The following is a 72,089-nucleotide window of genomic DNA, read 5'->3' on the forward strand; positions in this document are numbered from 1 at the left end:
GTGGGTCAGTTGGGGTTAAGTGGCTTGCCCAGGGCCACACAGCTAGTAAAGTATCTGAGGATGGATTTGAACTCCGGTTCTCCGGACTTCAGGAGTGGTGCTGTATCCACTGTGCCATTTAGCAGCTCCCCTCTTGCCTTTTACAGACATGAAAACTGAGGTCTAGAGAGGGAAACTTTCTGGAGGTGAAACAATTTTTGGAAGTAGAACTCAAACTTAGGTCCTCTAAGATGCAGGATTCTAAGTTGATTTTCTTTCTACCACCATATGCTTCTCCTAGATCATTAGGCCTTAGCTCATGACCAGCTACAGTTTCTTAGCATAGATCCAAGGGAAAGGGAATGGAATCTAGGAAACTGGTAAGATTGTAAACAGCAAATGAGAGGTCTACAGCTTAGTATCTGGATGATCTTGTACAAGGGGTTTCATTTTTTAAAAGTCCCAGTTTTGTCATTGTAATATGATGATATTTGATTTCTCAACTCCAGAAAGTTATTAATAGCAGATGAGATAAAGCATGTAAAAGCACATGGCCATTATCTGGGGAGTATAGAACTGAGTAGGGTACAACTTGGAGGGGTGTGAGCATTCTAAGGATGTGCCAAAGAAACCTGGGTATTTGTTTTGGCTCTGCCACTAAATGGTTGTATGATCCTAGGTAAGTCACATCCACCACTAGTTTCCATATTTGTGAACTGAGGGAGTAGTATCAGACAGTCTCTGAAGTCTTTTAGCACCAATATTCTATATTTTCTATTCCAAGGTTCCTTTCAAAGTCTTAGTTCCAAGATCTTAAGGTGCATAATGAATAGAATTCTGGGCCTGGAATCAGGAAGACCTTAGTTAAAATTTGACCTCAAATACTTACTAGCTATGTGGTCCTAAACAAGTCATTATCCTCCTTCTATCTTAATTTCCTCAAGTGCAAAATGAGAATGGCGATCACATTTACTCCCCAGGATTGATGTAAAGATTTGTAAAATGTTTAACACAGTGCTTGGCACATAGTAGGTATTTAATAACTGCTTGTTCATTTCTCCTTTTAAGCACTAAGATTCTATGTTCTAGCGTTCTATCAAAAACTGATAATTTATGTTCTAGGGTTCTATCAAACTCTGTTTTCTAGGGTTCTATCAAACTCTGACACTCTATGTTCCAAGGAACATCTGTCTCTATTAGCCTGGGATTCATTTTGGTGCAGAGACAGTCTGAGGTGGGATTTGTTTCCTTTTGCACACACAAACCCTAGAAAGGTTGGATCCTTTTTCTCCCTGACTTCAGCATTTTTTTTGGGGGGGGTTGGCAATTTCTCTGACCAAGGAACAGATGAGAGAAGGCCAGGGTGATTTACTTAGGCTATGGAGGGGCTAAAGGCCTTCATTATGTTGTGGCAAAAGGGCCATATCCCTGTGTCAAGCAAACAGCTTACTGCAGACACTTAGGAATCATAAACTACTCATTAAACCTCTGTTCAGATGGCCCCACACAACCCCACACCAAGCCACTGATTGGTTTTGGAGGTTTTGGGCTTGTTTGGATGCACTGGGGGCAAAGGAAATTCCTGATGGGTGTTTGCTTTGTGAAAAATCCTCTCAGCTGGTCTGTGGACAATTATTTGTCAGGGCTAGGCTCTGCATTGCAGGAAAACAAGACTAAGGATCATCAGGAGAGCTGTGTTCTAATTCACCACATGACTGAGCAGATGACTTCTCTTTTCTGGACCTCCTTTTTTGGTCTATAATAGGAATAAACGTCTCATCTACTTCAAAGGGCATGCTGCTAGGATTAAATGAGAGAATAGATATGGGATGTGCACCGTTAAAAGTGCTATGCCAACTTAAGAAATTATCTGAAAAATTCCAAGAGAAAAGGGCAGTCTTCATTTTATGTATACTCCAGTTGCCAAAATGATTCTCCTAAAGCACAGGTTTTACCTTTGCATTGCCCTACTAACAGGCTTGAGCCCTATTGCTCTGCAATCAAATGCACTCTTCTGCTTGTTAGTCATTCAAAGTCTTTCACAATATTGCTCTAGCCTACCTCTTCAGACTTATTGCACATTACTTCCTTCATGCACTCTATTGTTTATACAATATGATGTTCCATGCCCTTCTCTATACCTTTGTACTCCATGCCTAGAATGTATCCTTCCTTATGTTAAAGTGCTAAAATCCCTTGCTTCCTTCAAATCTAGTTCCAGCTTCAGGTTTTTCAGCAGGCTTTCCTTATATTTTCAGCTGCAGAAATTACCTTGTACTAATTGTGTATCTATTTTGTATATTTAAGTGTTGCATTTCCCCTGGGAGAATGTAAGCTCCTTGAGGATAGGGATTATTTGTTTTGTTTTTGTATCCCCAGTACTAGTTACATAGTGCTCAAAAAGCGCTTATTCAAGGGAAGAAACTTCAGCTATTTAGAGCCACATGAAAAGGAGTTCCAAATCACTAACTATAAGAAAATGCAAATTAAAGCAACTCATAGGTTTTATCTCATACCCATCAGACTAGCAGAACTGACAAAAAAAGAACAATGACAAAATGGAGTTGCTGTAGGAAAACAAGTAATGCACCTTTAGTTGGGAATTGGTCTGGCCATTCTAAAAAACAATTTGGAACCATTCTCAAAAAGGCATATGCTTTGATTCATTGATACTATTAGTACATTATATACCCCTAAGAGACCAAAGAAATAGGAAATGAACTGATATAAAAATATTTATAGAAGGTTTTTTGTGTATTAATAAGTAATTGGAAATTAAAGGAATCCAACTGGGGAACAGCTGAATAAATTGTGGCATATGAATATAATTAAATTCTATTGCGCCATAGGACATGTTGAAGGAGATTTGTTTCAGAGAAAGCTTGGAAAATGTGTATGAACTGATGCAGAGAAAAGTGAGCACAACCAAGAAAAAATGTTGTAATACCAATGTTGTAAAAATACAAAAAAATTTTTTGTAGCACTAATGCTGTAAAAACAAAAAAAAGTTTTGAAAGATTTAATAACTCAATATATCTATCAATTATTATTGAAGTGGGCCAGTGATGAAGAATATTTATCTTCTGACCTAAAGATAATATACTATTATGCTGAATGAAACATGCATTTTTGGATATGCCCAATACAATTATTTTGTCTATACTTATTTGTTATAAGACTTGCTTTTTCTTTTCGTAGTGGGAGAGAGGAGATTGAAGAGAAAAATAAATACTTGATAATTTAAAAAAATGAACTAAAATTGACATCAAAATAAAAAATATATGGGACAAAATATTTAAAGTATCAATAAAATCTTTTTAAAAATAAAAATCCTTATTCATTGATTAGCTGTTTAATTTCTTTTATATATTTTATAAGCAGGCGTTTTAATCTACTTCAATTCCACACATACTAAATTTGTTAAAAATTTTTTTTGAATACTATATTTCAATATAATTGGTTTCTATTGTAATATTTTGTTTTATGCATTTAAAAACATTCTGAAAAGGGGTTTATAGGCTTTACCAGATTGTCAAGAGATTTCATGACAGAAAAAAAGTTTAATAATTCTTGATCTAGAGTGTCCTCTCAACAATGCGGATTAGTTGTATTGGACAACCTTTCCACTCTCATTTTATCATCTATGACAGCATGATACTTGTGACGTGGCTGACTGGGACCCAGGTTGCAGCCTGTGATTAGGAAACAAAACAAATACAACAGGCTTACCTAGGAATAACATCTATGAATCCCTGCTTCTCTGACTTTTCCATTCTAAGGTTCTGTAATTCTAAGACCTTAGGATTCCAAGTTTGTGTGATATTATGGCTCTAAAATTTAGTCATTTTATATTTCTGTGATACTACCTCTATAGGAGGTCTATTTTAGGGTTGGACAACTAAAATTATAAGAAAATTCTTCTGTTGAGCTAAGATCTGCCTCTTACTAATTTCTATTCATTGCTTCTAATTTTGCTTTCTGAGACTAAATAGAACAAGTCTCTTTTCAGTTGCCTTCCCTCTTAAACTATCTGGACAGCAATCATGTCCCCTTTAAGTCTTCTCACCCTTCCCCCCCAACATTTTCAACTAATCCTTATGTAACTTGCTTAAGGAATGCATAGAATTATAGTTTGAGAGTTAGAAGGGAACATTAAACATCAAGTCTGACTGCCTCTTTTTTATGGTAGCAAAACTAGGACTTTGTAGCATGGATCAGAAACTGCAAATTTTAAAAAGTTGGCTTGCAAAAGAACAATAAAAAAGACGAGGCTGAAGTTGTAAATACTTTTCCCTGAGGCTCTGCAGTCTGGAGCTCTAGTTCTCTCTGGTGCCTTCATAGTATCCAGCTGATTGGTTGATTTCCAAATCTGTCTCATTCTCAACATAAACTGGATGCTGGAATTTCTTCAGGACTCCAGACTTCAGGAGTTCTGCCTCATTGCAGGTTTTCTTTCCTAGTACAGGGGTCTTCTTTAAAACATGATGAATTATCCTGATTAATAATAGTAAATGAGCCAGTATATCTCACCTTTAGTAATCTGAGATGCTACTGTCCTAGATTGAATGGGCATCAGTTATTGTTGCCCACTCTCCCTCCTTCCTTCTCTTTCTCTGTCTCTGTCTCTCTTTCCCTCTGTTTCTTTCTCTCTCTCTCTCTCTCTCTCTCTCTCTCTCTCTCTCTCTCTCTCTCTCTCTCTCTCTCTCTCTCTTCTCTCTCTCTCTCTCTCTCTCTCTTCTCTCTCTCTCTCTCACACTCTCTCTCACTCTCTCTTTCTCTCTCACTCTCACATTCTCTCTCACACACTCTCTCTCACACTCTCTCTTACTCTCTCTCTTTTATACTCTCTCACACTCTCTCACTCTCTCTCACACTCTCTCTCACACACACTCACACATACTCTCTCACTCTCTCTCTCACTCTCTCTCACACACTCTCTCACACACTCTCTCTCACACACTCTCTCTCACACACTCTCTCTCACACACTCTCTCTCACACACTCTCTCACACACACTCTCTCTCACACACACTCTCTCTCACACACACTCTCTCTCACACACACTCTCTCTCATACACATACACTCTCTCTCACACACACTCTCTCTCACACTCTCTCTCACACACTTTCTCACACACACTCTTTCTCACACACACTCTCTCTCACACACACACACTCTCTCACACACACTCTCTCTCACATACACTCTCTCACACACTCTCTCTCACACTCTCACACCCTCTCTCTCATACACTCTCATACTCTCTCTCACACACTCTCACACTCTCACACACTCTCTCACACACACACTCTCTCACATACTCTCTCACACACACACTCTCTCTCTCTCTCTCTCTCTCTCTCTCTCTCTCTCTCTCTCTCTCTCTCTCTCTCTCTCTCTTCCTTTCTCCCTCCTCTTTCTTTCCATATATATGTATATACATACATGTGTATATATATACACATCTATCTCTCTCTCTCTCACTGTTTGTCTGTTTCTTGTTCTCTCCTCAAAGCAGAGGAAGAGCCTAGAGGCTTTGAATGTCAGAGCTAGAAGGAACATTTCAGTTTAGAGTATCAACTGAAAGAAATTTTAGAAATTATTAACTGACCCCTTATTTTCAAAGGACCTTGGAATCTAGAATAAGAAATATTTGGGCTGCATAACATTTTAAAGATACAAGGGAAGTTTACAATATGGATTATTGATGCTAGAAGAAGCTTTAGAAAGTATGTAAGACATTCTTTTCTTTTTATAAAGGAGAAAATGAGTATTTAAAAGGAGAGGATACTTGCCCAAGGTCTTATAGAGAGTCAGTGGCAGAACTTGTTAGAATTTGTTGAAATATGATTTTCTTATTTCTACATTTATATGCTTTTAACTGCTCTGCTGAAAAGTGGCTGTTTTTCAAGATCTCCAAGGGCTTCTAATCTAGAAGTTGAGCTGTCAGCTTATCATCATCAATCATCATCAACATCATTATTATTTTCCTCATCAGCCTTATTATCTTATCAGATCTTAATCTTATTAGATCTCAATTCTCTTGAATGCTATCTATTGAATATAATTCAGAAACCTCTTTGTTATCATTGTACAAGTTCCAGTTTACAATGACAATTAAATTCCAGCTAGGCCCAGAATCCAGGGACATGAACCCATACACCTGTTTTCTTTTTTTCTTGGGTATGTGAAATGTTTTATCGATCTTTTAAAGACATAATTTCTCAAAAGATGACCGACCCTTTTACTTATCTTCTCATGTAACAAAGAACTGCAAAACAATTCTACAATTAAGCATGACTGAAAATGTATGTCTCATTTCATACTCCCGTCCACCTCTCTGTAGAGAAGTGGCAGATATGCTTAAACAGCTCCTCTCTGAAGTCATGACTGCTTCTTGAATTAATTAGAATTCTCAAATTTTTCTATGCTGTTTTATTTTGTAATATTGTGATTACTGGTAAATTGTTCTGGTTCTGCTTAGTCTGTTCTAAGCAATTCATTTAAATTTTCCCAAGTTTCTCCAAATGCCTGATATTTTTTCTTTTGGTAACAATTGATTAATCACCTAGTATTTATTATACACTATATTTGCCAGACGTTTATGCTAAGTGATGGATACAAAGAAGATCAAAAGACAATGTTTGCTCTCAGGGAGCTCACAATCAATGAGGGGGATATTATGCAAACAACTACATATAAATAAGATATAAATAATATAAAGTAGAAATAGTCTCAGAAGGAGGACATTAAAATGAAGGAAAAGGCTTCTTGCAGAAATTGGGGCTTGAAAAAGTGGGGCTTAAAGGAAGTTAGAAGACAGATATGAAAAGGAAAAGAGATATGGAATAGCATGATGTTAAGGGTTTTGTTGTGTCATTTCAGTTGTGTCTACCTCTTCATAACTCCATTTGGGGATTTCTTCACAAAGATGCGGAAGTAGTTTGTCATTTTATTTTTTTTGGAGCTTTTTTTGGGAGATAATTGAGGTTAAGTCACTTGCCCAGAGTCATACAGTTAGTAAGTGTTAAGTGTCTGAAGCTGGATTTGAACTCTGGTCTTCTTGACTCCAAGGCTAGTACCTTCTAGCTGTTCTATCATTTTCTTTTCTAGCTCATTTTACATATGAGGAAACTGAGACAAATGGATAAGCAGGCTTAGAGTCACATGGCTAGCAAGTGTCTGAAACTGGATTTGAATTCAGGATGATGAGTCTTCCTGATTCAAGGCTCAGCACTCTATTCACTGTGCCTCCTAGCTGCCCCTATATATGAATATAACACAATGGTTCATCCATTCTCTAATGTATAGGCACCCACTTCCTTCCAGTTTCTTGTTATTTTTTCAGTGTTTTCTTTCATACCCCACAGTAGATTTTTTCATCTCCAAGGGATTTCCAAGTATCAAACTGCAGGGATATATGAAATTGAAGGCACCTTAACACCATGTGAATAGTCTGGTTTGGAATTCTGCACATTCAGGGAAGTAAGTGATGCATCTTAAAAATATTTTTGAAGAAGGCACTGAAAATATAAAAAGATTTTAGTGTTTACTGGGGTAAGTTCTTTGCTTTCTAGAATGTTCATTTATCCAGAAGATTCTATCTCTTTGGTTTCCAGGTAGGGTTTGTTATATAAATCCTTTCATCCAATTCCTAAATTCAGCTATACCTGGTGCTGCTCATGAGAGGTATATATAATATGTTCTTGGTGACTAAGGATTATAATTATGAATGATGACACTGGACTATAATACCGTGAAACTGTGCACACTATTACTGTTGCTCAGATGTTTCTTCCTTTACAAATGGGCTTTGAATGACTGTGATCTTTGGGTTCTAGGATCTCTAATTTTTTCTATATTTTTCTTCATTGTTAGTTGTCACTTCTTACTTTATGTAGCAGTTCCTCATTCTAATAGGCTATGCCCTTAGAAAACTGATAACCAAGCTTGTTAAAAGTGTATAAAAAAGGTCAAAAGGCATCAAAGGAGGGTCTGAGCACTTCTTCTCTAAGTGACAAATTGGGGTATATCCAGAGAAGGGAAATAATTGCTAGACAATGCCAGCTATAGGTGGAGGAAGTCAATATATTTAGGTTGAAGAAAAAAACATAGGAATCATATGAGGGATGTCTTCTGAAAGATTATTTTAGGGAAGATGTCTTAGCTCATGACAGATATATAGATGATGTCATTTCTGCAAAGGATGATGAGCTGCTTAGTTCTAGAACAGAAATGGGATTTTAAGAGGGAGGTAAATTTCAGTTCAGTATAAGAGTAAAAATTACTCATAATTATAGCTGTTCAAATTATTGAATGCTAGAGAAGGTCCTATCATTTGAGATCTTCAAACAGTCTGGTTGCCTTGGTTATCTTGTGAAAGAGTCTCTTTCTCTGATACGGACTGGACTAGGTGATCTCCAAAGTGCTTTCCAATTCTGATATTCTAGCGATCTATGACTTACATGAGCTTCAATGATATCAGAAGCCTAGAACTAACATTTTTTTTAGTTCTTGGCTACTTCCAGAGAGGGAAATATGGTGAAGGACTGAGTTCTAGATAAGGGACACATTACTCTATAAATTTATAAAGGGTAAAAGGATATGATATGGAAGAAAATTAAACTTGGGGTCAGGAGATTTAGGTTCAAGTCCTACTCTGATTCTTACTTACTGTGTAACTTTGAGTAAATCATTTCATTTTGCTGGAATCCAGTTTGCTTATCTGTAGAATTCAGGGGTTGCTTTGGTACTCTTGTTAAAATTACATTTATTCTTTTTTAGTAAACAGAAGAATGTTTATCTCTTGCACAATCATCTGTTGGAAAAAAGAAAAAATAGAATCTTGATAACGAATATACATACATACATATATATATATTCAAAACAAATCCCACCTTCATGTCCAGAGACTATATGTCTCAGCCATCAACTTTCTGTCAGAAAGTGGGTAGAAGGTTTCATCATGGGTCTTCTGGAATCATAGTTGGTCATTGCATTGACTCAAGTTCTTAAATCTTTCATAATTAGTTGAATCGTTGTAATTGCATCGGTTGTTCTCTTTGTCATGTTCACCTCATTCTGCCTCAGTTTATACAAATTTTTCCAATTTCAGAGAAAATTCCTTTCATCATGCTTTCCAATACAATTATATTCTTCATTTACATATTATAACTTATTTAGCCATTTACCAATTGATGGATACTCTATGGTGCTCTTTGGATCCCTTTTTATTTTACAATCCAAAAGAACCCTGGCATGGGAATCAGAAGACCTGAGTTCAATTTAACAAATAATTACCAAATGTCTACCTATATACTTAGGTGTGGGAATAGATAGAAATAAGATATGACACAATCCCTGGAGCATGAAACATGGATACAGATCACTATACTTTAAGTTTGAAAAGGTCCAAAGAGAGCATTATATGAGATTAGTTAGACAAGGGAGATGTTATCTCTTCCTGTGAGAAGTGTGATTCAGAAGGACTCCCTGAAGAAGATGGCACTTCTTGTGGGAAGGGAAAGGTTTTAAGATGGAGAATATGAGAGGAAACTAGGTAACATAAAGAAGAATAAATCTGGATAAGGGTAAGTCATCTCATTTTTTCAGGAATGTGGAGTTCTTGAAAGAAATTAGTATGGATTAAGGTTGAAAATAATAAGTTGTAGAGGGCCTTGAATGTCATATTAAACAGTTTGGACTTTGATTTTCTAGATAATGGAGAGCCAATCTTTTCAACAATGAGGTGATTCAAGGCAATTTCAAAAGACTTGTGAAGAAAAGCGCTATCAGCATCCAGAGAGAGAATTTTGGAGACTGAATGTGAATCAAAACAATATTTTCACCTTTTTTCATTGTTGTTTGTTTGCTTGGTTTTTTCTTTCTCATGTATCCCTCCCCTTTTGATCTGATTTTTCTGTGCAGCATGATGAGTATGGCAATATGTTAAGAAGGATTGCCCATAAATTAAATTTATATCAGATTGCTTGCTGCCTTGGGGAGGGCAGACTGGGAGAGAGGAGAACATTTTGGAACAGAAGTTTTTGCAGAGATGAATGTTGAATATTATCTTTGCATGTATTTGGAAAAATAAAATATTATTTTAAAAAAGAAAATGAATAGGGAAATAAAGATGATGGGGAGCCACTGAGAATTTTTTTTCCTTTTTTTCTTATCAAGTAAGTAATGTGATCAGGTTAAGGAGTTTAATCTGGAAGTCATGTTAATGATAAATAAAGTAGGAAAGAATGGAGGCAGGAAGAACAGTTATAAGGCTATTAGGATAGTTCAGTAATAAGGGATGAAGGCCTGAATTAGAATTATTACTGTTGTTTTAATCACATTTCTGCCATGTGCTAGTCATGTGACTGTTACATCTCTGAGCTTCAGTTTCTTCATCTGGCAAATGGGGCTAATAATACTTTTGCATGACTTAATTCACAGGGTTGGTGAGAGGATTTAATGAGATACTATGAAGGAAAAAGTTTTTTTTTTTTTTTAATATTAAGTTCTTTACAAATGTCAGGTACTATTCTTTTTGGTTGTCCTGTTGGATTTTATTGAGGACTTACTATATGCTGAGGACCTACGGGGGAGAAAAAGTTGAAACATAATCTTTGTCTTTAAAGAGCTCATAATTTAATCTAAGGGGAGAAAGATACACCCATAACAAAACAAGGCAGTATAAACCCAGGGCGTGATACAAATAGTCAGAAAGATAATGGGAAAGAGAAAGCACTATATGGACTTAGAAGAGATGAGACAGGCTGAGTCTTGAAGGATAGGTGGATTTATACAGATAGAACAAGCTGTTAGAATTGCTACTAGAATGTGGTCTAGCTCTAATTAATATCTCAGGTCAACTAATGTTTCACCATTTTCTAGTTTCTTAACAGTTCTCCAATTGGATCTTTTCTTCCAGGTCAGGCAAACACTTTGAGTTGAATGTTATCCTGAAAGTAGAAGTATATTGATTACTTCAGAGATTGGTATCTCATGTGTGTGTATTTATAGCCTTTTGCACAGCCTGCACCAAAGGACCAAAGGAATCGGAAAGGAATAGGGAGGCAATATAGAAAAAGCCTGGAGATCAGGAGTCAGTAGGATCCAGATCATAGATGTAGAGCCAGAAAGGACCCTAAAAGCCTTATCTTATAATCCAAATAAATTAACCTCAAGTTAAACCTCATGGGATTTGATGGGATTCGAACTGAGGTCCTTTGATTACACAGATCTGATACTTCCAGTCCTGCTAGTCTTTTTATTGTGATTTATACCTCCATAATATATTTATAGTTACATAGTTACCTAGTTAAAACCCCTGTTATCTCTCATCTGGACTGTTTTAATACTTTAATTTTGTCTCCCTACTTCTACTTTCCTTAATCATCCTCCTCCTCACACTTCACAATACTTCATACACACAGACACACAGACACACACACACACACACACACACACACACACACACACACTCAAGTGTGAAAAAACTCAAGTTTGATGATATCACTCTGCCCTATCCCTATTTGATCAAATCAGTAATTCCCTGTTACCTCCAAAATCAAATATAAAATACTTTGGTTTTTAAAGACCTTTCTTCAATTTCTTTTACCTTCCCTGTACCCTTCTAGCTTTTCCAAATACCTTTGTCTAATGACACTGGCCTCCCTGCTGTTCCTCAAATAAGACATTTCATCTCCTAACTCTATGAATTTTCTCTAGCTACCTCTTATGCCTGAAATGCTCTCCCTTCTTATCTCCATCTCTTGGCATTCAAATCTTAGCTAAACCCTTCTTCAAGAAGCCTTTCCCAGTTCCTCTTGATTGAGAGAGCTAGATGGCACAGGAGACAGAGTACTGGACATGAAATCAGAAAGATTAGAGTTTAATTCCATCCCCAGACACTTAATAATATGTGACCTTGAGTTAGTTACTTAGGCTTTGTTTGCCTCAGTTTTCTTATCTGTAAGATCTGCAAAATGCATCTATCTCCCAAGGTAGTTGTAAAACTCAAATGAGATGAGAATTGTAAAATACATAGCACAATGGCTAGCATGTGGTTAAATGCTTAATAGCTATTTGTTTGATATTATGTAAGAGTTCTAGGACACTGTTCTGACTGTATCATTCCCATGCTAACAAGCAAATAAATAGAAAAACAAATAAAAACTCTCAGTACCTTCCTTTCACTTTTAAGGTAAAATATAAATTTCTCACCTTGGCATCCTCTATAACTTGGATCATCTGCCCTTCTAGCATTATTGCACATTATTGACCTTCAAGGCAAAATTAGATTAGCAGCTATTCTTTGGTTTCTGCCACTTTTGTGTATTTACAGAAACTTTTCTCCATGGCTGGAATTCACTCTCTTCTCAGATTCACTTATAATTTTTAAAAAACCCACTGAGAAGGCAAGATATAAGGGACTTTATCCATTATATCCATCCAATATAGTCATGCAAAATAGATTCCTACATGGCTAATGTGGGAAATAGCCATGTTCATTGCCTTCCAAACCACCCAAAACAAACAAGTAACAGAAAGAAATAGAAAAAAATATATTTTAATCTGCACTGAGTTCATCACTTCCTCTTTCTAGAGGTGGTCAGAGTCACATTTCAGAACCTATCTCAATCTAAGGCTTAACTTAGCTTCCCCCTCCTCCACAAATCATTCGCTGATCCTCCCTCCATTTGTCCATTAAAAAAAATCTTTTCCAAATTTTTTATATGTAATTATCTACGTAAAAGTTATAATCCCTAGTAGACTGTTACTTTCCAGAAGTGAGGGACTGTTTTATTTTTGTCTTTATGGTCCCAATGCCTAGCACAGGGTTTTGCCCATAGTAGGTATTTTATAAATGTTTGTTGTATTCAAGATTCTTGAATTGACCTTGAGCAAATCACTTAGACACTCTGTGATTTTGTTTCTCCATCTGTAAAGTGGGAAAAATACCCTTGTCACAGGTAAAAAGGTGAAGTTAGCAGGCTGCTGATAATAGGCCTCATGAGACAGCAGCTCTTGGTTGAGGGTCATCTCAGTTCTCTGGCTGGATCCTTAGCTCTGCAGATGGTTTATTTACTTATTTTTTTTTTTTATCATAGAATCACATGTTATTAGAGCTAGAAAAGACTTTAGATATCATCTAGTCCCTATTCCCCTTCATTGCTGTTTTCTCCTAACCCCTCTTCCATTTTACAGATCACAAATTGAGGCTGAGAGAGGGAAGTCATTGCAAAGTCAGATATGTACTAAAAGTCAGACAGGTCTTAAACACTATCTTCTGATTGAATCCCTGGGATATTTCAGTTACAACAAAAGGTGGTCAAACTCTATGGTACTGACTTTCTTCAAGTCAGAAGATAGTTAATTCATTTGTGTTGAATCATCATCATCATCATCATGAACTTCATGAATTCAATAAATAAATTGTTTTAGAACTGGAACATTATCACTTGCATGTAATATTAATCAACAAAAATTTAAAAAACAACTTTTAAAATAAATGTCAAAAAACTCAATCTACAAGCTACATGGAATTAAAATCTTTCAAAATGTAGATAGAGATTTATTGGAAGAAATCAAAACCATATGAGAACATGATAAGACACATGCTATCCTGCTTGTTCTTATTGTCCCAAAGATGCTTTTACTGAGCCCACAAAAGACCTTATATCTTAATGCATTTATTCATTTATAAAAAGCAATCATTTTACCTGTCTGTGCAATAACCCTTAGAACATTAAATATAAATGAACCATTAGGTTGGTGGCTTATTGCAGGACCATTTCTATAGGAATTTCTTTGAGAAAGATAATTCTCATTTCTATAGCATATTGAGGTTTACATATTTTTCTTTCTGTTCTCTCACACCTGGATTATTGCAATAACCTGCTTGTAGGTCTGACTGCCTCAGCTCTCTCCTCTTTCCAATCCATCCTCCATTCAATCATTAAAGCAATGTTCCTAAAGCACGTTTGATCATGTCACTACTCTGTTCAATATGCTCCAATGATTTCTTATTGCTTCCAGGATCAAATAAAAATGCTATTTGGCATCCAAAACCCTTTATAACCTAGCTCCCTTCTACCTTTCCTGTCTTTTTACAATTTACTCCCTGAAAAGACTCTTTGATACAGTATCACTGACCTCCTGACTGTTCCACAGTCACTGTCCCAAGACATTCCATTTCATGGCTCTGGCTGTCCCTCATACCTGGAATGCTGTCCCTCCTCTGCTCCAACTATTGGCTTCTCTTAAGTCCCAAATCCACCTTTTAGTGCCTTTCTTCTATTACTTCCTGTTTTATCCTGTATATAGCTTGCTTTGCATACATTCATTTTCATGTTGTCTTCCCCATAAGACTGCATAATCCTTGAGATCAGGAACTTTTGTCTCTTACTTTGATCCTCAGTGCTTAGCACAATGTCTTGCACACAGTAGGCATCTATTAAATTTTTATTGATACAGCACATGAGATAATCAAGTATCAAATGAGATAATATTTAATAAAAACTTGTTTAGTCTGGTGGTACATAGTTGATGCTTATATGAATGCTTATTTCCTTTTCCTTCCTTGTAATAACCAATTGAAGCAAGTTGCTTCCTTATTTTTACAAACTGGGAAATGCATCTCGAAAGAGGGAAAAAAAAATTGCTGGCCAGTGTAGGAATCAGGATTCACCTCAAGCTACTCAAACTCGAAGTAAGTCCAGTGATTTTTTTCCCCACTATGCTATGAAATATACCTGCTGACATGATTAAATTCCTGATGTTGGCCAGTCAGCACATTCCCTTCCCAGAAAGTCCACATGGGAAACCAAATTAATAATGAAGGTTGCTTGGTGAACTTAAAGCAAAGGGAGCTCTGTGATCTTAAGGGATATTGCCTTTGGTTGTAATAGCCCAATGCATTATTCTTCTCTTCTACTGATCTACACACACACACACACACACACACACACACACACACACATTATAGATGCAGCATGTTATAGGGGATATGTAGAGGGAGACAGCCTCGTTGTAAAGAAAATCTTGGTTCAAGTCTTCCCTTTGACATACACCAGCTCCCTGTCACTGGGCAAACCACTTTGTATTTTCAAATCATGCTCTGAGATTATAAGCTATCTGCATTGCTTAAGATAGTTTCCTCACCAGAGGTTTTCCTCTAGCCATGAAGTCATAAGTCTAATTAGTATTTCCTTCCCTTCTTCTCCTTTTGGACATGGTAATATCATAGATATAGTATTATTCTCTAACTTTTCCTTTTATATTTCCCCTACCATTTAACTTCTTTAAAATGGATGCTTTATAACATTAAATTGGGAGTTTACATTTAGGAGTTCTCAATTTTGCTCAACAGACATACAATTATGTTTTCCTGACAACGAAATAAGAAAAGTTCCTGACAATGTAATGAGAAAGATCTTAACCTGGGAATTAGGAACCTAAGGTTTTTGACCTGTCTACAAGTGATTTCTTGATGTCCTCACCATAAAATGTCAGGGCTAGAAGAGATCCTAAAACACAAAGTCTTGTGTTGTTTTTTTCTACATAAATATCCTCTAGTCCAGCTCCCTCATTTGACACACAGTGGTCTTTCTATGGGAACAAGTACATGTATATGTAAGCTTATTTGTAGAGGTCTTAGAGTCAGAAAAGCCCTTTGTTCAAATCTAGCTTAAGATGTTTACTAGCCATATGACCGTGGATAAGTCATTCATCTCTTTCAGTTTCCTTATCTGTAAAATGGGAATAATAACAGTACTTATGTTGTTATATGTTGATTAAATGAAAATATAGTGCTTATCATAGCTGGCATATAGTAAAATGCTATGTATATTCATATTACTATCAATAAGGGTGAAATTTAGTGCTCTATGATGTAACTTTTGGATTATAGTTCTAGAATATTAGCATTTTTGAATTCCAGTGGAATTTAGGTTTGATTTGCCTATGAGGCTTAGTTAATAAGAGGTAAGAACACTACTCCCTTATCCCATACTGGTGGGTTTCAGTATTCTCATCTGAAAGGAAGGGCCTATCACTAACATTCTATGTCCCATGCTCTACAGCCAAAGCTGGGCTCTAACATTCTGTGCTCTTTGGTCTCTTTCAGTATTAACATTATATTGTGGTTTCCTTTCCTTCACCTTTGATGTTCTTGATTCCCTTTTAGCACCGGTGTTATAGAGTCTAAGATCCCTTCTAGCTCTAATAGCCAAGGTTCTCAAGTCCATTACAACTTACACATAATGTATGATTTTTTTTCCTGAAGCTGGGGTTAAGTGACTTGCCCAAGGTCACATAGCTAGGAAGTGTTAAGTGTCTGAGACCAGATTTGAACTCCGGTCCTCCTGAATTCAAGGCTGGTGCTCTATCCACTGTACCCCCTAGCTGCCCCAATAATGTATGATTTTAAACTTCTAAAATAAGGCCCAGAGGTAGATAGACACTTTTCTCCAGTGGCTGGATTAATATAGGAAGTTTTCCTATCTGGCAGTCAATGTTGCCTTCACTGATAAGCCATCTGTCTTAAAATATCACCTTCCTTTTGCAAAAGCAGCATCTCAGATGCATTTGTCATGAGAAAAGGCAGCTTGATAACCAACCTTCGTTTGACCTTTAAATTACCTTCGTCTTATCAGTTTTGCCAATTGGCTCCTCTCTTTGAGAGCAAGGGTTTGATTTGAGATGAATAGATTTTCTCCTCATGGAGATATCACCCTGATGTTCTTGAGCATCAATTCTGAATATGCCTTTTGAGCTATAATAGCATCATCATCAACCAGAGACTACTAGAGGTCAATGAGTTGACTTCAGTTGGATAGCTCAGGCCAATTTAATTCTGGAAGAGCTGAAATCTAGGTTGATCAACAACATAATTTTATGTCCTTATAAATGAACTAGTTAAAATTCCTCCATTTTACAGAAGAATCAATTGAGGTCCAGAGAGGGGAAAATATTCTTTCTGATGACACACAAATTGTCTTGCAAGATCCAAAAGTCAGGACACTTTCTGACTGCAAAGTCAGTGTACTTACCATTAGACTGTACTGAAGAGGGAAGAAACATCCTGGAAGAAGGGCCGGGCAGGATTGCTGCTGAGGGGAAGCCCAGGTTGTGTTGGCTTTTTGAAGAAATCCTCCTTCCCTGGGGGTAGATATGATTGTTAGTTACTACATGAATGCTTATACACTGTGTGTGTGGTATCATAAACCTGGTATGGTGGTAGATTAAGATCCTCTGGGGCCTCTTGGCAGCAAGGCTTTAGGCAGTGCTGTACTGGAACCAACTCAAGAGCTGATTGTTAATTTTCAATGTGAGTATTTACACCTCAGAAATCAGCAAGTTCTACAAATCTGAGCTAGATTTTTTTTGTTGTTGTTGTTGTTGATTGTCTAGACTTAAGGAAGTGAAAAAGAAAATGTTAATAAAACAGATTAATTTCAAAAAATGTGTATGCAGCTCGTTGTTAAACATTTGTCAGCATAACATTGGCTTTAGAGGACCTTTCCTTTTGATTTGAATTTGTAAATTGTGGCAGACTGAAAAACTTTTGAAATTTTGGGTTCTATACTTAGGACAAGTTGTCTTCTGTTTAGATTTAGCCCTCTAGAATCCCACCTCCTCCCCCTTATTAGGAGGCTGACCCAGCCCACCTCTCTAACCATACTGGGATCTCCCAGTTCCCTAATCTTCCTACCTTTATTATCAGATGTAGGAAACTAGTCAGATGTGTCTGCTAGAGAACCTACTCCTCCCTATAAAATACCTTTTCCTGATCCCCATCCCAGAGCATCCCCTATGTTGTGGGACAATACAGGAGAGCTGCCTTTACTTGGACGGGGAGGGGGGAAGGGGGAAGGAGAAAGGGTAACAAGAGCTTAGTCCTAAATCTGAAAAGTCTCTTGTATGATTTCTCTGTCTACTGTTGTTGCCTCAAGATTATTTCACTCAAACCCTCTGGGTTTGCTTTCATGCTTCTTCAGAAATTTGGGTGTATCCTTTTCTTTTGAGTAATTGTGATCTCAATGTGCCTTTCCCCCTGGGTGTCTTACATTAAGTCAGAAGGTCTTCTTTTGTATGAATTAAAATGAAACAAATGAAGGCCTATTGCTTTTCTCATCATTATTTGGTTTACTTCTTTAGTGGAAATCTCAAAGTCACCCCAAAGCAACAAGCAAGCAGACAGACAAAGGTACATTGCTATAACACATTTACGAACATTTTTATTTTTATACTTCAGGAATCCGTACTTTTAGCAGTGTGGAACTTACTTCAGTGATGCATATTCCAGCCACCCCATATTGTAATAATCTATTCTAATAAGTTTCTGTGACTAGAAAAGTTCATCACTGATAGTGATCAGCTGTAGGGTGGTAAAGTTTTCTGAAGTTAGCTGGGTTGATCCTCAGGTGACAGGCACATAGTTTCTTGTGCAGTCTTCCCTTAAAGTCTTTTTACTTGGTAGTATAGTGCCATCCAGAGCTTATCTTTTGCTGGTGTAGCCCTTTGGGAATCCAGGATCATCTCTTCACTGTGATGGGACATTAGACTAAGAGTCTGGTGGAAAATTTCAAAATATATTGATAAGATGAAAAAATAGATTTGCAATCCTAGTATTTAATTTACAATGTTTAATTAATTTTTTTCTCTAATTGCTTTAGCTTCTCACATTTTTTTTTTCCTTTTGGGAGGTGGAGGTCCTGTGAACATACCCAGAATCTTAAGGATCCTCCTCTATGAAGTCCTTCCTCGGTGATTCTTCAATGAACTGTGATTTCATCTTCTTTTATTCTCTAAGTGCTCTGTTTCCCATCTCCAGTTCAGTTAGTAACTTTCTAATTTGCATTATTGTTATTTATGTACACCTATAGTCCCATCTGTGAAAGTAGAAACCACATTATTCTTCATCTTTGCATATCCAGCTCTAGCCCAAGGCTTTGCATATATTGGTTATTTTCATAAATTCAGACTGGATTAAATTGAAGTACAAGGAAGTGAACCTAGGACTCTAAGGAAGAATTGAATCTAGTTGATCTTCTTTCTTTTCTGGAATCCTGTATTTTCAGAGGGTCTGGAAATTAGTCTACTCACTAGGTAACCATTTATCTCTTTGCATGATGGGAAACAAATAATGGATAGGATTTTTGGGTGGTTTTACATGATAGTGGCTTGTTGAATCCCCTTCGGTGAAGAACCTAGTAATTTTGTTTATTGTAAACACATCCCAAATCTCTGTTTTCAGTCCTCTTTTCCCCCCACCCCAGGCCAAAACTTCCATCTTTTATTACTGTTCTATGTGTATTCTCTCTCCCATTAGAATATAAGGTTCATAAGAGAAAAGACAGTCATACTTTCATATTTTTATTGCCAATGCCTAACACAGTTCTTGGCGTATGTGGTTTAGTTGTTTCAGAAATATCTAATTTTTTGTGACCCTATTTGGGATTTTCTTGGCAAATATACTGGAGTAATTTGCCATTTCCTTCTCTAGTTTTTTTTTACAGGTGAGGAAGTTGAAGCAAACAGGGTAAAGTAACTTGTCCAAGCTCAAATCGTAAACAAGTGTCTGGGGCTGGATTTGAACTCAGGTCTTCCTGACTTTAGACCTGGGCCTCTATCCACTGTGCCACCTTTCTGCCTGAGTTGGCTCATAGTAATCTTTTAATAAATGATTCTAATTAGCAAATTGATTAATTCTCAACATTCTCTCCCTTGGTATCTCAATCACCTTCACAGTTTCAACTATACATACAGGAGTTCCAAATGTATATTTCCAACTTCTTTCTCTATTTTGGAGGTCTGTTTCTAGTAATCATCTCATCATTTTTACCTGATGTCCAATAAGCACCTCAAACTCAGCTTGTTAAAATGACCCCATCTTCTCTTCTCCAAATCTTCCCTTCCTCCCATTTTCCCTACTTGTGAATTATATTGCTACCTTCCAAAGCTTTTGGATGCTTGGAATTTCGGAGTCAACCATTACTTCTCTCCCCCATATTCAGTTAGTTCCTAACTCCTTTTGATTTCCATTCTCCCATGAGGAAAAACTTTCTATGTTCACTATTTCTAAGGAATGAGGTTCAAAGTTCACTTTGCACTTAAAACAATCTACTATCTGAAACTAGTCCAGCCTTGTAGTGTCAGTTTCTATTATTATCCTTTAGACACTTTAAAATGTATCTAAATTGGACAACATGCTAACCAGCATTTTTCTATTAAACCCATTTTGGCTCATTTTCATCCAGTGTTGTATCATAATACTGTTAATAGTACCATATAACTTAACTTTAAATAATTCTGCTTTTCTTTCCTATGTTCATCTATCAAATATCAATTTGTTAAGCTCTTATTATAGAAAGAATACTGGGCTAAATCTTAGGAAAGAGATGAGGATGTATAATACATGGCCCCTTGCTCTCAAGAAACTTCAGATCTAGCTAGGGAGCTGAGATACACACCAATAATTATAATACAAAATAACATATAAAAACAAAGGTGACATAAAAAGTAAATAATTTTAGAGATCAAGAGAGTAAACATAATGACATAAAAATTAATAGGAGGAGATCCAAATGTGGGGGAATCAGGAAATACTTGAGGAGGGAGAGAGAAGAGAGCATTTGAAATAAGCTTTGAAAGATGATTAGAATTGTAGAAGGAGGATGATTTCACTTATCTGAAAGTGGTTTTTATTGTACTAGCTCTGAGAATCATTTTGTGATGCTTGATCCAGGTACCAGAATTGCTGGCTATGGCTGTGGAAATAAGAAACCAATTTCATTGTTGGACATTTAGGAATTCTTCCTATATAAGGCTAAAATTTGACCACCATTATCTTTCTCATTGGTTCCAGTTCTGTGCTTAGAGGCCAAGGATCAGTAATTCTGATCCATTTCCCCTATGATAGCCCTTCATATATTTGAAGTTATTATTCACATCTCCCCAAAGTCTTCTCCAGAATAAATATCTTCAATTTTCTCAGTCATCATTTCTAGTACCCTTATCATCCTAGGCGCTATCCTTTAAACACACTCCGGTTTACTAGTGCCCCTCTTAAAATATGGAATGGGATCAGAGCTGAATGTATGGCTGCAGTAGTGGTACATGTGTCAAAGAACAGTCAGATATGATGGGTTGGAGTGGTTTTTTGGGGAGGAGTAAAATAAAGCAGGGCTTTTTAAACTTTTTCCACTTGTGATCCTTTTTCATCTGAGAAAATTTTACATGGCATATAAGTATATCTGGCATATAGGTATAATAGATATATAAATCAAACATTTATTGATAATAAATCATAATTTCGTGATCCCACATTCATCCACACAAGACTCCATATAGGATGGGCAGTAAGGGAGTGAGGTGGGGACCTGCACAGCTATTGTCAAATAAAAGCATAAATAGACTGAAGGACAATAGACAGTGACTTCCTGTTTTGGTAGTTTTCTTCCCAAGCTGCCTGACTTTCCCCCCTCCCCCCAAACTTTGATTCAATTGTTTTCTTGCATGTTCATGATACCTTCTCAGAGAATACTGCCCTAAAGTGATTGTTTTTTAGTTTTTCTTCTTCATTAATTTAGAGTTTCTTTCCTACCAGATGCACATTTTTGCTTAGTAGAAGTTCATTAATTCTCCCCTCCCCCGCTTCTACCAGCAACATAATTTAAACAACATTAATCTAGTATTTAGTAGGAAAATGGAGTTTTTAATGAGAAATACTGCTTGATGAGAGTTAATCTTCTTTTCTGGGGAGAAAAACAATCCAACAATGCTCCCTCCCCCCAATTTAATAGCAAATTGCCACCATTTGTCATAGAAGAAAGGTTTTACAATTTTTTTTATTTGTTCTATTATCTTTTCTAGTTCTAATATTCTATATCTTGTGTTCTAAGGTTCTTTACAGCCCAGACCTTCTGAGTTTTATGTCTTAATGTTTCTGCCATCTCAGCCGTGGTAATTTCAAGAATTATTTTCAGTTCTGATATTCTTTGCTTTATGCTATAAGTCCAGTTCCATCCAGTTCTAACACTCTTTTCTAAAATCTTTCCCAGTTTCGAAATTATATGTTCTGTGTCCCGAGTTTCATTCCAGCTCTGACATTTTCTGACCAACGATCTAAAGTCCCATTCAGCTGTGTGCTTCTATTATGTACTGAGGTTCTTTATAACATTCCACATTCTACTGGCAAAAGATAAATGAAATAATTAGACCAAGGTTGAGAAGGCAAGAGATGATTTTCATAACCAACACTCTTTGTAAAAGCCCACACACCGTCCCCTCCCCACTGGGATATTTGTGTTTCTCTATCTTTTTTCAGTGACATTGATGTAAAAGGACTTCTGTTGGGTAGATTGTGAGTGACCTGCAGACACCACAGCGAAGGCTGGAATAATTTATTTTCTTGTAAATCCGGATTATGATGCAGTTACTCCCAGGCACTATTTTTAGTATCTCTCACTCTTGTCTCCTTTCCCCATCCTCCAATCCAGCACATACTCATACACACCATAGTCACAGTCAGAACTGCCCAACCCATACACAGAGATGAGTTCAAGTGTGCTAGAAAGTGCTATCTTTTTCTCTCTTCTCCATTACCAGAGCTCCTTTCATCTCTTCTCCATTATGTCAGAGTCCTTCTCCTTTATATAAAAGCTTGATTCTTCTTTCTTCCCCTCTCCATTAAAAAGGACTCTTTCTCTTTATCATTACACTAGGGCCTCTCCTTTTCTTATTATAACAGGTCCTCTTCTTCTCCCTATTTTGCCATGATCTCTTTCTTCCTTACTAGGTCTCTTTCTCTTCTTAGTATACAGGCTTTCCATTAGTTTTCCATTATCCAACTTTCCCTTCCATCTTTTATTTGTTCCACTATTTGTTTCACTATTTTTAAATTATTTTCTTTAAAGTCTCCAAATTGTGCTTTACTAGTGATGGGATTGGTAATTGGTTTGGATTATGGGCATAGAGGGAGAATTATTTAATTTGCCAGTTAAATATTTCCTTATATATGGAAATATTTAATCTGTCCCGCTCTAGATAAACTTTTTGATTGAAAAGACTATTTATTTCTTTCTTTACTCCCTTTTTTGTTTGTTACTTGTAACTGGGGTTAAGTGATTTGCCTATGGTCACATAGCTAGTACATGCCTGAGGCTGGTTTTGAACTCAGGTCCTCCTGACCGCAGGGCCAATGCTCTATCTACTATGCCAGTATAGACCATTTCTTATATTTTGCATTTCTTTCAAAATGTTGTAGTCTATACTTTAACAGAGTCATGGTCTCATTGATTAGGTAATAGGAGCAATAGCAAATCACTTTTGTACACTTTAAGATATGAAAAGAACTTGAAATGTATTATCTCATGTAATCAATTAACAAGCATTTACTACTTTCCAATACTGTGTAAGATGATGGGGATACAAAGATAAAGATCTTATATTCTATCAGTAGAGATAAAGCTATACCTAGAAGTATATATCAAATATATACATAGTAAATTCAAAGGAGTCACTAGCAGCTGAAATTCCCACTGCAGGAGGGAAGCACCTGAGCTGAGTTTTGAAAGAACCTAAGAGTTTAAGAGCAGGGAGGCTATGGATTCCAGGCTTATAGACAGTTTATGCAAAGGGATGGAAATGGAAGATCAATAGCAAGAAGGCTAGCTTAGCTAGGCTAATGAGTGCATTATAGAGAATCATGTATAAATTTCAAAAGATAAGTTGGAGTCTGAGTGTGGAAAATTTTACGTACCCAAACAGGGAAGCTTGTATTTGATGCTGCAAGCAATAGGGAGTCCTTAGAATTGATTGTGTAGGGGAGTGACATGGTCATAGCCATGTTTCAGAAATATTACTTTGACAGCAGTATGAAGGATTGATTGGAAAGGGAGAAAAGGCAAAGAGACTAGTTAGAAAGCTATTTCAGCAGTCTAGGCATGAACTAATGTGGTAGCTGTGTGTGTGGAGAGAGTATGATAGATGTGAAAGATGCTGTGAGTAGAATTGACAAGATTATTGGACAGATTAAATGTGTGGGATGGAGAAGAGAGGAGTCAAGGATGACTTTAAGCTTGCGAACGTGGATAACTGGAAGGATAACATGGTTGACAAAAATAATTATGTTCAGAAGCAGAGTGCAATTCAGAGGAAAGGTAAAGTTACATTTTAGACATGTGGAGTTTGAGAAGCCTATAGGACATTCAGTGGGAAATGCCCAGTAGATAGTTGGTGATGTTGCATTAGAACTCATGGAAATCTAGGGCTGGATTTATAAATGGGGAAGTAATTTCTACAGTCGTAATAATTGAACCCATGGGAGCATATGGATTCACTGAGATTGTATATGTAGAGGAAAGAGCCCAGGGGCACAATTATAATTAGAAAAGGGGATGCTGGTTTAGGTAAAGGAGGTTGTGAAGGAAAGGTCAAAGAAGTGAGAGGACAGTTGAGAGAACAGCTTTACACTAAAGCAAGAAGGGAAAAAATATAACTGTTATATTTTGTTGAAAGATACAGAAGGTTATGGATTGAGACAAAGTCATTAGATTTGGTAATTAAGAGATTATTATCCCCCCCCTGGCATGTCAGTTACCTTCAACCTGATTTAGCCTGTCTGCCAAGACAATTTTACTAGGATGTGGCTGCTGTTCATGCTATAGCTTCTTAATACTACAGGTGAGAGTTGGGTGAAGATGGACACTGAAGGTGAATGAACAGCTGTAAAAAGGGCTCAGCAAGTCCCCACAGTAGAGGTGTCAGTCCTCCTTAAACACCTCAAATTTCTGGTGGAGAATGGAGCAATGAGATCAAAGATATAAACTGAGGAATTGGTCTTTATGAGAATGACCATCTCTTTATGAGGTTAGGGATAGACGTTGGTGAGAAGATTTAGAATATGTTTTATAGGGAATTTGATAATTGATTAGAGAAGAGTCAAAGAAAGGTCATGATGCAGAGAGGACTAAAGTTCACACATCTATTTCTCTATCCATCCATCTATCATCATCTATCCATCCCTCCACCCATTTATCTATCTATCATCTTCCTCCTTTCCTTTCTCTCCTTCCTTCCTTCCCTTTTCCTCCCTCTCTCTACTTCTTCCCTCCTTTTCCTCCTTTCCTCCTTCCTTCTCCCCCCCCATCCTATTGTATTTTAAACCTGTCCAGTCAGAGTTTATATGAGATTATAGACCATAAAATTGTAGTGTTCTCAGTCAGCACAGCTTGGATTTCCTCTAACATTGTTCAGTAATACATAAGTAGGAGCAGAAGAAGCAGATTATCCAGGATTGGGGTTTGGCAAGGCATTAGTGGTAACAGGTTTAAGTGTTCAGTCTCACTGTTGAACTGCTTAAATATAAGGCCAAGATCGGGAAGGGTTGAATGTGAAATCAAATGAGAAGTGATAGCCAGTCTACTAATTCTACAGTACAGCCTATCTATCTCCATTTTTTCTTCTTCTTCTTTTTTTTTTTTTTTACTTTCTCTTTTTTTGTGTGTGAAGCAATTGGGGTTAAATGACTTACTCAGAGTCACATAGCTAGTAAGTGAAATGTCTTAGACCAGATTTGAATTCAGGTCCTCCTGATTCCAGAGCCAGTGCTCTATCTACTGCACTATCTATCTACTCCACCTGAGTGCCCCTCATGTCTTTTAATAAATCATGTGGAGGATATCCACTAGAAACATCAGAGATCTCACTTAGAAAATACTTTACAGTTCATTCTTTTTGATTAGCACAACCCCTTGTGAAAGAACAAGATAGGGAATAATAACCCCATTTTATAGAAGGAATGAGACATAAAAGAAGGGAAAAGTGATCATTTCTATCTTAATAATTTTATCTTAAATATTTTATTTTAATTTTGTGGTCATTTATTTGAAAACATAATATTTTTATTATTTTTATCTCTCCAAGGTTAAGACTTAAAAAAAAAAAAAAAAAAAAGCCTTGTGTCCTACGACCAGCTTTTATGCAAATATTTGTTCCTAGTTGATAATCCAAGCTGATAGGGTTCTAGGCTGGGAAGTAGGTGGTGTTTTTTTTTTTTTTTTTTTTTTAAAGAAAATCCTTGATTCTTTCAGATGAAGTCTTATTGGAATAATTTACTATTTCCTCCCTTCAGATTTAGGTGAATGTATTAAATTATATAATATTCAAAAGCAGACTCTAAAGGTCTACTACATTTTGAAAAGGTGGCCATGTCAGGGAATTTTATTTGCGCTGTATTTTAAATTTACCACTAACTGCCTCCTCCTCCTCTTAACTCTCTCCTTCCTAAGATGTTTTTTCTTTCCATGGTAGAAGTAGACTTTATGAGAGAATCATCGAACCTGATTTTTAATAGTTATACTTTTTGTATTTGGAGAGATGCATTATTTCTTTGGTGAAGGTTATTCTTGCACCTGTGCAACTGGGACTAAATGCTTCTGCTCCCTGTCCCTAATCCCCTTCCCTCAGTGGATGGTTTTGTGAAGGACAAAGAATTCAGCTGCTTCTCTGAAATCCAGGTAGGCTGGTTCCTTGGATTATATATAAATATCTATCTACCTACTTAACTATCTAACTACTTATCCATCTATCTTTATCCATCTCTGAGATAATACTTTAAACCTTTCCAGACAGAACTCTTACTCTATTGTCATGCTTTCTAAAACCTAACTTGCCACTTCACTTCTGTGCATCAAAGAAAGGCTTTAGTGGAAGTTGATATTACAAACAATATTAATAATGAATGGATTGATATTCTAATCCAAGGCTCAGATCCTACTTCCTACACTTCTGAATTCATAGAGACTGAATCTGATCCTGGGAGACTAATCTAAGAAGGGTCATCTTTGTCTTTCTTTGATTTGCCCCTACGTGGAGTTAATTTGGAAATTCTCATAATATACTCATAATATAGTGCTTTTCTAGACTTTTCCAAAGGTGAGTATAAAGCTTGCTTCTTGTAAAAGTTTTTTTATTTAAAAGTTTTGTTTATTTGAAAAAACAAAGAACAATCTTAAGGGCTTACTCCAGACAAAATTTTCTCACCTCAAGGTCACATAGAAATCTTTAAGTGTTAGAACATGTACTTGATGACTTGATTGTCATCTAGCAGAGTTAGAAGGGACCTTAGAAAATAGATCATTTATTTTAAATTTAGTGCCCTTTCTATTGATTGTTTCAGCTGGATGAGTACTAGAAAAGAGCTTGATCTGGAAACTAGGAGACTTGGGGTTCTAGTCCTGGCTCTGCTTTTAGTTTATGCAATATTGAGCAAGGCACGTCATTTATATTGGCCATAATTACCCATCTTAAAAATGTTAAGGACTAAATCATCTTCAGGTGACTTTTATCATTCTTGGTTCTCAGATCTTCTCCAGTCCCAATATATCCAACAAATCACCAGATTTTACTAATTTCACTTCCACAACATCTCAATAATCATCTCCTTTTCATTCTCATGGCCACCTTTATGATTCAGGCCCTCATCACTTGTCACCTGGACTGATAATAGCCTCCTAAGATGTCTTTCTGTTTCAAATCTTATTTTTCTCCAATCTATCCTCCATACAGTTGTTCAAGGAAAATTCCTAAAGCACAGGATGGAAAGATAGAAGGGAACAAGCATTTATTAAACACATACTGGGCCAAGTACTATGCTAAAGGCTTTACCAATGTTATCTCATTTGATCTTTATAGCAAACCTGGGGGATGAGTGCTATTATGATCTTCATCTGCATGTAAAGAAACTGAGGCAAAAGTGAAGTGACTTCCATTATCATCCAGCTAGTAAGTGTCTAAAATCAGCTCTGAATTTAGGTCTTTCTGATGCCAATCCCATCAGTCTATCTACTGTGTTACCTTTATGCCTTGATGTCAGGGGTGGGGAACATCTGCCCCATGGGCCATATAAGGCTCACAAAATCATTTGCTAAAAACAACCACAAGTGATGATGAATTGAAAGGTAGGTAGAACATCTTCTGCTACTTGAGTTCTATTAGCTGATAAATTTTTTTATGTCCCACAAATAATGTTATAAATACAAGTGGCTTTGGCAGAAAACAGGTTCCTCACTCTTGATCGCTGTGAATAAGCTTGGGCAGGTCATTTCTTTGTGTAATAAACTCTAGAGGCTCCATATTACCTCTAGGATCAAAAGCAGGCTTCTCTATTTGGCTTTTAAATCTTTTAAAAACCTGAACCTAACCTATCTTTAGAAGTTTACTCCCCTTTAAGTCCTTTATGATCCAGGCAAATTGCTCTTCTTTTTGACCCTTCCATCTCCCATTTCCATACCTTTGCATATGTTATACCTGGAATACCCTCCCCTCCTCATTTCTATTTCATAGAATCTTTATTTTCTATCAAAGGCCTATTCAAATGCCACTTCTCACAGATCTTTCCTCATCCTTACAGTTACTAGTGCCTTTCTTTGAAAATTATTACATAGTTTTTATACACTTATATGTGTACATATTGTTTCTCACCAGCAGAAAAGTCCTTTGAAGGAAATACTTCCCCCCTGGCATATAGTATATATTTAATAAATATCTCTTGACTGATTAATTGATGTTATGTCCTAAGGTCCTTTCTAGCTCTCATGTTTGGTATTTTTTTCCCCCTAAGGTCTGTTCTAGTTTGCATGTTTTATGACCATCAGTGGACATATGTGATAGTGATATCTATGGGGGGAAGGGTAAAGAAAGAAGAAGTTTTGAGCTCTTGAGACAAAGCCCCATTTTATTCACCATTTTACTGAGTATCAGTCCCCTTTTGGAGTAATTTTCTTTCTGTATTGAATCAATTTCCTTTCTGTAAGTTTGGTTTCCCTGCAGCACAAATCTGTTTCCAGCCCCGAACTGGTACAAATCTTTTGATTCCTCTATAGAGAAAAGGAGAAAGATTGGCTCTTGAGGCATTTGACCCGGGCCTGGGCCTTGTCAGCTGGCCAGCATGGATTCTAGTGCCTTATAGCAGCTGTTTTGTTCAATAAGATGGGTGTGCGTGTGCAAGTGTTGGGAACGTGGATAGGCTGTCTGCTGGGTTATGACACAAGAAAGGAGAGGCTTGAGCCCAGCTCCCAGGCCTTCTCTGTTTGCTATTTTTTTCCGAGTATGGAGCAGGAGGGCGTGCTTAGAGCTGATGCATACAGAGGCGGGCACTGGCATTGGGAGGGGGGAGGCGATGAGAATCAGACGCAGTGCGGAATCAAGCGACTCCTCCAGAATCTGGGCCCAGCTCCCACATAGAGGGGGTGGGGATGGTTTGTGCTATGGCAAAGTGAAGAGAATTGGTGACCTGTAGGACATTCAACAAGAAGGCGTCATGATCCTTTGTGGGTGGAGGGGGTGTGTGAAGAACAGAGGTTGAGAGCTTTTATTTCTGCAGCCCTAGGAAGATGCATATGCAATATAGGAGGCAGGAGGCAGGGGTCAGGGGTCAAGGGTCAGACAAGGACTGCAAGGGGTGAGGTTTCAAAAAAGGCTAACCCCCTAGACTTGAGTGATTCCAGAATTTTCTGATAACGATAAAGACTATGCAGTATTTAATCATGTTAGGGGTAGAAGACTTGACTTCAAGCACATTTTATACTCAGGAGGCAGTATAGGGTGGTAGAAAAGACCCAAAGTAGGAGAACTAATTGGATCTCAGCCAATAAGTCACTACGGCATCTTGGATGTGTTGTATAATCTCTATGAGCTTCCCTTTCCTCAGCTGATAATTAAGAACACTAGATTTTCCTACTTCACAGCTCTGTTCTGAGATGCGATTGAAATAATGGAAATGAAAGCACTTAAAAAAGGTAAGGGATTGTTTTTTATGAACTTTGGATTTTTTGGGTTCATGTCAGAAAGTAAAATTTGCTCTGCAGGATCACTGGGGACCTATTCTCCAATCTTGCCTAAGACAGAATAGCTCGTAGTTTAGAGCTCTTAGTAAAAAAAAAAAAAAAAAAAAAAAGCTACTGTTTTCATTTTATTGCTGCTCATCCTGCTCTGAGTAGAGATTATGAGAATCAGAGAGTTTAAGTGACTTGTTTAAGGTCACACATCAAATTATTGGTTGTGCCAAGATTAGTCATCTTCTCTTAAATTCAATTTTTTTTTCTCCAAGCTCAGACTGAATTCACCAGATGCTGTTCTACAACCTTTAATTGTATACCTCTATCTAGAATAAATACTTTCTTCCTGTCTCCTGTTAGAATCATTTCATTTCCAGTATTATTGATTGTGAATTGGTACTAATAATACTTTTCTGTTGTTGACATCAGGGGTGCATAAAATGGGCGCTGAACCAAGATTCACTGATTTTACCATTTGGATCATTCCCTCATTATCAACGAAACTAGTTGGGAAAAAGTCAGACTGATGCTCGTAAACGCTGAGCATGTCAAAAATGCAAGGAACTTCATTTTAGTTTTGAACCTCCATCAGGGGTTTCTATCAGTCACTAATGGACCCAGTCTCACTGCTGCTTAACATGGAAGCTTTGACCTGCTCTACTTTCAATCTGTGAGATGGAAGGAATCTGAGAAATTAGCATGTAGCAATGAAGGTCATGGACTATCAAAGTTATAAGGTACCCCAGAGATTATCTAGTCCATTTCCCACATAGTACAGAAGAAGGAATAATTTCAGAGAGGACAAAGGGCTTGCCTAAGGCCTCATGGATGAGATATCTAGAAGAGGAAGAAGTGATTGGATGTTAAAAATCAAACTTTGTCTGTGTTACACTTTTTCTGACAATTAGTCTTACACAGGAGCTTATTCTTATAGAAAAACACTAAAAAAGTTTCTAGGTTGGCAGTCCTTTTCCATTGCTTCATAACTGCCACAGAATGAGAGGCAATGTAGTGTAATAGAAAAAGCATTGGCCTGGAAGTTGGGACACCTGGGTCTGATTTCTTGCTCTGGCATTGCCATTGCATGACCTTTGGCTTCACTTTCATTCTCTAGGTCTACTTTTCTTATGCAATATAAAGGGGTTGGATAAGCAGATCTTTGAGGAACCTTCCATTTCTGAAGGAACATTTCTGTTCCTTGCTCTAAGGTGCTTTCTATCCTGGGCATTCTATATTCACTATTCCATGTTTGAAGCTCCATATTGACGCTGACAGTCTTCATTCTGAGATCTTGTTAGCTCTGATTTCTATGATAGTATAATTTCTTCCTCCTCCAACATCAGCTTTAAGATTCTGGGTTGTGAAAGTTTTGTCAGCCTGACTCTGAATCATCCATAGGCGATGACTTTTGGTGGGAGATGGTTGGCTAGCTTGAATATTCATTCCTCTCCTCCCCTCTCATTCCCACTTCCTAATGAATTGAGAGTTTGATCTACTGGTTTGTGTGTCAAGTTCCATTGGTTGTAGACTAGGCTTCTTCAACCCACTCTGAGGGAAGCTTAGCTTTGTTTTGGCTATTTGAATAAGATGTAACACAGACTGGAGGTGTGGGAAGGGGCATGGGAAAGGGGCAGTTTGGCTCAGTTCTGGGCCTTTGGAGGGTGTGAAAGGAAGATTTATGGTCCTTTTCATCTAGTGAAAGATGGATGAGGGAGACCAGACTGTGAACTTTCTCTTTGAAATAGAAAGCAGTGCTAATAAATGGAGTTCAGCTGCTGCAGCTGCCCATGACAAGGGGGTCAGTGGCCTGGATAATCCAAAACAATGGATAACTCCAAAAATTATATTTAGCTTTGGAATGCTTATTCTTTGCTGTCTCCCTCCCCACATCATGTAAACATGGTCATACTTTTTCTGTAACTAATCCCATTCCTTTTCTTACTAAACTTTGCAACCTATGGTTCACCTGGATAGTAGGGAGAAGAATATTATATATATTTTAGATAAGATAGAACTAATTAGATATGTATTTCAGCTAAGCATGACTTCAATATGAAGGTTAGATGGGCTAGCCATCAACTGATTTTTTTATAATAATGTTTTTAAACACACGACTGTCACTTCTCTCCGATCCCTCTATTTCCAACAGAACTTTTATTTTTAACAAGTACAGTCAAGCAAAACAAATCCATACATCATAGTATGTCTATAAATATATGCTACATTCTATACCTCTATTCCACTACCTCTCTGTTGTTAGTCAGCATGCATGTATCAGTCTTTTGAAGTTATGATTTGTCATGTTAGCAGCCTATTGTTTAACTCTGGTAGTTTTTCGATGTGACCAATGTAAATTTGTCTAATCTTTTCATCACTTGGTTTTCTTATTCTTCACAATAGGGACAGTTTTGCCCATTTGAACTGAGTATATATAGAATTGGATGGTGATTTTGAATGAACATTTTATAACACATGGTAAAAAGAGTGCTTGATTAGAAAAGGATTTTCAACAACTTAGTAAATAGAATAGACTAACTTTAGGTGATAGGTTTAATAACAGAGTAAGAATTACAAAGGGGGGCTACAAAATCTGTGATCAATCAGCTCAGTGATTAAGGAAAGAGATTCAGGGGCAAAGGTCATGAGTTCAGTTTCCATATGAACTAAAACATTTTGTATTTCTCTGCCCATTGCCTGACAGTGGAAGAGAAGTAACACTCCTGTTGTCTTCTGTCCTGTTCATATTTCATATTTTAGGCAACAATCAGTTCCAAATACCACCTTATATAGGAAAGATACTGAGAAGCTGTGGCAAGCTCAAAGGAGATTGGTTATGATGGGGAGAAGATGATATAATTATTATCACTATATTCATTATTGATATTAATTTTGCAACTTGCAAAGCACTATCCATATATCATCTGATATGAGTCTTACAACAATACAATGCAATCAGTCCTTTAAATATTGTTGTTTCCATTTTAAAGATCAGGGAAATTAGGATCAGAGTTCTCACTTAGTAATCCTAACAGAAACTGATTTGCCCATGGTCATATAATCAAGAGCAAGAAGGAAGATCCAAATCTGGCACTTTTCCTTTTACCATATACAGTGATGTCTTTCTAAATCGAAGGATTTAGGACATAAAGGGACTGTAAAGAACACAATTCAAGAACCTCATTTTATAATTGAAGAAACAGAAACCTGGAGAGGTAAAGTTACTTGCCAAAGACCATATGGGGAAACTAAGTGGCAGAATTGGTGTTTGAATTTTGTTTTTTTGATTCTAAATCTGATATTATTTCCACTACAACATCCAAATTAAGTCACTCAAAACTATGTTATACAAAGATCAGTTAATGGAACTGGATAGCTTTCAATCTGAAGAAGAAAAGAATGAGTGCAATACAATTACAGTTTCCCAGTATTTCAGGGCTATCATGCACAAGAAATAGTATTGCTCTATTTGGCCACAGAGTGTAAAATTACTGGGGTTAATTAATAGGAGTACAGATTGCAGCCAAGACAATGAATTTTCTAGCAATTAGGTTTGTCCTATCTCATTCTCTTATTCTTCTACCTCCTTCCTCCTCCTCCCCCATCCTCACCTCATGAAATAGTGAGTTTCCAAATCACTGAAAGAGTTTAAGAGTTTAAGAGACTGGATTACCATTTGTCAGGAATTTGACAAAGGAATTTCATTTTTCAAATAGGGTTAGGACTAGATAACCTTCAAGATCCCTTCAAGTTCTTAGTTTTTATAATTATACATTAGCTAGGCATTTTGTAATTCCATTCTTCCAGTTACAAGAAGTCCAGAAGAGATAATAATGCTATTCAGTGAAATCTATCCATATATATTTCATACTGCAAATCCTAGCTATTGGTGATAGTTGTGAGATTGTTGTTATTGTTGTTTTGTATAGCACTGGCAATGTAGGGGCATAGGGCTTTCAGAACCATGGACAGCAAAAATGATTCTTGCACAATAAGTACAGAGTATTATTATAGAAATATAGAGCTCAATGAGACTTTGGAAAACATTTCCCTAATTATGAGAATGAAGAAATTGGTGCTGAAAGGGAAGAAATGACTTTCCCAAAGTCATAGAGAATGTTAATGGTGAAGGTACATGCCTCTAGAACCTGTTACTGGGAGAAGCTGAGGGTGATGTATCAGACTTAATCTCTTCTGAGCTACCATAGGACTAAAACTAATCAAATGTCTGATTTAATTCCAATACCAATATGATGAATCCTTGGGATGAGGATCACTGGTTTTCTAAGTAAAGGAGAACAGACCCATTTGGAAGAGGAATAAATCAAAGCTTCCATGTTCATCACCAGAGGAGTTGAGCTTGTGAGTGACAAATGTACTTTCAGCCTAAGGAAACCTAGTTGTTTTTTTTTTTTTTAAAGAAAGTTATTGATGAAATTAGGACTAGAATTTAGGAATCCTGATAAATAGTAAGATGCCAATTTCCTTAATTCCACAATGGGATATACGGAATCTTCTCTGCTTGTCCTAAAACCCTCCTTACCACATAACTTATGTCATGTTGACAAGTATTTATCAAAGGGACAAAATCAAATTTTTTCCAAGTTAGAGATGAGGTGAAAATGCAAATCCCCTTTAGAGAGGAAACCCAATTCCTATTTGCAGTTTTTGACTCCCTAAAATGAGGGCTTTGGGTCAATCAAAAGATATCAAAAGTCTTTTCTAACTTATTCTAACTTACATGTGTTATATGCTAATTTTTATATACATATATATATATATATAAATGAAACATATTTGATGACCTTTTCTAAGTTTCTTTCCAGCCATTCCATTTCATGTTTTTACCTTGTGAGTTAGAGAACTAACCAACTTGACTTAGAGGGGTTTGCATTTAGTAGTCCAATAATACAAAAATTCAGTGGAAGAAATTTGAGCATGTACATTGTCTACTACAAGATGGAGATGAACATTTCGATGATTCATGGATATTGCAGAGACATGAGAACCAGAGGGAATTAAGGTTCCTGAGTAGGGAAATTTAGTCATATTTCAAATTTTGTTTCTTGATATTAGCAGAAATTTACCAATGTTATTGAAGGCAAATATAAATGCAAAATCATTTATAGTCATCTCGAGGGAAGAGTAGAAACTACCTAGAGACTTAGGAAGAATTGTAAACACAATTAATTTCATTCTAGAAAAGTTATATGGGAACATTTCTTCTCGTCTAATATACTGCTTCCACATTGGTTGATTTTGGACAAGGTGAAGGTGATAGTAATTCCAAAACAGGATATCCACAGAGATTTATGGGCATCTTTATTTTAATTAGTGAAAGGCAAAGTTGCAGACATGAAATCAGAAGACTTGCATTTTAGGTTTAATGATTTATCTAAAGCCTCTGACTTATTTATTTAAGGTCAAGAGTGCAATCCATGTAAATGAAGATGAACATATAAAGAACAGAATTCCTTTCTTTCAAATAAGAAAGGATGAATGGAGTATTCTCACAGATGGAATGGTTATAACAATTTGCCTCATGATGGTCTGATAATAGTAACAGCTCATAATTATATAGTTCTTTAATGTATGCAAAACATTCACATCAGTGTGAAGTAATTATTGCAAATACTTCTCATATAGATCATATAGATCAAGAAACTGAGGCTCAAAGAAAGTAAGTGGCTTTTCCAAGGTAACACAGCTAGTAAATGGCAGAACTAGGATATACAAACAGGTTTCTTTGATCCCACACATATTCTCCTATACTATGTTACCTTTCTACTCAACTAATTTTGAAAAAAAAATCATATAAATCTTAAATATTGTCTGATTACAAATATAGTTCTTTTCACTAAAATTAGAGCTAATTGAAGGGATTGTGTGTGTGTATGCCTGCATATGTGTGAGAGAATCTACCTCTTTATTCATATATCATGATTATGAGCTTTAGGTGTTCTACAAGCCTGGTTTTAGGAAAAATATGATGTGTAATGTTTGGTATCATGGCAGGATTTATCTTAGTTTATGTCTTCCTATTGAGAATTGTCATTGGGCAATGTCATCTGGAAATGGCGGGACTATCTCCTTCAAAGATCATGTCTATTCTTATGAATACAAGCCATAGAAAAGAATATCATTGGGTTCAGGCCTCAGCAGCTTCTTCTTGATCCCTGGCTCAGAGCTTTATCAAAGAATAAAAATTGATCACACGAATTCAAGTTCCTCAAATATCCCGGTGTTCAGAGTATCTAGAACTGGAAACTATATTCTTCCTAAATAAACTGTCATTATGTGTATATAAATATGTTACTAATTCACTCTCAAGAAGTAAATATGCTGAATTGTGCCTAGCAGTGGGGATGGGATTATACTGGGTCATCCCCACACTCCTTCCTAGGATCCCTGGGATTAACAACATTTATGGAATAGTTTGTTAGAATAAGGCATTTGTTTTTGACAAGAGGACAGTGCATAGTTTATTAGACTCCCTGGGGCTTAATTTTCAGGGATTCTCAATCCCTCTATTCCCCAATTATAGACATGGAACAGTTGAAAGAACCCTGGTATTATTCCAGTAGTATAATTGATGTGGGAAGATAGCAGCTGTAGCTAATAGCCCTCAAAAGCCCAGTATCCCTTGCTGGAGACTTCTTCAGCCAGCACAAATAAGAAGGGTTTCAACTGCAAGTATTTGATGACTAAATATAATTGATGTTGTTAATTGAGACGTGGGGCTTGGAGTGAAAGATATAGGTGAAAGCTTATTGTACTCTTATCAGGTCAGGGATTCTTGAGGGTTTCCTTTTGTGTGTAGTGTAATTTTGAGGTGAGTCCTGGAAGGGTTTTTCTGCTGGGCTGACCAGATAAGTTCATGTATCAGTAGGAAGTGACTTGTTGTTGACTATTGAAATAAAATGTCAATTCTTTAGTTTGGTATTACCTCCTCTATGATGCCTTCCCTGATTTTACTTTCCTTTTTACTTATATCACCTACATGTCATTGCATCTTCTTTTAATCTCTTAATCCTTTCTCTTTTATTTACTATATCATTTAAAGACTTTCAAACTTGTTTTATAGTTGTCCAACTCATCCCACTAGACTATAAAATTCTTAGTGTAGATGTTGAATTGTTTTCATTTTTTTGTCTTGAGTATTGAAAACAGGACCTTGCACAAAGTAGGCACTTTATAAATGTTTGTTGAATTGAATTAAATTGTGATGAACTCCCTTGAAGTGTCCCCTTTGGACATCACATTTTCCAGCTCCTCTCCTTCTAGCCTTCAGCTACTCCAGGTCATGTGTGGGAAAGCCTGGGAGTCTTGTTATATTTTTCTTCTCTTCTTGCATGCTGGTTTACTTGCTGTTCTGCAGATAGGATGTTTCTATGTCTAAACCTTGGCATTAGCTATATCCCTATACCCAGAATTCACTCCTTCCTCGTCTCTGCCTCTTGAAAACTTTTGTTTCATATAAGACTTAATTCAATCTTCTTTATGAATCCCTTCCTGGTCACCCAAACTACTAGCATACTCCTTCCCAAATTACCTTTGGCTACATTTTCTATATATTCTATATAGTTCACATATGTTCTACATATTCCATACAGGCTTGTATATGGAGGCAGGAGAAAGCACAGTTGATAGACTGCTTGACTTAAATCAAGAAGTTCTGAATTCAGATACTTACCTTAGATTCTTATTGGATTGTGATCCTGAGCAAGTCATCTAACCTCTGGCTGTCTCAGTTTCCTCTGGTAGAAAATGGGGACAATAATAGTACCTACTTCCCAGGGTTGTTATAGAGATCAAAAGAGATAATATTATAAAGTATTTAATACAATATTTGAAACACAATAGGTACTTAATAAATATCTATTTCCTTTCTTCATATATGCACATGTTATTTCACCCATTAGAATATAAGATCCTTAAAATCAGGGACTATTTTGCTTTTGTCTTTGTGACTGCAGTGCCAACATAGTGCTTGGTATTCAATAAGTACTTAATAAATGCTTGTTGATTGATTGATAGTCCGATGGCTATGTGTCAACACCTCTATTAGTAATAAACAACTCTGGATCTAATCTAGGTTCTGTTACTAACTCCCTGTGTCACCTTAGGCAAATAACTTTTCTCTTAGCTTCTGTTTTCTCAGAAAATTAGGCAAAGACAGTACTTCATTGTAGGTCTCCTGATTTCTGATGCAGGAATCTTCACATTATCTTCTATCACAATGGAAGAGATTTGGTGAAGTTCCTCCACCTCTAGCCTCACATGCCTCCCTAGGGTTGAATGCAGCAGTTTATGTATTCATTCCCCTTCTGTACCCAGAGCCGACTGGCTCACAGAATTTAATCAGGAGATTGTGTAACTGTGGCGAGAGGCTGCCCAAATCAATAATCATAATGAGAGAATGGGAGACAGGAGAATTGGATTAAAAGGCGGCTTTGGTTGCAGAGAGGGAAACTCCAGCTCTTTCATGGCCAGAAGAACCAAAAGCAAACCTGCAAATAAGAGACAGGAACCGGAAACCTATAGCAGGCTGGGATGATCTCAGCAAAACACCTCTGTTGGGAAGCCACAGAGTTAATTACTTGTTTATGCGTTGTGTGTTCTCAGGAGTAATATCTTGAAGTGAATGGCAGTATTGGCTTTATATGGCGGTGGAAAAGGAAGCCACTTATATGGGGATATTTTTAGAGGTGTCTGGTCAATATTCCCCGTCCCTCAAATTCTTCCTCCAACTTTGTGACTAGTGTTTAAAATCCCATTCTTATATTTCATTCTTTTGGCTTAAGCAAGTATATATCATGAAAAATTGCAAAGACTCCTGGAAGGGAATGAGACTCATACAAATATTTTTTCAAAGTCCTGGTTAAAAAAGTCATGGACTCAGAATCAGAGGAGCTAGTTTAAGTATCATCTCATTTATTTGCTGCATGACTAGTCAAATCATGAAACCACAGAATCTTAGAACTAGATGACATGTTTGAAGACATCTAAGTCAAGAAGATTGTGAATTGGCAAGAACAATGGATTTTGAATCAGAGATCCTGGGTTCAAATTTCTCCTCTGACTACTTGTGTGACCTTGGAAGTCAATTTACCCTGCTGGATCTTTGCTTATTTGTAAAGTGAAGAAGTTGGACTCAATTGCTTCTAGGTTCTCTTTCAGTTCCAAATCTAAATCATTCCGTTTTTTATGGTAGCCTCAATAGATATTCACCCAAACTTTCCTTATGTCCCCATCAAATGATGGGGAATTCAGTACTTATTGAAGATATACTCTGAGCCTCAACTTCCTAATCTGTAAAATGGCATTGTTAATACTTGTTCTGCTTACTTCACAGGACTACTATGAAGATAAACTATAAAAACACAATATAAGCTCTAATGCAGCATTGAAATGTATGATATTGTTCAATTCAACTACAGTATCAAGATTGGAAAGAATCAGAAGAACTTAGTGACAGTAGGATCATAGGATCATAAATTTAGAGCTAGAAGAAAACTTAAAGATCACTAAATACAGCCTCCTCATTTTTCAGAAGAGGAAATTAAAACTCTAGCTTCTAGTCACAAAACTAGTAGTGCCTGAACTCTGGCTCTCTCTGACTCCCAATCCAACACTCAATCTACTATACCACACTGCCTCCCCAAGAGCATTATACACAATTTTCTCTTTTAAAAGAAAGAATAAAGAACATAATTTAACTTTTTGTTAATTAGTTAGTGCTGTTGTGAACACTGATGATGTTTTTCTTGTAAGCAGCATTTTTTCCAATTACATGTAAAGATAATTTTCAATATTCATTTTAAATAAAATTTTGAGTTCCAAATTTTTCACCCTCCCTCTCCTCTTCCTAGGTTATACATTTGCAATAATATTAAACATATTTTCATGTCAGTCATATTGTGAAAGAAGAAATGGAACAATTGTGGGGGAAAAACTCCAAACCAAGACTCCCCCTAAGTGAAAATAGTATGCTTCAATCCGCATTCAGACTCCATAGTATTTTCTCTGGATATGGACAACACCTTCCATCTTAAGTTTTTTGAAATTGTCTTAGATCGTTGTACTTCTGAGAGGATCTATGGAATCTATTATAGTTGATCATTGTACAATGTTGCTATTATTATGTATATGTTTTCTGGTTCTGCTCACTTCATTCAGCATCAGTTCATATATGTCTTTTCAGGATTTTCTGAAATCTACCTGTTCATCATTTTTTTAAATAGAAAAATAGTATTCCATTAGTTACATTCATATACCACAGCTTGTTCAGCCATTTCCCAAATGATTGGCATCCCCTCAATTTCTAATTCTTTGACACCACAAAAAGAGCCATTATAAATATTTTTATATGGGGGTCCTTTTTCTTTTTTTGATCTCTTTGGGATACAGACCTAGTAGTAGTATTGTAGGTCAAAGGACATGCAATTTAGTTCCAAATTGCTTTCCAGAATTGTTGAATCAGTTCACAACTCCACCTACAATGTATTAATGTTCCAATTTTCCCACATCTTCTCCAGAATTTACCATTTTCTCTTCTATCATAATAGCCACTTTGGTAGCTCAGAATTGTTTTAATTTGTATTTCTCTAATCAGTAGAGATTTAGAGCATTCCCTGCATATGACTATGGCTTTAACTTCTTCATATGAAAACTGCATATCCAAATCCTTTGATCATTTATAATTGTTTTTAAAAAAACTATGATTTTATCAGTGTATACTCCCTCTACCAACACAAATTGCAACCTCCTTATACTTTATCATCACCATCATTGCCATCATTATTAACATCCTCCTCCTCCTCATGATCTCCATTCACATTATACTTGAATGTTTGCATCTAGATGGTGTAGTGAATAGAGTGTCAGATCTGAAGATAGGAAGACCTGAGTTCAAATATGACCTCAGATTTGTGTGATCTTGGACAAGTCACTTAACCCTTTTGCCTCAGTTTTCTCATCTTTCTGGAGAAGTAAATGGCAAACTACTTCAGTGTCTTTGTCAAGAAAACTTCAGATGGGGTCATTAAAAAATGGACACAACTGAAATGATTAAACAACCAAAAAAGTTTGCAAAGTGCTTTACATAATCTCATTTGATTTGCAGGGGAAAAATCTTTGGTGGGAAGGAGTTTTTAATTTTATTATCCTTTTTTATAGGTGAGGAAATTGGATCTCTAAGAACTCCAAAGATTTGCTCAGGATCATATAGCTAGTAAGTTATATGTAGTAGGAGTCAAATCTAGGTCTTCTTGACTCCAAGATCAGCTTTCTATCCCTGCATTATGAGATCTTCTTCTTTGCCTTTTTATCCATGTTTTACCTCAAATCCAAATAGATGACAAAGAAGTCTGCTGTATAGGCAATATTATTTTAAACCTACTTGGAAATTAACAAGAGTCTAAAAGAATGGTGGAAAATTATAGTTTTTTTTTTCCTCCTGCCTCAAGATTTAGAGCTCAAAGGAATTTTAAAAAAATCCAATCCAGCCTTTTAATGTTATATTTGAGGAAATTATACTCAGAGCATTTAAGTGAGAAGTTCAAAACTAAAGTGTTAGTAAGTGTCAAAACTAAAATTCAGACTCATTTCTCTGGCTCCAAACCCAGTATTCTTTTCATCATACCACTTTAGGTTCTCTACTGTCAGCTTCCTCTAACATTTCCTTTTATTTTACAACAGGCTGGAAGGAAGAAACCAACCTTCTTTGTTTCCCTCCTTCTCTCACTAATTTATTCATTCAGCAAATATTTATTAAACACCTACTCATGGAACCACAAACACACAAATGTAATACCATGGTTCCTTCTTCCTTCTCTTCTTTCACAAAGAAGAAAAGGGAGATTGGTGCTAAAACCTAAATAACAAATCATCTTGTTCAAAGTGTGCCAATCCATACATAAATTAGGCTGTTATTGTAGATTTTTAGAGTTACAAAGACCTTAAAGATCATAAGGTCAATCAATAATTATTTATTAAGTACATACAAAATGCTACATATAGTAACTGGTGCTAGGGATTTAAAGACAAAGATGAAACAGTCCCTGACCTCTAGTAGTTTACATTAGTCCAACCTACTAACATTATGGAAGAAGAAACTGACTAGCCTAAGGTCACAAAGAAATTTAATGGCAGAATTTGGACTATAGTCCATGTGTCCTAACTCTGAAGGGTTTTTTTCTGTTTCCTGAGTGGAGAAGCTAGAGTGTGCACTGGGTAGAGTTCCAGTCTTGGAGTCAGGATTTTTCAGACACTTATCAGCTGTGTTACCCTGGAAAAATCACTTATCCTTATTTGCTTCAGTTTCCTCAGCTGTAAAATGAGCTGGAAAAGGAAATGGTAAACCACTTCAGTATCTTTGCCAAGAAAACCACAAATGGGATCACAAGAGTCAGAAAAGGGAGAAGCAATTGAACAATAACAACAAAAATCAGAACTGGAAAAATTAGAAAGTGTCTGAAATTTGTTTCTGTCCTTATTCCATCTTTCCAAACCTTTCTTTTTTGTGTTTTAATTGCAATTCTTTCTACTTCTGATCTAGATCCTCAGTGCCGTTACAATTATTGCTGGCTGCCCTGGACTCTTATTCTTATCACCTGTGATGAGATTCTTGGCTCTCTTCATACCCATAGAAAATCTTACTTGACTGGGGTGTACAGCAATGGAATTAACTTATATGGTCCAGGTAAAAGTGACATAACTAACTTAACATTACCCCCATAATGGGCTTTGTTTCTTATTTGGGGACAATACTAAAGGAAGAACTCTCTCATGGCTGATTTTTCATTCATGAAGACCTTAGAACCCAAAATATCAGCAATGAAAGGGGGCTTAAAATTTCAAACATCAAAACTAGACAGAGCCTTCTTAGCTTTCTTTGGGTCATCTCCTGTAGATGACCAATTCTATTCCTGCCCAGTACATTTGGAAAAAGCAGCCTTTGGCTTTTGGCAATTGGGTCCTTTCCTGTTTCACAGAAGCTGACATTGGCATCCCCAGCTGGCAGCCAAGTTGGAAGGTAAGAATGTGACAAGATTAGCAGGGAGAAGGGAGGAGGGAAGGAGGATGGACAAGCTGGGGCCACTCCACCCCTGTGTTCACAGCCAGAGAGCTGATCTACAAATTAAATTTATCACTAACAAAAGGTGAGAGAAAACATATCAATAGAGAACTGGAGGTAAGAGGACTGGAGGCATTTGTTATCCTTTGTGGCAGACATCCCAAGGCATCTTGGGAGAATTAAATTAATTCTGGGCCTAAATATAATGATTTGGACTTGCAACAGGGTTTGGGCCCTCATTATTATCCCTTATAAAACTAAATAGGAAGTAAGCAAGAAAATGTAAGCAGGAAACCACACTTGAAGGCTGAATCTGTATGGGGTGGGGGTGGTTTATGAGGTGTTATGAGAGAGTTTGTTGGGAGATCATATAGAAGCATGACTGGGTTTCTGTTCAGCAGTGTATTGTAGATGACACTGGTGAGGAGAGAATTGAGGAATCAGGATTTAGAACATAATGTTAGACTAAGGGTCCGAAGAGATTGTTCATTCATTCAGTTGTGCCCAGCTCTATGTGACCCCATGGATTTTGTCCATGGCATTTTCCAGGCAAAGAAAGAGTAGTTTGCCAGTTCTTTCCCCTTATTTTATAGATGAGGACCTTGGGCAAGCAGGGGTTAAGTGGATTGCCTAGGGTCATACAGCTACCAAGTGTCTGAGGTTGGATTTGAATTCAGATCTTCCCAACTCCAGACCTGGTGCTTTATCTGCTGCACTACCTAGCTGCCTACAAGAGAGCCAGACGATCCAGGTTCAAATATTTTCTCTGAGTAACTGAGTCATTTCTTTCTCTGGACCTCAGTGTCACATCTATAAAAGGATAGTGTTGGACTACATACCCTTTAGGAATCCTCCTGCCTCTGAAGTTCTTTTTAGCCCTGAAATTCTCTATCATAAGATCCTTTCCAGTTTTATAATTCTGCTCTAGGCCTGTTTCATCTCTGATATTTCATATATGATATTTCAAAGCTACTACCAAATCTAGGTTTCTAAGATTCACTGAGGAAGAGAGTAAGGGTGAAGCTGGAGGGATCTGAGGACTATTCTGATGAGGATTCAGTAGAGTGAGCAATGTGAGCAAAAGTGGGCAGTTTCTTAGGCAGAAGAAAGCTGGTGGAGATTTTCCACATGATATATGGATGTGAAGATTAATGTTCATAGAGACTCTTGTTTGGCATCTAGAGCTCTTCATAATCTGACTATAAGCTATCTTTTCCATTGATTTTCTTTATTCTCTCTCATGCACCCAACATTTCAGTCATAATGGCTGTTTCTCCCCCATATACTTGAACTTCTTTTTGACATTTCCATGCTGTTTTGTAGGTTGCCCTCCCTACCTGGAAGACTCTCCCTCCTCATATTTAGCCCCTTGGGATCTGTAGTTCCCTTCAAGGCCCATCTTAAGTGTTATTTGTTAGTGAGTTTTCATTTCTGCTTCTAAATTACTTCATTTACATGTTATATTTCTTATCTGTGTACCCTTTAGCAAAATTATAACTTCATGAGAGCAGATTGTCATGGTCTTTGAATTTCCAGGGCCCAGAACAGTGCTTTGTAGGTGCTTAATAAATATTTGTTGCATTGAACTAAATCCTCCAAGGCTCTGTCCATATGCCACATATTAGAGGATACCACCAGCTCACCCTTTTCCCTCAACTTTTTCTGTCTGGACCTTTCCCACTGTGGTGCTGTAGAGACTTTTTTTTTACTTCCTATAGAGCATAAATAGTCAAGGAATATGAACATCTGCTTTTTTATAGAGACGATGTGGTGGTAATAACTACAAACATTTAAAAAAATATGGTGTTTGGCTCAGAAATGAAATGTATTTTGTGATTTTCTTTGTGTGGCAGTAATAGTGTTTTCCTCTTTTGCACAGACTTACATAAGAGGGGCATCTTCTTACATAAGCCTTTATTGTTACATTAAAAGGAATCTGCACAACAAACCTGAGAGCTTCTAATTGCTTTTAGCAGGGATAGGTTGTCCTTGAAGAGGTTCTCAGTAGTTTGGGGATTGGAGAATGCAAGCTGGAAACTGAACTCAGGTTGTATAGAATCCACAAAATGCCTATTTCTTCCTCATCCCTTTTTCTTTATGGTGATCAGCAATTTCCCTAAAGCAGGAGAATTAATTGGCCTTATCTGGGGAGCCTGGTGAAGTTTGGCACTTGGTTTTTGATACGTGACTTCTTTATTTGTCTGGGACCTCTAGAGAAGGTCTATGCTGGTAACTGTTTTTTAAAAATCAAAACTAAATAGGAGAAAGGGAGGAAAATAACTCCAGACATTCAATTGAGGCTATTTCTTTTCCCCTTTAAATCTCTGTGTTTCAGAATCATTCCTGGAGAATGGTGGAAGCTTTATGATATGATTTTGATAGAAGTTCATCTGATAGGTTTCAAACTTGATCCTCAAAAAAAGCCCAAAAAACAAACAAACAAAAAAAAACAATCAGAGACAGATCCTGAAGAGATTTATAGAATGTTAGAATTCGATAATCATTCTTGGAACCTTGAACATAGAATATAAGAGCTATAAGAGACCTTGATTTGCTCTATTCATCATTCTCAGCCTTTTATTCTCTCAGCCTTTAATTTCAAGACTTGCATTATAACCCTATTTCTCTGATCCATACATGACTGTGGACCATAAAGACAAGTGATCACTCGTCACTGCAATTGAGAACCAAGTATAAACAGAAATGGGAAACTAGCCTTTCCCTAATGAGAGTACCAGCCTAAATGAAAGCTATTTCTCTCCTCATAAAATAGAAATAGTAATTACTTGTCCTTGGCCTACCAATTCACATTTGGTTGTTACTAGTCAGAAGGGAATTGGAGATCTTTGTATGAGAGTGATACCCAAACATAAAATCTTTTGTTTTTCCATAAATAATAGGAATAGTTCAGAAAATGCTATGGATTTCTCTTTTGGAATATGATGTTATTTCATTTTTATCATGTTATTGTTTTTTTAAATGAGGCATATTGTACAATGTCTTATCAAAAATGCCATATTTTTTACCTAAAACAAATCAAGTTTACCTCCTGGTCCAGTCACTCTTTCTGAAGCAGCTATGGATCTGAGCACAGAACAATCGAAGGTAATATATTTTTGACTGTGATTATATTAAAATTCATCATCTTCCTTTGATTCTTTCTATATTATTAAAAACTAAAGGTTAGTAAAGTCCATCTTACTTGTGTTACAGTCAAAACTGGTTGATTCTTGTAGCGGCCTGGGGCTGTCTGGCTGTATGTGTAATAACAGTAATATTAACTAAAATTTATTATAAAATCATTCTTTGAAGAAGTTCAGAATGTTCTACTCTATAGTAATCTGACTGCAGATCCCAGCACCAATACTATATGATTGGAAAAGCCAGAGTCTCAATTTCCTCATTTGTTAAATGGGAATGAAAATATCTGGGTTACCTGCCTTATATGATTATTGTGGATAAAGAACTTGAAAACTGAAAAATGTGATGGAATTATTGTTCTTCCTATTTGTTCAAGGGAAAAAAGAAGCTCAGTATCCTAAATGTGGGAGGTAACCTGGTGAAGTGGGGAGAGCAATGCCTTAAAAGTCTGAACTGTGTTCCTTTTGATTTTGCCACTAATCAGTTTCATGTCCCAGATACATAAGTAGAGGTGGATATGCTTGTTGCTTTTAAATAGCAAAGGGGTGCCATGAGTAAGATTGGACTCCTATTGTTTGAACTTCCTATCAATCAGAGCATTCCCATGGATTTCCTCTGAGGATAATGAAACATTTGCAATCTGATAAAGGGTATAAAAGAAAGTTTTTTTGTAGGGTTGAGGCTAGTCAAGAGGTTTTCTGGAGTAGGGTTGCTTTTAAGTTACTGATAGTAGGAAGAAAAAAATTAAAACCTGTTTTCAAATTTAGAATATTCAAGGAAGGCATCATATAACATATGGAAAAGAGCAATGAGCTTGGAGTTAATCAAATGGTATTTTTTGAGCACCCACTATGTTTAAATGCTGTGGATACAAAGAAAGGCAAAAGATAGTTCTGCATATTTAACATGTATTGAACTACCTGCCGTCTAGGGGAGGAGGTGGGGAGAAGGAGGGAAAAATTTGGAACAGAAGATTTAGCAAGGGTCAATGTTGAAAAATTACCCATGCATATGTTTTGTAAATAAAAAGCTATAATAAAAAAAGATAGTTCTGGTTCTTAAGAAGTTCACAGTCTAATGAGGAAGACAACATGAAAACAACTATGTACAAACAAGCTACATAAAATGATAAACAGTATGAAGCCACTGGAATTAGAGGGGACTGGGAAAGGTTTCTTGCAGAAGATACAACTTTAGCTGAGACTTGAAGGAAGCCAGGGAAGCTAATAGTTAGGGTTGAGAAGAGAGTTCTAGGCATGAGGGATGGCCAGTGAAAACACTCAGAGTTGAGAGATGGAATGTCTTGTTCAAGAGAAAAGCAAGGAGCCCTGTGTCATTGGATTGAAGAATAGATATAGTAGGGTGCAATATGTAAGAAGATCAGAAAGGTAAATGAGGGCTTTAAAGATTAAACAGAGGATTTTTAATTGTCCTTGGAAACAAGAAGGAAACACTATAGTTGCATGGAAAGGGGAATTAGAACTCTTGGGTTTAAACCTTAGTTCTTCAACTTATTAGATTTGTGATTCTAGGTAAGTCTCAGTTAAATTTTCTGAGACTCAATCTCCTTATTTTTAAAATGGGAATAATGGTGACACTACTGATTTCACATGGCTTTTATGAGGATCAGATAAGATAATGTACTTAATAAATTGCTTTAGGAAGCTTAGCCATTCAATTCCAATAGATTTGCCATGGAAAATGCCATCCACAGCCAGAAAGAGAACTATGGAGACTGAATGTGGATGGAAGCATAGTATTTTCAATTCTTTTTGGTTGTTGTTTGTTCGCTTGCTTGTTTTTTCATTCTTTCTTGTGTTTTTTCCCTTTTGATCTAATTTTTCTTGTGTGGCATGATGAATGTGGAAATATGTTTAGAAGAATTACACATCTTTAACTTATATTATTTGCTGTCTTGGAGGGGGGGAGGGAAAGAGAGGAAGAAAATGTGGTAAACAAGGTTTTGCAAAGGCGAATGTTGAAAACTGTCTTTGCATGTATTTGGAATAATAAAATGCTATTAAAAAAAGCTTAGCCATTGTCATAGCTAATGTTTTCTTAGAACTTTTAAGATTTGCAGAGGCCTTTACATTTATCATTTCATTTGACCCCCACAACAGTTATGTGAAATGAATACTATTATTATTTCCATTTTACAGATGAGAAAATTGAAGCTGATAGAGCTGACATTCTAGGGTCATTCAGGTAGTAAGTAAGTGTCTGAATCAGAACTTGAACTCAGATTTTCCTGACCCCAGGTCTAGAATTCTCTCCACCAATGCTAGAAAGATGTCTAGGGGATGATGATGATGATGATGATGATAGTGATGATGATGATGATGATTAAGATTTCTCTAGCAATTTCCTTATAGCGATGGCTCATCATCATCACCACCAGACTTTCCATTAAAATGATCCTTCAACTCATCACAAAGGATTCTTGAAGGTTATACCAAAGAAACACAAACCTTGTTAGGTTGTACCAAGTTGAAAATGTTTTAAGTTTGGGTTTGGTGATCTTCAATTGGAAGCATATTAGAGCTAAGTTTGGTGAAGCTTAGCTACAGGTTGCTACAGGGTGATAAATTAGACACTTAATATTTGAGGAATGTCTCCCCCCCCCCATGTGTCAATGTGTGGGGTAAGGGAGAGAATAATTACCTTGAAGTAATCTTGGATCCTTAAGGTATTGAGAAAAGTTTCAACTTTGTCTAATGGAAAGGATGTTGAATGTGGAGGCAATTAAGACCTGAGTTCAAAAACCACCTGCATAGCTTACCTACTATGTGGTAATAGTCAGTCATTTAATCTCTCTAAACCCTCAGTTTTCCTATTTGCAAAGTGTTTGCATTGTACCTCCCAAGGTTTTTATAAGGATCCAGTGCTTAACACTATACCTGGCATATAGATGGCACTTAGTAAATACCGATTGGTTGAGTGATCAAATAAGAAAATGTATTTAAAAGGGTTTGCATACTTATCCACTCTACTACTGAAATATTTTTATTATATTTTAAGTCATGCTTTGAGAAGCAGCATGGCATGATGGATGGGAAGCTAACCAATGTCAGAAACACTTACTTGGGTTCAAGTCCTACCTCAGAAATGTACTCTTTAGGCAACTCTGAATAAGACTTGAAGACAATACATTGTAAAATGCTTGCTGATTTGTATTAGTGGAGAGAGATTTCAACCCAGTTCCCTGGCCCAATGAAATCACAGGTCTGGATTTTTAAAAACAAGAGTCTTGCCTTTCTCTTAAAAAAGGTCATAATGGAAGTTGCAACTTGCTTGCAGCAAAGGTAATATTTTGGAACAGTAGATTTGGGGAAGTGATTCATTGGGAAAGGGTTAAGATCTTTCTGAAGATCTTAGGAAACTCATTCATTTTTCCTTTTGGCCGCTCATGCATCAGACTAAGAGACGAATTGCACAATTGCTGCATATATATTTTCTCCTCCTGTTTTGGGTCATCTGACCTTCAGTGAAACTTGATTTGCTACAAAGGAAAGCATTTATAAAATTAATCTTTGGATATCTTTGGTCTCCTGTCTGTATTTGTCTTATTTTTATATCATCTGATTGCCTCAAAGAGGTCCTGGAGACAATTTACATCACAGAAACAGGATTCAAACACAATCCTTCTGACTTGAAGTTCAGGCCTATTTTTCATTACATTAAAATATTTGCTAATGGGGCAGCTTAGTACATATCAGCAAACACTTGTAGAATTGGAAAGAATAGACCCTTTGTGTCTATCCACTTACATAAAATTCCATGATTAATTTCTGTTTTTTTTTCCCCTGAGGAAATTAGAGTTAAGTGACTTGCCCAGGGTCACACAGCTAGGAAGTATTAAATATCTGAGACCAAATTTGAACTCAGGTCCTCCTGACTTCAGGGCTAGTACTCTATCCACTGCGCCACTTAGCTGCCCCCAACAATTATCTAAGAACAAAAAAAAAATCAACATGTTATTTCTACAACACTTTCCTCACAACAACCTGATGTGGTAGGTAATATAAGGATTATTATACATTTTTTGCATATGAAGTAAATGAGAATCTGAGAAAGAAATGATTTGCTCTAGATCTCACACCTAGTAAGTTTTGGAACTAGAATTCAAATTTGTGTCCTTTCTCTGAGTCTGTTCAAGTTTCAAGGGCCTTGCATTTATCTCTCATTACTTTCTCTGACACATCCTTTTAAAATGCAATCACTTTGGGAAAATGAAGGGAACATCTCTCTCCCCCAAATTTCTTCCTGAAGAAGTAAGTTTGAGAGTCTGGGAATCATACTGAGACATTATAATGATAATGTAGGTTCAGAGAATGATAATGTTGCAAAGTCCAGGATTTCTCAGTCATTTGCCACCCCAAATGGCTGATTGGGATATAGCAAGCTCTGGCATTTAGAAGAGATCTCAGTTATAGGCAAAGGATGCTGTGCTGTAATCTGATGTACTGAATACCTTACTGTTGGATGGGGAACTGATCTTCCCCTGTTACTTTCAAAGATGTTCTGACCTTATATTTTTGAGAGGGGGGTTTACTGGATTTGTGCCTTTCAACTCTTAAGCTTTTTTGTTTCCACTGCCTTAGAAATACATTGTGCTGGGCAGGGGGACAGCTACTCCACTTTAGTATCTGACCCAATTATAGGCATACAGCCTTGACTTGGATGGTTTTACTCTAAGAGGATGTTCCATAAAAAGGGAAAATAAGCAAAGGCACAATAGCATCCTATAATCCCAGAGCCTGCACCAAGAGTTTCTTTTTGAATGACAGGTACCATGCACTTGACACTTTCTTTAAGTTTCTCATGTGACAGTAGCCTAGGAGAGCTGAACTACAGGTAAATCCATAAGCTAGGTGGAAAATGGGTAAATAATTATAAATGACTTGCATTTTCTAGTAATTGGTTTTTTTCTATTTAATTAGACAAATATTTAGAAGTTTAGAACATTAGAGCTGGAAAAAATCAAGGAAGTCATTAATTTCAAACCCATAATTGGATAAATAAGGAAGTGGAGGACCAGAGATAGGAAATGACTCATCTAAAACCAAACAACTAGTTTGTAGAAATGAGACAAGAATCCAGGGCTTTTGGGTCCTTGTCAAGAGAAGTCCCAGTAGTTATTACTGTGAATGTTATCCTTTTCTTTCTTCTTTATTAAGATTCTTCAGTTTTTCTCCTGTCACATGGAGAGACAAAGATGATTAAGAACTGACCCTTGCCTTCAAGGAATTCACAGCTCACTAGGGTAGATAAGACAAATTCCCATGAAGAACTAATTAACAAGGAAAGATGCCACTAGGGTCATAAGAGCAGTAGAGACAAAGTGCCATGGAAGTTTAGAGGAGAGAATAGCTTCTTATGGGGTGTGGAATGGGGAATCAATGAGAACTTGATAGAGAGGTTGCCTTTTACTTCATTCTTGAAGGATGAGTAAGACATCAAAAAGTATACACAAAGAAGAGAAGTTTTTGAAAGCTGCTACCTGCCTATCTACTGCTACCTGAGGTGCAGGGCAGTGCTAAAATGGCCAAAAATTAACTCTCTGAGTCTAACCTATAGGAGAACAGAAAAGGAGAGCTACTCCAATGAGAAAATCATACTCCCAATGAATGATTAACATCTTATGTCTAAATTTGATTTTGTAACTTTTTTAATTTAAAATTTTTATTTAAACCTTTTCTTTTCTTTTACATTCATTCTTCATTTTAACATTCTTTCTCATTTCACAAAACTAACCAAAACTTCAACATAGTTGATATTACAAATCTTTCATGCCGATTTCCTCTTCCCATGCTCTATAAAAGTAGAGAAAGAGGTACATTCTCTTATCTTTTCTCTGGGCCTAAACTTAGACATTATATATTTACAGCATTTGATTTTATTTTTGTTGTTGTATTCTTTTCCTTTATATATTATAGTCATTATTTATATTTTTCCTGGTTCTTCTTTATTCACTTTGCATCAATTCATATAAAAGTTTCTATTGTTTTTCTGTATTCTTAATATTCACCATTTTGCTGCAATAATATTCCCCAGTTGATAGCCATCTACTTTATCTCCAGTTATTTAGCACTACAAAAGTTGCTGCTAGAAAAATTTTAGAGTAAATGAAATCTTTCTTTCTGTCATTGCCATCATTGGGATAAATGCAGGGGCATTTTGGGGTCAAAAGGTATGAAGATTTTAGAAAATTCCTTCTCAAACAATTACAAATTGCTTTCCAGAATGAGTTTCTTTTCATAGTTCTACTAATAAGGAATCAGTATGCCTCTCTTTGTACAATTCCTTCAACACTGACTTCTCAACTTGAAATCTTTGCCAATTAGTCGAGATTAAACCTTGGGGTTGTTTTGATTTTTATTTCTCTTATTAGTTACTTAGAAAAAGTTTTCATATAGTTGTTAAAAACATGCAGTTCTTTTTCAGAATTATTTATCATTGATGCATTGTAGAATTGCTTTGGATTTTATTTGTGTTCATTCTCTCCATTTCTTGGGTACCAAATGTTTCCTATGTGACAAATATTTGATGCAAAGGTTTTTACTTGAAGACTGTTTACTGTTTTATTCTAGTTGCAAGGATTTTGTTCATCCAAAAAGATTTTTCAATTTCATGTAATTAAAATGATCTATTTTATTATTTGTGATATATTTCATTTCTTTGGCTAAAAATTGTCATGCAATCTATAGTTGGGTTAAATATATGATCATTTCTATTATTTATTTTTTATGGTTTTAAAAATTCAGGTCATGTATCCATTTTAAGCATATGATTCAATATGTAGATGCTGGTCAAAACCTACTTTTTGCCAAATACCTTTCTAGTTTTCTCAGTATTGTAAACCAGTAATTGAGGTTCTAAGGCTTATCAAATACTGAAATATTGAGTTTAATTGTTTCTGATTCTTCCTATCTATGCTATTCCAGTGAACTGCTGTATATACTTGGAGGTCTAGAAGTGCTATTCCTCTTTTACTTTTATATTTTTGAGGTTCTATTTTTTTTTTGAATTTTGTTATTATTTTGTCTAGTTCTACAAAATAGCTCCTAAGCAGTTTGATTAATTCAGCTCTAAATCTCTACATTATTTTAGGTGTTGTCACTTTAATTATTCTAGATGAAGCCTAGTATAAGCACCCACTAGACCTTCAGTTATTCATATCATTTTATTTTATGTAATGTTTTGTGGTTGGGTCTATAGAGGTCTTGAGTGTATCTAGATAGACTGACTCAAATATTTTACACATTTTGAATACAATTTATCCTTATTTTATTTCTTCCTGAATTTTGTTATTTGCCATATAGAATTATTGCTGATTTCCATGTTTTTACTTTGTTTTCCTTTGTTGTTTTTTTTATGTTCATTGCTTATGTTCAGTTTCTATTGTCTTGTTGTCTTTGCTACTGTTTTTAGAATTGTATCAATTAATATCAGAGTAAGTGAACATCCTATGAAAGCATATAGTATTTTCATAATACATACAATGAGAGCTTTTAATTATATATATATATATGTATATATATACATATACATATATATATATATATATATATAAAGATTATTACCTTTATGTTTTTACTGAGTTTTTAGTATAAAAAATATTTTATTTTGTTAAGCATTTTTCTGCATCTATTGATACAATAATATAGCTATGGGCACTTTTATTTTAAAATGTGATTGTTGTTCACTCTTTTTTCTTGATGGTAAAGTAAATTTACAACCTTTATTTAATCCAACTGGATCGTTGTAAATAATTCTTTTGACATATTTTTGTAAACTTTTTGTCAGAATTTTATTTAATTTGGGGGAATCTATTCATTAGGGATCATGGTCTATAGATCTCTTTGCTTTAATCTTTTTTGATTTAGTTATGAAAACTACATTCATCTAATAAAAGGAAATATGCAGACTTTCAGTTTTGAAGTAATTTTGCATATTTATAGTATTAATTGTGCTGTAAAAGTTTGGCAGATTCTTCTGTAAACTTTTCTAGATCAGTGTTTTTCCTCCTTGGTAGATCTTTTACAGCATGGAAGAAAATTCTACACTCTGTGTTTTAGTCAAAATCCTGTCACAAGTAATTTTATTAATTTAGATTAAACTAATTCTTGGTGTATTCCTTTTTGTACAAAGACAATATTTCCACATGCCTTTGAAAATCTCTGTGAAGAGACAATTAATGAGTTCAGCAAAGTTATAGTTGACAAAATAACTATCGCTAACCCCTATCCCCAATGCTTTTATATAATAACAAAAAATACAACAGTCAGTAGTTGAAAGAGAAATGTAATTTAAAATAACCATAAAGTATATTAAATACTTTAGGATCAATCTACCAAAGCTCACAAAATAGATGTATAGTTTAAATTACAAAATGCTCCTTAATGAAATAAACAACTTAAATAGCTGGAAAAATACTTAGTATTCATGGCTATGCCATGTTGATATAAAAATATTAAAATAATATAAAAATCAATTTACTAGTTTAATACTTTGCCAATTAAAATATCTGTCAAAAATATACTTGTAGAACTAAATAAAATAACAAAAAAATTCATTTGGAAAAAGAAAAGGTCTAGAACAGCAAGAGAAATAGAAAAAGAAGTTGGTAAATGGAGAATAGAAATATGAAAGGCTTAGTCTTTAATATTTTAACAAGTACCTTATATGAATATACATAAATCTATATGTAAATATCTATTACATATGACCAAAAGTAATTCCCCAACATATTAGTGATAAAAGATTGGAAACAAACAGTTCTAAAAAGAAAAATCAAAGAATATTAACATCAATATGAAATAAGTCTAAATCATAAATAATAAGAGAAAATACAAATAAAACAATTTGAGGTTTCACTTCACACCTTGAAAATAAGCAAAAATGATAAAAGGGAATAATCAATGTTGGAATGGTAGTTGGGAAAATAGACACATTAGTATATTGATGAAGGAACTGTGAAATCAATACAATCATTTTGGAAAAAAAATTGAAATTATGAAAATAAAATGTATGCAATGTCATTTTCTTTGACCCAAAGATTCCAATGTTAGATTTATATGCCAAGGAGGTTATGCATAGAAACAAAAATTATTAAAAGGAATAAACACCAAAATATTTATAGTTATACTTTTTTGTAATAAAAAAATTGGAAACAAAGTAGATGTTTATATAGTGAGAAATGACTAGATGACTAGATAAATGGTGGCATATGAATATAATGGAATATTACTGTGCTATAAGAAAAAATGAATTTGAGGAATACAGAGAAAATATATATAGCTGAAACAGAGCAATAAGCAGAACCAAGAACATAAGCACAATGATTACAATAATGTAAATAGAAAGATCCATAATTCAACTAAAAATAAATGTTGCAAAATTACAAAGAACTTATCATAGCTCCAAGGAATAGATATAAGGAGACTGCAATCTTCTCCTTTGCAAAAATGGGAGATCTATGAGAGTAGTATGTTGCACATGTTTTTAGATTTATTATATATTTTGTTACATTTTGCTGATATTTTTCTCTTTTTTTCCCTTTCAAGTATTATTTGTTATATCTAATGGATTCCTGGGATAGGGGAAAGGAATATTGTGAAAAATTTTGGTAATGTAAAAAAGCATCAATACAGATTTCTGACACAAGACATTTTTATTTGTAAATAATCTTTATTTTATTTATATTATTTTAAAGAAATAATTTTTACTTATTTTATCAGGCTTAATGAGAAAGAACTATAGAGTTTTTTAAAAATAAGTTTTATAGTCTTTTTATTTGCTGTAAGTTTATTTATTTTTTTAATACACATTGCTTTATGAATCATATTGGGAGAGAAAAATCAGAGCAAAAGGAAAAAAGATAAAAAAAAAACAATAAAAAGAAGTGAACATTGCATTTGTTGATCATGTTCCGTCTCCTTAGATTTTTTTCTGTATGCAGATGGCATTTTCTATCCAAAATCTATAGGGATAGCTTTGGATTATTGACCACTGAGAAGAACCAAGCCTTTCATAGTTGATCACTGCACATTCTTGCTGTTATTGTGTACAATGCCTCCCTAGTTCTACTTGTTTTGCTCATCATCAGTTCATGTAAATATTTCCATATTTTTCTACAATCAGCTTGTTCATCATTTTTATAGAACAATAATATTCCATTATCTACATGTATTTCAGTTTGTCTAGCCATTCCTCAATTGATTGCTATCACAAAAAGAACTGCTACAAACATATTTGCATATGTGGATCCTTTCCTTTCCTCTTCTTTATGATTACCATGGGATATAGATCCAGTAATGGCATTTCTGGATCAAAAGTAATGCACAGTTTTATAGCCTTTTGGGAATAGCTCCAAGTTGCTTTCCAAATGGTTGAATAGTTTCACAAGTCCACCAACAATACATTAGACACAAGACATTTTGAAGTGGCAATGTATGATATTCTCAAATAACAGATAAAATTCTACTCAGAATTTTTTGGGTATGCTCTTTTTATTGTGCTGTGATTTCTCATAACTATAGAATATTTCAGTATTAACAAAGTTATATTTCCTTCCTATTTGGAAAATACTGTTCTCTTGGTCATTCATGAAATTTGTTGTTTTTAAAATTATTAAATTTAAATTTATTTTGGAGTTTTAAATATAGAATTTCATGGAGATGTCTATGGTTCTCTGGATTTATGCCTTTTTATCTTTTCAGAAGTTCTGGAGAGATTTCATGAATTATTTCTTCCATTATATTCAGTGTTTTTTGGCTTATCTTTTGGAGGACCCATGATTCCTAAATTATCTCTGTGCACCTTGCCTTCTAGATCAGCAACTTTGGTTCATATAGAATTTTTGTATTCTTTTTTCATATTATTTTCTGCTTCTTTTCTGTCAAACTTCTACTTCAGTATTTTTGTATTCCAAATCTTTGATTCACTCCCTGTCTATTGCCATTTCTCTGTCTCTTTATCTGCCTCTGTTTCTCTATGTTTCTCCTTACTAAGAGAGATTCTCCTTAATGAATTCAACTTTTCCTAATTTGTTATTTGTATTTAAAATTTTTTCATTGAATATTGATCAAAGACAACTCAGAAGGACTTATGAAAAATACTGTCCATATACACATAGAGAAAGAATTTATAGTATCTGAAGACAGATTGGAGCATACTTTATAAACTTTATTTTTCTTGATATTGTTTTTGTCTGTTTTCTTTCACAACATGATTATTATGAAAATGTTTTTCATAACTACTCATATATAACCTATATCAAATCACTTACTTTCTCAATGTGGTGGGGTTAGGGAGGGAAGAAGGAAAAAATTTGGAACTCGGAGTTTTTAAAATGAACATTGAAAATTGTTTTTATATATCACTGGGGAAAAATAAAATATTAAATAAATTCTTCATTAAAATGCTAATTTCTTACTTATAGTCATTCCTAATATAATTTTATGAAATTTATTTTTCTTTTAAAGTGTTCTATAGTTTCTTGTTATTGTCTTCTGGGTTAGTTTATAGCACTCTGTCTTTCTTTAGGCATTATTGACTTACTTTTTCTTAAATTGAATTTTTTTATTTTCAAAACATATGTAAAGATAATTTCTTCATCTGAAAATTGTCTGTTCATATCCTTTGACCATTTCTGATTCTCTTCTGTCCTGTTACATCTTCTTAGAAAACTTGGTATTACTTTTGAAATTTTACTCACTTCATTGTGTATTTTTAAAACTTACTTTCTTAATTTCTTAATTTATTTGTTCATATGCTGGGTTTTTATTGAATTTTTTCTTTCAATATTTTATATATATATATATACATATGTATATATATATATGTATATATATATATATATGTATACACACACACATATTGAACAATTTTTCTTATATTACCTGTCATTCATTTTGTCATTTTCCCTTTTGTTAGTGAGCAAACCCCTTATAATTGTTTATAAAGTTTCCTCATTTTTCTTGAGTTTTCTTGGGTCCCTATCCTGAAAAACACCTGGAAGGACAGCTGACCTCAGCTGGATTCTAGCCGCTTTTCCTTCTGAGTGGACACAATTCTCTACTTAGGAACTCCTGCTTTATATGAAGTTAGATAGATTTGACATCTGCTATTTCTTATGGACTCTAGAGCATTAGGATATTCAGGTAAATCATTGTTGTAGGAAAGATTCCTACACTAGTGCTGGGCTGCAGACACAAATCTTCTAGCTTGCTTGTACTCACTGCCATGGGGTTTGGGTGCTTGAGTGAATGAACTAAGAATTAAAATTCTCCAGTATTAGATTATAATGGGTTTTATCCTGTCAGAAAATTTGTATACTTTTCCTATGAGTTTAGCTATAATTATTTCTCACTTGGTAGATAATTTCATCTTTTTTTTTTTTGATGGAGTTGAAGGTTTTAGGAAGTTTGAAGAGACTAATTTGACAAGATATCTTGCCAGTTATGTGACTCGGTTTCATATTTTTCAAAGTCTTCCCCCCCCATTAATTCATTGCTCCTCATAATACATCAAAGGGGAGGCATAATAAATATTTCAATCCTTTTTTTATAAAGGAGTAAATTCAAACTCAAAGAGGAAACATAATTTCTCTTAGAAGCAAGTCATATCTCCAATTTCTGATGATACCTTGATGGACAGATCATACAGCAAGTTAAACAAATGGGGAGTCTTGTACTGTTATCTTCACTTCACTTTACTTTATCACTGTTCAATCTTTTACAATATGGTTTGCTTCCTTAGTTCTGAAATTGTGTTCTTGGAAGGTCATCAGTGATTTATTGGACATTGGTCACCAATTCAAGTATTTTTCCCTCAGGCTTCATCTTCCTTAACAGCATAGCAGCATTTGTTACTGATCATAACTTTGTTTTTGATGCTGTCTTTTTAAGTTTCTGTGAATAATAATGATAATAATAGATATCATTTATTATGCTTTAAGGTCTATAAGATGTTTTAATAGATTGTCTCATTTGATCCTCAAAATAACCATGAGATAGGTGCTATTATTACCCCCATTTTACAAGTAAAGAAAATGAAGCTGGGGGGGGGGCAGAATTGTTTACCTGTCAAGTCACTCCTGCCTCCTGTCCATCTTTTGCTCAGCTATCAAAATGTTTCATAGAGTGCAAGTCTCTCTGGCTAATGTGAGTTAACTATATTACATCTCTTCATGAGTCCCTTCTTTTCTATTTCTTCCTTCTCCATTTCTATCCACCTTTAAACTCTTACATCTGGTTTATTGTACTAGTCTTTCTCTTTCTAGTCTTTCCCTTTTCCAATCCATCTTTTACATGCTGCTATACTAGTGTATAGTTATGATCACATTATAGTTTGTTGAAAAAACAACACAAATCTATCAATTGCTTATTTCCTATAGTATAAAAGTCCAGATTTCTGTCTGCTATCTAAAGTCAGTTATTTTTGTAAATTCTACTCACTTGATTTTTATTTATTTCAACACATTTTTGAGGGCTTACTATGTGTAGGAACTGTTGTAGATACTGGGAGGACAGCAAAGATTACCTTTTTATATTGAGTTTTGTTTCCTTTCACATACCCAAATTTTAGCCAAATTTGTTCTATTTGCCTTTTCCTAAATATTTCTCTATCTCTGTTCCTGTCTCTCTTTCTGTCTGTGTCTGTTTCTTTCTCTCTTAACATATCTACTTACCTATCTACATATATACATGTGTGTGTGTTTGTGTGTGTGTGTAAATTTTCTGTCCTTTGGCTCTACTATTCCCTCCACCCAGAATGCCCTACTTTTTCTTATCCTCCATAGAGGTCTATACTCCCTAGCTTAAATGTTACAACTTTTATGAAACCATCTCTGATTTCATCCCCAACCAAGTTATAGTTTTCATTTCTAGGCTCCTATATCACCTGATTTTCACCTTTCTTATTGAATTTATCACATTTTTATCACATTCATCATATCTTATTGCATTTATCATGTTCTTTGAGTGGTCTTAAGGATTGTAGATATAGAACCGGAAAGGATCTTGGAAATCATCTAAGCCACGCCTTCCCTCGTTGTATAAATGTGGAACCTGAGGCCAAAGAAGAAGTGCTCAATTTCCCACAGGTAGCAAGCCTCAGGGTTAGATTAATTCAGGCTCTTTATCTTATTGAAAGGGAATTGACACTTAAAATAGTTAAATAACTGGTTCAATATCTTAAAGTTAATTAGTAGCAAAGTTGGGATTTGGGTCCAATCCCTCAGTCTCTAAGACTTCTACTTCTTTTTGGAATTAGAATTATGTGCTTCCATTTCTTTTTTCCCTTTTGGTATTTTTAAAAATAATAATAGCTTTTTATTTTTCAAAATACATGCAAAGATAGTTTTCAGTACTTGCCCCTCCAAAATCTTGTGTTCCAAATTCTTCTCCCTCCATCTTCCCTCTCTTAGACAACAAATAATCTAATATAAATAAAACATGTGTAATTCCTCTGAACACATTTTTTATATTTATATTTATCTTGTGCAAGAAATGAGACCAAAAATGAGAAAAAACCCAAGCAAACAAACAACAATAACAGCAACAACAAAGATGAAAATACATATTGTGATCCACATTCAATTTCCACAAGCTTCTCTCTTGAATGCAGATGGCTTTTTCCATCAAAAGTCTATTAGAATTGCCTTGAATCATTTCATTATTGAAAAGAGCCAAGCCCATCATAGTTGATTATTTCATAATGTTGTTGTTGCTTTGTATAATGTTGTCTTGGTTCTACTCACTTCACTTAGCATCAATTCTTTCCAGGTTTTTCTGGAATCAACCTGTTCATCATTTTCTTGTAGAACAATAATATTCCATTACATTCATATGCCATAACTCATTCAGCCATTCCCAAAATGATGGACGTTCATTCAATATGTGCTTCCATTTCTTATCTTTTCTAATAGAATGCAAGTTCTTTGTAATGAGGACTATGTTTTAATAATCTTTCTTTCCTTCTTGGTGTCTTATACATGGCCTTGTATAAGCTTTATATAAAATAGACATTTGTTAGATAAATTAATAAAAATCAGTGGTGGAGTGGGTAATGGAATACTGATTTCCTGACTCCTGCTTGAGCTCTAGTTCAGTGGATTTTCTGTCAGTGAGGTTATAGCTTTAGTCACTGGAAATCTGGTAAGCACTGAATCTGGTAGGTACTTGAGTGAATAGAAGAGTGCAATCTGAACACTGTGAGGGTGTGTGGGAAGGGACATTAAGATCCTGTATCCAGTATACCTGGCTTATGTAAAACACCATTATGTATTAGATTTAAATTCAGGAGACGTAGGGTTTTGTCTCAGCTCCATCACTGGGTAGATATGGGGTATAAAAGCAGAACATGGCCTAATCTACTTGTTGGAGCCAGTTATGTAAAAAACAAATGAAAAAAACATTTGTCCTAGTTCAGTCATATCTGACTCTTCATGACCCTATTGGGATTTTCTTGGTAGAGATACTGGAGCAGTTTACCATTTACTTCTTCAGTTTACTTTACAGGTAAGGAAACTGAGTGAAATAGGGTGAGGTGACTTGCTCAGGATCACATGGTTAATAAATATCTGAAGGTGCATTTGAATTTGGGAAGAAGAATTTTCCTGACTCTAGGCCCAATGCTCTATCCATTGTACCACCTAGCTGCTGAAAAACATTTAAGTACTACCTAGTGTTAGACAATACTACAAGTGCTGTGGATAGAATATGAAAAGGGAGAGTTTCTGCTCTCAATGGGCTTAAGTTCTAATTGAAGGAGAAAACATATAAAGGGAATGGTGGTTGAATAAGGGAGTGTCTGAAGAGTTACAGGCATGGTTGATTGACTCATGGGGTAGTCAATTGACATTCCCAAATCAATTGTGTTATTTATTGATTTGACTACTATATCCAGTAGAAGAAGTAAAAAAGGAGAGGTAGTGGGAGGACGTACACTTGCAGTGGAAGACAAATGATAAGATAGATTGCTGAATGGAAGCATTGTTTAGTTTGGGGTCTGAAGTTAGCTAAATGTAGTAAGCTAGGTGAGTTTGCTCTCATTCTCTATGCAATGAAAATAGTTAGACCCCACAGCAGTAGATCAGAAATTGGGAAGACTGATATATTCAGTGACTGGTCATATAGAACCTGGAAGTCTCATGCAGAGGATGCTGATTTAGGTGGGGAAAAATCATAATAATAGTGGCAGGAAGATTTCATGATGAACTCAGTGGATGATTGAATGGAATATGAAGACTAAGTATGATATGACTCTGAGTAAAGTATTTCTCTCCAAGTCTTAGTTAACACATCCTTAAAATAGGAAAAAATCATATGTGCACTACCTACCATTTGGTTATAATGAGAAAAATATTTTGTAAACTTTAAATGTTATAGACTTGGGAACTATATTATTATCTAGCTCTCCCTAAGGATTTGTATATACTTCATGCCAGACATTTTATTTTCAAATCATTCCTTAGCAGCAAGTCAGGCTATGTTCAGGTTATAGTAAGTGCCTATGAAATTAAGTCCTTTGTCAGTTCTTCCCAAGAGAGTAGGCCCCTTGAGAGCAATTTAAAAGGAGGCAATCTTAAGGCTGTCTGTGACAGAAGCAAGACAAGATCTTGTGGGGCAGCTTGGGAGAATGGATGGGGTGTGTAAATCTCAAACCTTCCTTCCCTCCTATCTTCATTCCTCCATCACTATTGGCCTTGTAAAGTAGAGCCAAACCACTAGTTCTGAGATGCTCTTACTTTCCCCCTGGAAATTGCACTTATTCAGGAACTAAATTAGCATTCTCCTGTGGTATTTTCTCATTGGGTGTTAGATACCCCTTAATGAGCATATCAAAACTAACCACCTAGTTTGCCTGCACTTTGTAGTACAGATTGATAGACACAATAGTCTCCTATTGAGTGATATTAATTTCACAAACAAGTGTACAAAGTATGGCATCCGTTTTCTAAATTCAAATGGGAAGATTCTGAGGGAAATATATGCATTCTTATAACCAGCCAGTCAGTAAGGGATGAGGTTCTAAAGGTGTGAATGGGGAGATTTAACTATGGAGACAACCATGTTTTATTCAGCAATAACCTGCCTCACTGAAGCAGAGCAACCAACTCCAATCACTAGCAATCAAAAAAATTCTTGCTGGTTGTTCTTATAGAATTATTGCTTTAGGAAGGACCATATTATGGGCAATGATGGACATTCATCCAAGTCTTTGTCTTTTAGGACATGGAAAATAGTGCATATTTAGATTTTTATAGGGATTTAAACTCATTTTAAATTGCTTTTCTTCTTTTTTTAAAGCTTTTTATTTACAAAACATATGCATGGGTAATTTTTCAGCATTGACCCTTGCAAAGCCTTCTGTTCCAAATTATCCCTTCCTTCCCCCCACCTCCTTCCCTAGATGGCAGGTAGTCCAATGCATCTTAAATATGTTAAAATTAAATTGCTTTTCTTTTAATAAATTAGGTTAATTAGATAGGTTATGAAAGCATAATGATCTCTACTTTATAGATTTCTAGAGTGAGGCTTAAAAACCTTCGGTGGGTTATACAGAGTTATATGGCTAGGGAGTAATTGTGCAGGATGACTTTCTACCTTATCCTCAAACCTACCTGAGCAGCTTGCTGATATATAATTCAAATCAATAAATATTCATTAACTGCCTTCTTTATGCCAGGCACTGTGCTAAGTGCTGGGTTTACAAAAAGAGACAAAAGATAGCTCCTGTTCTCAAAGATTTTATAGTCTAATGGAAGTGATAAGATACAAATAAATGTATACAAAACAAACTATATATAAGATAAATAGGAAGTAAAAAAAACCCCAGAAAATACTGGAATTAAGAAGAGTAGAGAAGACTTCTTGTAAAAGGCAAGATTTTAGTGGAAAAGGTGATGAATTTTTCAGTGCTAGAAGGGACTTAAAATACAAATCATCTTGAGGGAGGGACCCTAGAGACCATTTCCCTAAAACTGTCCAGAATGGACAATGAACAGACAAGGAAGGAAAATTGTGTGAACATAGTGCAAAAAATATAGATTGTAGCCTACCTTACAGGACAGAGTATGACATGCAGTCGCAGGGTGAAGAAGATTATTAGCCAGAGATGAAACCTAGTCACTGTTCCAGGGCAGAAAAAAGTGCTTGTTATCATTCACAGACTAGAGTATAGGCCAGAAGTACAATGACCACACTTTGCCTTAGATCATGCCATCTTAAAAAAAACTGAAAACTTATAGAATCCCAGAACTAGTTCTGAAAAGAGCAGTATGAAAAACCTGAAGATTGGCATAGTGCCCCTTCCACTCCAGAAGCTGAACATATCTCTAATATAAAGTTAAAAGTCAAGAAATAGGCTGAAAATATGAATTACTATGGTGACAGGGAAGATCAAAATACAAACTCATATGAAGACAATGGAATTAAAGCAGTTATATGTAAATCTTCAAAAAAGTGTAAATTGGTCTTAGTCCCTGGAAAGCTCAAAAAGGATTTTAAAAATCAAATATAAGGCAGAGAAAAAATTGGGGAAATAAGTGAGAGTAATGAAACACCTTGGCAAAGAAGGAACCAAAAAATACTGGAGAAAATAGTACCTCAAAAAGAATATGCAACATGGTAAAAGAGGCACAGAATTTATTGAAGAGAACTTGCTAAAAAGCAAAATTGGACAAAGGTAAAATGAGGTACAAAAACCCAATGAAGAAAATAATTACTTAAAAATTAGGATGACTCCTTTATACATCAAGAAACAATAAAATAAAGTCAAAAGAATGAAAAATAATAGAAGAAAATGTGAACTATCATACTGGGAAAAAGTGACCTGGAAAATAGATTAAGGAGATATAATTTAAGAATTACTGGACTACCTGAAAGCCATTATAAAAAAGACTAGACATCTTATTTGAAGAAATTTAAAAAAAACCAAAAAAATAAAAAAACACCTATCCTGACATTCTAGAACCAGAAGATAAAATAGAAATTGAAAGAATTCATTGATTACTTACTGAAAGAGGCCCCAAGATGACAATTCCAGAAATATTATAGCCAGATTTCAAAGTTCTCAGGTCAAGGAGAAAATATTGCAAGCATCCAGAAAGAAATAATTAAATATCATAGAGCCACAGTCAGGATAATGCAAGATATAGCAGCTTTTCTATTAAAGGAGTAGAGGACTGGAAATATAATATTCTGGATGGCAAAGGGGCTAAGATTACAATAAAAAAATCACAGAGAAAAACTGATTATATTCAAAATATAATCCTCCAGGGAAAAATGGATATTTAATGAAATTGAGGACTTTAAAGCATTTCTGATGAAAAGATCGAGCTGAATAGAAAATCTGACTTTCAAATATAAGACTCAAGAGAAGCAAAGAAATAAACAGGAAAGAGAAATTATAAGGGATTCGATAAGGTTAAACGGTTTACAATCTTATATGGAAAGATGATATTTATAACTTTTCAGAAATTTATCATTATTAGGGCAGTTAGAAGAATTCTACATAGATAGGGGGCATGAATGTAAATTGAATATAATGTGATAATACTTCACCTCAAATAAAAAAAGGATGCACTAGAAGGGGAAAGGGAGAAGTAGAATGGGGTAAATTACTGCACATAAAAGGGTAAAAAAAACTTTTACACTAAAGGGCAAAATGAGAGGGAGTGGAATAGACTCTTTCATGTGTAAGTTCTAAACTCTCCACTTTCAATTGTTTAATTGAAATTTATCTTATTCTACAGGAAAGTAGGAGTGGAAAAAGAGTGTAAAGGGCTGAAACTGAGTTGATGCAATGAGGTTGGACAACCAAGCGCTTAAGGTTATTTACTGATTGGGCAATAGCATATGCTTGGAAAATGGCCCTTCCCACTATTTTGTACTGGTTCAATCTTTTGGTGTATATAGAGAATTGTGGGGAGGATTAGGTGGTAGAATAAGACAAGACAGAGTCACCATGGGTGGTAGAAAAAGAGAGGAGAGGTCGTGCAGATCCTGCATTGATCCAATTCACTTCTACTCTTAAGACCAGGCATTTTTGCTTATCCTGACTCTGGCTGATTCTAAAGTATCCAGGGTACTAACTCGGTCTTCACAGGGGGGCTGATAAAAGGGAAGGGAGATGATAGAAGAGAGAAACAATGGTCAAAAGAATACAGGTCCCCTTGAAAAGGGATGGAGGGAAAAAGAGGAGATGGAGGGAGGGCAACAGAAGCAGAGGGAGAGACAGTAGAGACAGAAAGAAACAGAGAAACAGAGAGAGAAAAAGAGAGAGAGTGGAAAGGAGGAGGGAGGGAAGGAAGGAGAAAAAGGGGAGGGGAGACAGAGACAGAGACAGAGACACACACACACAGAGAGAGAGAGAGAGAGAGAGAGAGAGAGAGAGAGAGAGAGAGAGAGAGAGAGAGAGAAACAGAGAGTCAGAAAGACGGAGAGACAGAGACACAGAGACAGACAAAGAGACAGAAAGAGAATAGCAGAACTTGAATGTGAATGGGATAAACTTACCCATAAGACAGAAGTGGATTAAAAACAAGAATTCTACAACATTTTTAATAGAGAGACATACCAAGAGAAAGGTAAGGTTTATGTGTGAACTGGATTTAAATGAGCACAATTGCATAAAGTCAGCTTCACTATCTCCCCCAGATTTAGTGAAGTCCAGCGGCAAGACAAAAGTAAAGATGACTGACAATAGTTTAGGATGAAATGAATGATCTTGATGTTTTTGATGACTGACTAAGTTTTAGACTCAAGACTTCATATTCAGCTTTTTTTGTGGATATTGGAACAAATTGTTCTCGTTTACCCATTCAGCCAGGGGAAGCCTTCACATGCTTGGAATACAAATCTCCCTAGTTTAATGATGGATTTGAGGCCTTTTGGTTGCCCTCCAATTGGTTTAGCCTGTTTACCAAAATGGTTTTTACTGTGGTGTAGCTTCTGAGCATGCTACAGCTTTTTGAAACCACAGATGAGAATTAGGTAAAGATGGACATTAAAATTGGATGAGTAGTCTTTGAAAAGCGTTTACAAGTCCTTACACCATAGGTTTAAATCTTCATTAAATACCCTCTACACCTTTAGGAACTGGTTTTATGGGGGGGAAAGCCAATAAAATAGATAAACCAATGGTTCATTTAATAAAAAAAGAAAGAAGAAAACCAAATTCCTACAATCAAAGATGAAAAGGATAAATTCACCACTAATGAAGATGAAATCAAAGAAATTATTAACAGCTACTTTGCTCAATTATATGCTCATAAATCTAACAATCTAAATAAAATGGCAGAATATTTACAAAAAATAAAAATTGCCTAGATTAACATAACTTTAAATATGTTATTTCCTTCTACCTTAGAAAAAGAAATAGAAAAAATCATCAGTGAGCTCCTTAAGAAAAAAATTCAGTAAAATCAGATGGTTTCACAAGTCAATTCTCTCAAACATTTAAAGAATAATTAGTTCCAATACTATATAAACTATATGGAGAAATATGTGATGAATAAGTCCTGCTAAGTTTCTTTTATGACACAAATATGGTGTTGATACTTAAATCAAGAATACTAAAAATGGAGAGAGAAAATTATAGACCAATTTCTCTAGTGAATATTGACGCAAAAATTAAAAATAAACTATCAACAATGATGTTACAGCAATATTTCACAAAGATCATATAATATGACCTAGTGGGAATTATATTAGGAAAGCAGGGCTGGTTCAATATAGGAAAACTAACAGCATAATTAACCACACCAATAACTAAACCAATAAAAATCACATAATTATCTCAATAGATGCAAAAAAGCTTTTTGTAAAATACAACACATTCATATTAAAAACAGTAGAAAGCACAGGAATAAATGGTGCTTTCCTTAAAATGATAAGTAGTATCTCTGTAAATCCAAAATATAAGCATTATCTGTAATGAGAATAAGCTAGAAACCTTACCAAGATCAGAGGTGAAGAAAGATTGCCTATTAACATCACTATTATTCAATATTATTATTGAATTATATACTATATTTGATATATATTGACATTATATACTGAATTATATACAATAATTCAATATTATTATTATTCAATAACTACAACAAAGAAAAGAAATCAAAGGAACTAGAATAGGCAACGAGAAACCAAAGTGATCAGTATGATAATATACTTGGAGAATGCCAGAAAATCAATTTAAAAACTAGTTGAAATAATTAATGACTTTAGGAAAGATGAAGAATATAAAATAAACCCATATACATTATCATCATATAGAGATAGAAAGAGAAATTCTATTTAAAAATAATAATAGGCAATATAGAATATTTGGGAGTTTAGATAAACTCAGGGATCATATGAGCACAACTACAAAATGCTTTTCCCATAAATAAAATCAAATCTAAACAGTTGAAAAAAATATTATTTACTTATGGATAGGCCAATCCAATATAATAAAAATAAGAATTCTACTTAAATTATTTACTTATTCAGTGCCATACCACTCAAACTAACCAAACTTTATTTTATAGATCAAGAAAAAATATTAGCAAAATTCATTGGAAGAACAAAATGTGAAGATATCAAGGAAATAAAAAAAATGTAAAAGAAAGTACCTTACCTCTATCAGATCTAAAACTGTATTACAAAGTAGTAATCATCAAAACAATTTGATATTGCTTAAGAAATACAGTGGATCAGTGGAATAGGTTAGGCATATAAGACATAATACTAAATGATCATAGTTATCTAATATTTGACATACACAATGATCCAGACTTTTGGGACAAGAAGTCATTGTTGGACAAAAATTGCCAGGAAAATTAGAAAGAGATTTGGCAGAAACTAGGTCTAGATCAATGTTTCACATCATATACTAAAATAAGTTCAAAATGGGTCCATGATTTAGACATAAAGGGTGATTTCATAAGCAAATTAGGGGAATAAGGAATAATTTACCTGTCAGATCTACGGATAAAAGAAGAATTCAGGACCAAAAAACCATGAACATTATAATATATAAAGTGGATAATTTTGATTACATTAATTTAAATAGTTTTTTTTTTCTGAGGCAATTGGGGTTGTGACTTGTCCAGGGTCATACAGCTAGAAAGTATAGTGTCTGAGACCAGATTTGGACTCACGTCCTCCTGAATTCAGGGTTGGTGCTCTATCCACTGTGTCACTTAGCTGCCCCAATTTAAATAATTTTTACACAAATAAATGCATCTAAGAATAAAAGAAAAACAGAAAATTGGGAAAATGTTTCCAATGAATTTCTCTGATAAAGGCATCATTTCTCAAATACAGAGACATCTGAGTTAAATTCTAAGAATGAAAGTCATTACCCTAACTTATAAATGGTCAAAGTTAGGCAGTTTTCAGGTGAGGAAATCAAAGCTATTATTGTTATATGAAAAAATTCTCTGAGTTACTATTGATTAGAGAAATGAGAATTAAAATAGCTCTGAGGTACCATTTCAAACCTATCAAACCTCAAATTACCTGGTTAGTTTGAGAGAAAAAGAAATAACAACTCTTGGAAGGGGAATTGGAAAAGTGGGAAACTAATGCATTGTTGATGGAGTTGTGAAATTATTTAACTATTCTGGGAATGATTTTTAAATATACCCAAAGGGCTATAAAACAGTACATACTCTTTGATCCAACAATAGCTTTACTAAGTCTGTATCTCAAAGAGGTTTTAAAAAAGAAAAGGACCTATTTTGTGGTCACAAAGAATTCAAAATTAAGGGAATTTTCATTAATAGACTAGTTGAATTATATGATTGTGAATACTATTGTGCTATAAGAAATGATACTCAATAACTATTTAAAACCATCAGCAAGCATCATATGTAATAAGGATAAACTAGAGGCATTCCCGATAAGATTGGGTTGAAACAATGTTGCATACTCTCACCATTACTATTCAATATTGTATTAGGAATGCTGAGTTAAGTAATAAGAGAAGAACAAGGGATTAAAGAAATTATAGTAGGTAATGAGGAAACAAAATTATTACTCTTTGCAAATGATATGATGGTATATCTATCTTAGAAAATCAACTAAAACTATTAGAAACAATTCACAACTTTAGCAAAGTTACAGAATACAAAATAAGTGCACATAAATCATCAGCATTTCTATATTACCAACAAAGTCCAGCAGCAAGAGATACAAAGAAAAATTTCATTTAAAGTAACTGTAGATAATATACAATATTTGGAAATCTACCTGCCAAGACAAAGTCAAGAACTATGTGAACACAATTACAAAACACTTTCCACGCAAACAAAGTAATATCTAAACAATTAGAAGAATATCAAATGCTCATGGGTAGGCCGAGCTAATATGATAAAAATGACAATTCTACCTAAATCGATTTACTTATTCAATGCCATACCAATCAAACTGCCAATTACTTTACAGAGCCAGAAAAAAATAATAACAAAGTTCATCTGGAAGAATACAAGGTCAAGAATTTCATAGGAATTAATAATAATTTTTTAAAAAGGAAAACAAATGTGGCCTGGCTGTACCAGAACTAAAATTATATTATAAACAGTAGTCATCAAAACCATTTATAACTAGCTAAGAAATAGAGTAGTAGATCATTGGAATAGATTAGGTTCACAAGACACAATAGCTGATGACTATAGTAATCTAGTGTTTGATAAGCCTAAAGACCCCAACTTCTGGGATTAAAAACTCACTATTTGACAAAAAATTGTTGGGAAAATTGGAAAACAGTATGGCAGAAACTAGGCATTGTCCAACACCTAACATCTTATACCAAAATAAATTCAAAATGGCTTCATGAGTTAGACATAAAGAGTGACACTATAAACAAATTAGGAGAACAAAGGATAGTCAACTTCTCAGATCTATGAAGAAGAAAGGAATTAATAGCCAAAGAAGAACCAGAATACATTATGAAATGCAAAATGGATAATTTTGATTATATTAAATGAAACAGGTTTTGTACAAACAAAACCAATGCAACTAAGTTTAGAGGAGGAGTAGAAAATTGGGGAAAATTTTATATACAAGGGTTCTGATAAAGGCCTCATTTTTTTTTCCTTTTTTTTTTTTTTTTTTCAGATTCTACTCTTTTTTATTATAGCTTTTCATTGACAAAACATATGCATGGGTAATTTTTCAACACTGACCTTTGCAAAAACTTCTGTTCCAACTTTTCCCCTCCTTCCCTCCACTCCTTCCCCTAGATGGCAGGTAATCCCATACATGTTAAATGTGTTAAAGTATATGTTAAATACAATATATGTGTACATATTTACATAGTTATTTTGCTACACAAGAAAATTGGATTTAGAAAAAAGGTAAAAATAACCTAAGAAGAAAAACAAAAAATGCAAGAAAACAATAACAGAAAGAGTGGAAATTCTATGTTGTGGTCCATACTCATTCCCCAGTGTTCTTTTGCTGGGTGTAGCTGGTTCTATTCATTACTGATCAATTGGAACTGATTTGGATCCTCTTATTGTTGAAGAGAGCCATGTCCATCAGAATTGATCTTCATATAGTATGGTTGTTGAAGTGTGTAATGATCTCCTGGTTGTGCTCATTTCACTTAGCATCAGTTCATGTAAGTCTCTCCAAACCTCTCTGTATTCATCCTGCTTGTCATTTCTTATAGAACAATAATATTCCATAACATTCATATACCACAATTTATTCAGCTACTCTCCAATTGATGGGCATCCATTCAATTTCCAGTTTCTTGCCACTACAAAAAGGGCTGCCACAAACATTTTTGCACATACAGGTCCTTCTCCCTTCTTTAATATCTTTTTGGGATATAAGCCCAGTAGTGACACTGCTGGATCAAAGGGTATGCACAGTTTAATAACTTTGAATATAGTTCCAAATCGCTCTCCAGAATGGTTGGATCCATTCACAACTCCATCAACAATGTATTAGTTTTCCCACATCCCCTCCAACATTCTTCATTCATTATCTTTTCCTGTCATCTTAGCCAATCTGAGAGGTATGTAGTGGTATCTCAGAGTTGTCTTAATTTG

This window comes from Sminthopsis crassicaudata, chromosome 2 (genome assembly GCF_048593235.1).
Source record: "Sminthopsis crassicaudata isolate SCR6 chromosome 2, ASM4859323v1, whole genome shotgun sequence".
Lineage (NCBI taxonomy): Eukaryota > Metazoa > Chordata > Mammalia > Dasyuromorphia > Dasyuridae > Sminthopsis > Sminthopsis crassicaudata.